This window comes from Schistocerca piceifrons, chromosome 5, assembly GCF_021461385.2.
Source record: "Schistocerca piceifrons isolate TAMUIC-IGC-003096 chromosome 5, iqSchPice1.1, whole genome shotgun sequence".
NCBI lineage: Eukaryota > Metazoa > Arthropoda > Insecta > Orthoptera > Acrididae > Schistocerca > Schistocerca piceifrons.
The window spans coordinates 239496297-239568385 of NC_060142.1; the positions used below are offsets into that span (position 1 = coordinate 239496297).

Sequence of the window (72089 nt, forward strand, 5' to 3'; positions counted from 1 at the left end):
ATCATACATTAGCCAGCCAGCTCTGTTGCGATGGAGGTAGCTTCCAGCTGAAGAATGCTAAGGGCTGCCAATGCTAGTCTGCTTGTTTCTGAAGTGCAGCATCTATTGTGGTGACAAGCACATCAACCATTAAGGCATGTGGCCCGTGCGGGACAGGGTGTGCCGACAGCACATCTTCAGCAATACCAATCTTTTCATTGTTAAAAGGTGTCTGAGCTTTGCCTGTCTATGGCAGTCAGGTCTGGCTGAGCTTCATAAAAGTTCATTCAGTGGAACAGTCGAGAGTGGTTGGTTGAGCATGAAATGGCCATAGAAATTAGTGACGCTTAGGAATCGTCCAACTCACAGACAGTCACAAGCTGTGGGAAATTTTGCACCGCTTCTACCTTCTCCTGTGGCAGCTGCATTCCATTTGGCCTTGTTTGTGTAACCCAGGAAGCAGACTACAGATGCTCCAAAGAAAATCTTTGATGGATTTATGAGTAGGTCGTGTGAACAAAAATGGTAAAGATATAGCGTAAATGTTCCAGGTGCTCAGTTTCGGGGCTGGACGTCACCAAGACATCGTCAATGTAAATGTAACAGAAGTCAAGGTCTCATGCAACTTTAGCCATGAAACGCGGAATGTCTGAGCAGCATTGCACAGCACAAAAGGAGTTCTCATAAATTCAGTGGCCAAACAGAATACACACAGTTGTTTTACCTACATCTTCTGGAGCAAAGGGTGCTTGGTAAAACGCACATAACAAATGTAAGTTGGAAAAACATACTTGTCATTCATGTCAGATACAAAGTTTTCAGTGTGTGGAACCAGATAGCAATCACGAAATGTTCGATCACTGTGTTGCCAATAATTACCGCCATCCGTTGGTCTTCTTGGGGACTACATATAGCACTGAAGCACAGCTACTGCTTGATAGGCGGCAGATTCCTTGCGCTAGTGTAAAGGAAAATTCTTGTTTTGCTACTTGTAACTTTCCTGGCGTCAGGTCACGAGGTCAAATGTGAATTTGCGGTCCTGTTGTAATCAATATGTAATGTACTCTCGAATGTTGTACTAGCGCTTGTATAAGCAACTGGCGAGTTATCTCCGGCAACTGCTTGAGAAGTTCAATGTATGGAGAATCACCTGTGGTCATTTGCACAACAGTATTGTGCACACAGTGCACCCATCCATGGCTGGCAAAATTGCAGGCGGTGTCAAGCTGATGACGACAATGAAGGTCCGGCAGCAAGCTGTAAAATGATAGAACATCTGCAGCAACGCTAGGGTGCATCACATCTGCCACAATAAACTGCCATTCAGACTTGCGACATAGGCCTAAGTTTAGCAACAGTGTCATGCGAACATGTATTCGGATGGTAGAACCATTGCGGCAAAGAGACGACATTCATCACTACTGTGGTGAGGCAGACAGGAAGACGGATATGCTGATACGTCGGCTCCTGTGGCCATTAAGAACTCCATTTTCATACAAAACTTCATGACAAACAGTTGATAGCTGCCATTCAGAAAGCCAATCACTGTCATTACCTACCTCTAGATGCGTTTCTCATCTCACACACAGGATTGAATTTTCACGTTTCAGAGTCAAACCAACTGCGGTACCAGCAAAGCTTTGTGGCCAAGATCGATAGGCTGCATTTTCTCGGTGGGTAGTGGAGTCATGGCTGGCGACTGGAATGCTTTGTTCGCAGAGCAGCGACTTGCGCTGTAGGTTCAGCGATTTGCACCTGTAATTATGTTATCGTATCATCCAGGTGTCAGCCAGTAGCTGCAACATCTGTGGATGGGTACATTTCTGCGATGCGATCTGCAGTTTGTGTTAGCACATCGAGATTGCTGGTGTGCACTGTGAATATCTTTTGCACATCTTGCACATGTCGGCCAGATGTTCTGTGGGATATCCTCGTTGACAGTGCTACTTGCTAATGTCCGTAGCTGGCACAGTTACTGTGAGGGGGTGTGGTCACCTAACTCCTCAGTATGCAGTAACATCTCTATACGCTTTACTTTGGAATGTGACAGGCAAATGATCAGGACATTTATGAGGGTCAAATACTGGTGGGCGCTTGGTGGAAAAGCCAAAATGTCTTACACTTCCATAGCCACATCTTCGTTTAACACATTGACAATGTAACTGTATACGGTTTCATCAGCGGTGACATTAGCTAGCACGCTCGAGCTGTGCAAACCACAAGACTGGGTTTTGGTGCCAGAATGGTGGCAGGCTGACCATAAGCCTGTTAATCAGTGAGCTTGGAGGCACATCAATAGATGGTGGCGGATCCGACATTGCAAAACTATGATTCAGTACAAGGACAGTGCGTGGTATGAGCTGTTGATTTGTGCCTGACATTTGGGATGAAACTGCGATTCAGACTGCAGATGGCGCACTGTGTGGTTGGTGCGAGTGGTTCATGTTTGACGTTGGAAACTGAACCATATAAAACGTCGATGAACTCCAGGGATCACGTTGGCTACCGCCAGATATTACGTCGATTGGCATCTGGGATCATCAGGATCATGCCAAGGGTCACCAAAACTATTGAAATTTAGAATAAATCTGCTTTACTGCAACATTTAATAAAACAGCATGCAAAAGCGCAAAACAGCCTAAAATATAAAGTGAGTATCAATAAGGGAACAATTATAAAACCCAAGAATAAACAAACAGCAGCATATACAATTTGCATCCTCAGCATATCTGATATACGATGCACAATCACTACGCTGCTAAGTGATTTTGGAAATCAATCCAATCAAGCAACAAAACTCTATATGGATAATCAGAGGGTAATCTTGAATTTCATAAGAGATCAAGACACACTGATATCCAATATCATTTCATGAAAGGATGAGGAAGAAGCGAACATTATCGAATATTTTCTTAATGAAAAACAGGATGTGGATATTTTCACCAAACCCTTGAGCAAAGGTAGGTTTGTGATGTTGCACGGAACTATGAACATTATCAAAAATAGATTGTAAGATGTTCAAACAGTGGGAGTGTTGAAACTGAAGGTTTTTGTTTTTTAGCTCCAAAAATCTCCCCACCTAACATGTTGCTGGCGTTACAGTCACCTTTATTTTAATATTCCTTGGGTATGGCCCCCTTTTTTTATTCATTGCTTGTCCATCATTTAACACACTTTTCCTTGTATTAAGACATAATAAAAGTTGTTCCTTTATATTCGTATGTCTGAATTTGAATTCGATAATCCTTAATATGTTTGGGGTTTATTCTACTTAGTTTTCTCATAGCTGTGTTTGTTTCCAAACACTGTCTTTCACCAGAGGCACTATTTCATGAGCAGCATCCTCAAAATCATCTCACTTTTTAAAATTATTCTAAGATTACAGACACAGATAGAGGAGTCATCTAGTGGAAACGAAATACCGTTAATACCATTTTGAAAAGACGATCTTAGGAAAAATATCTTTAGTGAAAGAGGATGGATACCAGGACATAGCATCTTCTAAGATCCGTGAGATTTGACAAAGATGGATGAGATGACAAGTTTCACTGAGTAAATCTTCCTGTTGACTCTGTAGTAAGTTTCAAAATCAAGATTGTTTAATATAACCAAGTGACATCACACTTTTGAAGTCTTTTAAAATGTAGGTAACAAAAAATACTGTACAAGTAGGAATTATACTTAGAGCTCTATTGATTGATGTGAAAAAAAGGATTCCCCTACTTATTATTTATTTATGCCTCCTTAGACAATTCAGCGTAACAGCATCAGACATGTCAGACGCATTACAGAAATAGTATATACATATACGAAACATACAAAGAAGGATAGGATTAGACAAGGATAGAGAAGGAAGTCGGCCATGATCGTATCACTGTAACCACTCCAAACCGGTATTCACCATAGCAGTTTGGGAAAATCGTGGAAAACCCAACTCAGGATGTCCAGATAGGGTACGAACCTCGCTCCTCCCGAATATGAGTTCGGGGCATTAACATTTGGTTAGCCACCTCACCGGTACGTGATGGGAAGGGAAATGACATATGTATAGTCTACAAGGAGATAAGTTAACAAATATAATCAGTGATACAACTAGAATGTGAAACTTTGATATACCGTAATACACTTCTGAAAAAAAAAATGAAAACACATGGACACATTATATAACGTGCTGAAAAGTATGGAACACGAACTCCTGCCAATACAAACAACTTAATGTTCCTTCACATAGGTAGGCATACTATTATATTAAAGTCTCTGCGTGTATTTTATATGATTCGTCTTTAGTTTTTCGTTGTGATAGAATGAATTATTTTGGTGATTTCCCGTTATAATTTGTAGACGAAATGTTGTCGTAAAGAGGTCTGCGAACAGCAATCGCATTTACAGCAAATTCAATGGCAAAAATATTTTCGATTTATAACATTGTTAACTGTGTAGTATAGTTAACCCGATTCAAACAAATTGAATTTAACTCAGCATTCTTGCCGTTAAGGAGTTAAACGGGAAAGATGTAAAGGAGTTAACGTCTTATATCAGAGTTATCAGGCTGTTGTAATTACACCATTTCTCGTGAAATATACATCCCGATTAAGACAAGAGTCTGCGGTTCTCTTATACAGCTCGAGGCATTAATGAAACAGAAAACTGTATTACATTTGGTAAACTGCCACACCTCCGTCGCCAATGTGTGCTATTGTATCCTTATTTTCGTTGTCAGGACTTGTCATTTGGTCGTGTTATTATTGATAATATCTTTGAATCCCAGAGATGGTAAAATATATCAGGTGAGCTCGGAAATTTTCCTGCCATAAAGAAGTGTATGTTACACTTATTATGAATTAATTTGATAATCGTGACGTAAAGCTGCAAGACGTTGTACCTACGTTTCTATGGGATAGTATTTCGTTGTGTAATAGACAATAAAGTGGGCGCTGACTATCCGAAGGTCGAAGGATTTAATGTCTCAGTTCATTTGGTAAACGATTCGTGTTTTATTGTCAGCTAGTTACTGAATTTGTAGCATGACTTATTGTACGTAAAGTGCCGCAGAAATTATATCTGACTTCGAGGAAGTTTACGTTCTGAGTTAAAATATTTGTGAAGTCTGGACAATTACGTTTTTATACAAGACAACCAGTGTTAAATGTGTGTGCAGCGTAAGAGAACAAACTCCAGGTAAAGTGCAAAGAGCGAGTAATGGTGAAACAATTTCGTGATTCAGTGCCACATTGTATTGGAAAAAAAAAACCAAAAACACGTGTTTCACATGTAATGATCTGTGATGCATTTAATGTTCTGTGATACAGTTAATGTCATGGTTGTAGCCCATTCTGTCAGAGGCGTTGAAAACCCCATGTTTCTTCTGTGACTTATAAAAGATACGACGTAATGTTCTGTTCCTCTCTCAGATTATAGGAAATCTGCTTCACATGCGGCTTAGAGTGTGATATATTGGGATACAAAACATTTTACAATGCCCTTGTTTGGTAAATCTCAGAAGAGCCCTGCAGAAGTAGTTAAGGCGTTAAAAGAAGCCGTCAATGCACTGGAACGAGGAGATAAAAAGGCTGAAAAAGTGAGTATTCATAGAATTTGTTGTGTGTTTTAACTGTAAGTTGGGTATTGATATAGGTTACTTTGCTCGAAGTTGTTCGTTATAGCCTATGATAAGCCAATAGTGGAAGAGGGATGAGTGTTATACAATGGAATATGTGCGTATGTGTTGTTCTACATTATAGTTTACCTAATAAAGAATATTCTTTGAAATCAGACGTTCATTCATGTGGTTTATACATAGACGCCACCTTCACAGTTTTAAGTTAATTTTAATAGTCGGAAATCAGGACTTTCTACTGACAGCTTTTTCAGCTTAATCATCTTATGCTGTTAGGGCTTTATCATGCCACAGAACAAAGAAACAACATATCAAGTAGAATTTTACTATGTGGATAATATTGACTGTCTCCTGAACTTCTAGTGTACAGTTTACATGTAAATCAGAAGTGGTGCCAACCAGGATGCTTTTCGTGTTTTGCACATAGGTTGCCTTTGTGTCAATTTGGTGTAGCTAATAAAAACCAAATTTTAGCTAAGTATTTTAGGTCATTTGTTTTAGTACAGAAAAGTTTCCATTATTCAGGAGTATACATCTTCAGTAATTTTCCAACATCTGTTAGAAGTTTAACTATCAATAAAGTTCACACCAAGAGGTGCCTAAGAGTTTTGTATTTGGCCAACCCCCCCCTCTTTCACTGAAAATGTCATTGTTATTATCAAATAGGCCCTTAGGTCAAATCTTACTTATGTACATCTTTATTGCAGTAATATGAACAGTGTAGGCCTAAAACACAAAACAAAACAGTATCACAAACAGCCAGTGTAGAAATCTTGAACCAGTACCCCTATGAGTAAACGCTGTAAAAGTGCCAACAGCACATATAGGCCTATTCATCCATGATCTGAAATGCAGAAACTTTGCTTAGCTTTAGAAATTCCACAAAAACATAGCACTTGAATAGTTGGCCATCAGATCATTAAACTATAGGACCTTCCTTGCCATATTGTCCCACATTGTGCATATGATGACATACTAGTGAATTTCCTCATCAGAACATATACAAAGCAAAACAAAATCTCCAACCATTAAAAACACCACAAACTAACCATTCGAAAGCCAAAAACCAATCTGTAGCCAATACTACTGACACTACAGCAACTCACAAAGCTCCAAACACACAGCTCCAATACGAAGCATACAAGTAACATATGACAGACAGCACTTCACCAGTCCAGTCGTGCAATAACACCACCCATAACATATCCAAAAACATATCCAGAACATTGATATTCAACATGGGAGAGTGCCAGAATGTACTACAAAGCCCCTCTTCAACACATTCTAGTGCAGATACTCTGTCAATCTTAATGTCATAGGTCAAAGCCAACATCCAGTACTGCACTTTGTGGTTGACCAATTTTGTCCAGCCCAGACTCTTTTAATTGTTCCGGAGAGTAATGTCTTTCTTTCTTGGTTGCTAGTAATTGCAGCTGATAGAAACATAATAGTAAGATGCCTTCTGGCTGCTTGAGTTAGCAATATATTTCTAATGTTGCAGTTACTTTCCTTTTCCTAGGGTATGTCTAAAAGTAGTCTTTGGAAAATTCATAGGAATTTTGAAGGGTTCTGACATGTTTTCCAATAGCAGCTGTGCAATTCTTTCTATACTAACACAAGACAAAATGCCTGTGTTTTCCATATGACCGTTCTGACACTATGCTTTTTCAGAGGTATTTTAACAAGTCCACTATCTTGTGGTACATTTATTATCTTGTCACTTTTATTTATCAGTGTTCACTGCCATTGCACTGAAGACGAGATGCAGGAGTTGGACAGATCTTGTAAGCACTGCACATATCATAAAATGTAAACTGTTTTAGGATTTTGCTGTTCACTGACAAAGATGGAAATCTGGCTCAACACCGATTAATTTTGGGTGTAAATAATCTCTTGTGTAGTTTTTGCTGATTTCTGGATAACGACTATGTACATTGAATTTACTGATGCTGCAGAGAATCAGATACACACAATGCTTGTGATCTGTGTATTATGTTGTTGATAACAACTGGGTGTTGAACCTTGGGCTATCTTTCTTTGTACTTGTCCCTATCAGAAATATTAGATATGTTAAACTGTAGCATTGAACAAGCAAAACATAGCATCTAATTATTAGCTCATAAGCAACACTTTCCAGACAGTTTAGAAGACTAAAGTTTACACAGGAAATAACTTACATAGAAGTATGCAGATATTTTCCAAAATGATATGCACTGAGAACTAGTTAAATACAGTGTTTGGTAATATGACAGCCTATATTTCTTACATATTACCATGACTTTTAATTTTTATGTAGCGATGTTTATATTACTCTTGTAGTTATTGTTTTCGATTCTTATTATTAAAACGAGACACTCTTTATTGTTAGGCACAAGAAGATGTCAGCAAGAATCTGGTACTCATTAAAAATATGTTGTATGGGACATCAGATGCAGAACCACAGACTGATATAATTGTTGCACAACTAGCTCAGGAACTATATAACAGCAATTTACTACTTCTGCTGATTCAGAATTTGAATCGCATTGACTTTGAGGTAAGATCTTAACTCTGTTACTTCACTTATGTCATTCTAGCACTTGACACTGGTCATTCTAAGTTTGTGTGTATTTTAGGGAAAGAAGGATGTCGCTCAAGTTTTCAATAACATACTACGTCGACAGATTGGAACTAGGTCACCTACTGTGGAGTATATATGTACGAAGCCGGAAATACTTTTTACTCTTATGGCTGGGTAAGTGAGCACATTTTTTTTTTACTGTTTGTCACTTGATGTCTTATCATGCATTGTTCTGAAGTCTACACAGAAACGAGCAAATAGCTCAACATGGGAAGCAGATGGTTACAGGTTCAGCTACAATGCTTGTGTAAAACAGTGGCTTAAAAATCATGCGTTGTACCCAATGAAATTTTAAAAAGCACTGTAAAAAAATTTGTGTTGCTGTACCTAATAAATATTGGATTTAGTCCTACATGTATTCTACATGTTATGGTGTGCTGTTGATCTGAATGATGTTAAAGTTCTGACAAGCAGCATTAAAATTATAAAACACTAGGAGAAATAATTACAGTGAGAAAATTTAAGATGTGACTTCAGGCATTCTCTACAGATCTGTTGCAAATACGCTTCTTGGGTATGCCACTGAGTAATACTGTGCGAATCCCTCAATGTTTCATTGTTACAACTGTTCAACATTTTCAGGTGGCAATAGCTGCTGTTAACACTGCTGCAAGATGCAACTGGAGATGATTGCATGGTGTTGTCAAAATTTAACAGCCCAGGAGCAAGAAGAGATACACTTGGGTGGGGAAGTGTTCATGTGCGGCTCCCTACAGGGAGCCGGAGAGAGGCCGTCCGCTTTTGTGCAGTGGGCAATAACTGTTGCTGTGAGACGCTCCAGTGGTTAAAAATTGAATTATATCTCTGCAATGTGCTGTGTCTGGTCATGAACAGAGGTTCTTGTTTCTTTTGTTTTAATTTAATGGCAGCCAGTGCAGGAGTCAAAGCAGGGCTTAGTTAAAAACCTACTCCCTTTTAAGATTGTCTGCTGTGTGGCTGTGTGTGGTCTCCTTAAAAACATAATCCCACAATGATGATGCTGAGGATAAAACTTTAGTTTACTTGTAAATTGTGATTTCCAGTGTTCAGACAGTACTCCGTTACCATTGCATTATTAGCTTTGCTCAGGCATGTGTGATGATGGTGTTTAACATAACATTTTTGTATGATTAAATATATCTGCTCAGGGATCATAGATACCATGAAACTTCCTGGTAGGTTAAACTTTGTGCTGGGCCGAGACTCTTAACCCGGGACCTTTGCCTTTCGCGGGCAAGTGCTCTACAAAGCACGCCCCATCTTCACAACTTTAATTCTGACAGTACCCTCGTATCCTGCCTTCCAAACTTCGCAGAAGCTCTCCTGCATACCTTGCAGAACTTCCTCTCCTGGAAGAAAGGATATTGCGGAGATGTTTCCAGAATGAAATTTTCACTTTGCTGCAGGGTGAAAATTTCATGCTGGAAACATCCCCTAGGCTGTGGCTAAGCCATGTCCCTGCAATATACTTTCTTCCAGGAAAGTTTTGCGCAGAATTAAATTTGTGAGGACGGGGCATGAGTCATGCTTGGGTAACTCAGTTGGTAGAGCACTTGCCCGCAAAAGGCAAAGGTTCACAGTTCGAGTCTCGGCCTGGCACGCAGATACTCCGCTGCAGAGTGAAAATTTCATTCCATATATACCATGTTTTCCAAACTCAAGATCTTCTTCATTAGAACACAACAAATTCCTCAGTTTTGCTGGTGGATGGAAAACGCACTTGGTGTCTTGTCTCTTGAGGATTCTTTCTTTTCTTGTAGACATGCTGCCAAAATACCGTAAGAAGGCCATTGTAGTGGGTGCCTCCACATTTGATTTACATCCCTATATTGAACTTGCTTGGACTGGAATGGATTGCTTATCTCTGGTCAGGATCACTAGGTAGACTGTGGGGATCTGAGGCCATCTGTGCTCTGTGTACTGGAAAGTGCAACACATTAACACAGAGTGCAGAGTGATGGCAGCTTGTGGGCCACCAATGTAACTCTGTGAGAGTCAGTTTACTGGGTTTACAGTAGGCACTATGTCGCAGTGCACAGTCTACTTTTCTTCTAACCATGAAATTCAGGAATGATAAGATACTATCTTTTTCCACTTCCATGGTGAACTGAGTATTCGGATGGAGCGAGTTTAGATACTGGACAAACATAGGTAAGGGCTGTATTCTGTGAGGTCACAACACAAATGGATTACCTATATACTGCCAGAAGCAGACAGTGCCACAATAAAGGTACAACACTAAAACTAGCCACAGGATCTGACTGGTGCAGTTTGCCTCTTCATGCATCCTGTGAAGACCTCTGAATAGCAGATATGATTGTCGCATTTGCCTGTGATTAGAGGTTCCAATAGGGAAGTAAGATTTTTAGCCAAGAAATAAGTAAGCAGTGGCCTTCTTGCCATATTTTGGCAGCATGTGTTTGAGTAGAAAGAATTCTCATGAAGCGTTTTTGTCATCCACCAGCAAAATTCAGGAATTTGTTATGTTTTATCAGAGATGATCTTGGCTTTATGAAACGTGATGTTTGTAAGATATTATGCCAATATGGGAAGTCTTAAGTAGGGCAAACATGTCGAACTGTGCAAGAACACTCTGTGGAATACCATTGTGATACATGCATGGGTCAACAAGATAAATTGGCTGACATACAGCTTCACATGTTTTACAAGAAGACGGATGATTTACCCTCAGCCTCAGTGTTTTTAAGTGGACCATACATATCCATACAGCAGACAGTCTCGTCAGCAGGAATGCTAGTTTTCAACTGAGCCCTGTCTGAAATCCAGCATTGGTTGCCATTACATTAAAATAGGACAACAACTACCTCTGATTCATGATCAGATGCAGTGCATTGCAGAGATTTAATTCACTTTTTAATGGCAGGAGCGTCCAGCAGCACAGTCACTGCCCAATGCGCACACACACACACACACACACACACACACACACACACACACACACACACACACACACACACGAAAGGCCTCTCTTCAGCTCCCGGTAGGGGGCAAAATGTGTGTGTGTGTGTGTGTGTGTGTGTGTGTGTGTGTGTGTGTGTGTGTGTGTGTGTGTGTGTGTGTGTCCACCCATGCATATTTGTTGCTCATGGCCTGATAAATTTAAATGGGTGCTACATTGAGCTTGAGTGCTTGGAAGAGGAGGCTTTGAAGGTCATGTTGCATCAACCAGCTCTCTGTTACATTCATCAATATGTGAGCATCAAGTGACTGAAGTAGGTGGTGTTATTGTGTGTCTCGCCAAAAGTTGCAAGGTACATTCTGTCATTTGCTTCCTGCAATCAGGAGTAGTTAATGCTGCCAAGATTCATCATAAATTGTCATGTATGGGGATGAGGAAAGGAGTGAAGGTATTATGGGGGTTATGAGTGATGACATTGGGTGGGAGTTCCAGAAGAATTCAAAGCTAGTTGTTGAGATGTGTATATTGGAAGTGGTAGAGGAAGATATTCAGAACAATAACTGTATTTTCTGTCAGTTCTTTGTATGTCGCTGATGAACTGTTACGGCATATTGGTGAAATTATGCATGTGAGATGTCAGTTAAGTTATCAAACTTTCCAAAGGTGTGCCTCAGATTTCAGTGATAGTAGTTTTTAACATTGTCAGAGAGATTTGGTTGCTCTTGGTTTTTATGCATGGTGGATACCAAAATGTGTAATATGCTCACAAAACTGAAAGAATGGGTTCAGTCTTGACAGTCCTTCAGCACTAAGTAGAGAGCAAGGAATTTCTGAACATGATTGCAACTGGAGACGATGAGTACAGTATGTGAATTTTGAAACTAAGGATAAGTCCAAACAGGAGGAGCAAACTCATTCTCCCAAATAAGTGCAAAAAATTAAAGGAGATGTTGTTAAGAGTTCTGAATGCATTTTACGAGAGTAATGCTGGAGAATACTGTGACTGTACAGCTTCATTGTGCAACTTGTATGAAAATCCAAAATAAATCGAAAAGAAAGACAAGAGATGATTATCAAAGCAATCATTCTCCTTCATGACCATGTGTGACCCCTTACTACGAATTGAGCAAAGGAAAATCTCAAACTTTTTGGCTAGCAAATTTTTCAAAATTCTCCTTATAGTCCCAACATGGCATCAGTTGACCTTAATCATCTTGAAGATGAAGGGTGGGCAGGCAGGCAATGACCTCCAGGATGCTGTCAACAATTGACAGAAGCACTATGTAGCATCATTTTTTTATGAGGGGATAAAGAAGCTGGTGACCCAGTATGACAGATGTGACTTTGGGTGGTGACTGTGGAGATGTAATGTCAAAAAGTAAGTACAGATTATATGTAGAAGAAGAAAGTCATTTATTTTTTTTAATAGTCAAGCAGAGGTCAATTTACGAATAGCCCTAATATTCTCTCTCTCAACACTTAGGCATCAAGATTGCATTATCATTCAGACAACATGCTTGTTGCTGGTGTAGTTGTAGTTTTAAAATGTGTGTTCAGCCAAACCATAGGCAGTGCAGTGTATTTACATGTTAGGGCAATTTTTGGTATATGCCTTGAAGTGTGTATGTGAGATTATTGAACTGTTATAGTGCAAAATTGGTTGTTTTTTACAGGAATAACAAATTATCTTATTATAACTCCAACACTTTGGGTGATAAATTCAGTTTCCTTGCTTTGCTGACATTGAGGATATGTACAGTGTAGATGTGGAAAACAATTTGCCATGTTAAGTTTATGGACAGTTTATTATCATAGACTAGAAATAAGTGTCATCATGCATGCTGTTTTAATATTGCTGTAATTCTACAATTAACAGAAATTGTGTGTGTATACAGGTGACTTTTACTTTAATTAAAATTCAAACAGTTGTGAGCTTTAAAAATTGGAATCTAATAATCATATTTTAAGTACTGTTGTGCAGTCTATACTTTGCTGTTAACTGTGTTTTGTTTTGCATTACTCTGCATGACCAAAGTAATCATTTGTAAAAGCTGCACATGCTCGTATAAATTTTGTGTTGCTAACTTTTGGAAAACTTGTCAGAACTGCAAACAAAACATATTAATTGCAGAGTAAATGTATTGCAGCATAGTGTCTTGATAGTATAAAGTCACTAGAAGTTGTTATGTGGACCACACAGAAAACTTACCATTAAATAGATTCAGGTAGCCATCTGCTGAAACAGATGAACAGTTGGTTTGTTAATCAGAACACCATTCAGCCCCCCCCCCCCCCCTTTGCACTCTCGCCTAGCAAAGAAAGGCATTGAGGAAAAGAACTTTAAAGAATCTGGATAGGGTGCTAGGGTAATTAATAATCCAAGAAACATCAGTGACACATATCATTCAAGAACTTAAGAAGTTGAGGGTGGTTGTGGAGGGTGAAGAAATTAGACATCTCTTACTGTACTGACATTCATCTGGTGATAGCTCAGCATGAACCATACACATCTATTTTCAGAAAACCATTGTATACTATGAGGAGTAGAGTATTTCAGGTGTCTGTTGTGTAACTATTGAAAAGAGGGAGAATAATGTAATACTCCTCCACGAAATAATTTCAGAAGATTGCACATGTGTATGGCTACATTGTGCTAGCTGGCTACTTTGTGCAAGCATTGTTTATTGACTGAATTGAGTGGCTGTGTCAAGTGTGGAAAAGGTTGGGAGTTGGAAGGAGGGGTGGGAAGTGTAGCTGACTGCAGGGGGAAGAAGCAGCAGGTGCAAAAGATAAGAATGTGATACTGGTGAGCTTGTTCTGGCCACAGGCGAGGGAAGTGGTGTGCAACACACAGTGGCATGTAGGAGTGAATTGGGAGCTAGAACAAACAAGAGGGAGGCAGCTGAGAGGGGATGAGAGTGCAAAATGAAAGAAGTTAGGGTGGTGGGACAATCTAGAGGAGATGGAACCCAGGAGGGTTATGGGTCTGAAGTATCTACATCTACATCCATACCTTCAGTACCTCTATCGGTTCTCCCTTCTATTCCAGTCACATACTGTTAGTGGAAAGAAGGATTGTCGGTATGCTTCTGTGTGGGCTCTAATCTCTCTGATTTTATCCTCATGGTTTCTTCGCGAGATATACGTAGGAGGGAGCAATATACTGCTTGACTCTTCGGTGAAGGTATGTTCTCGAAACTTCAACAAAAGCCCGTACCGAGCTACTGAGCGTCTCTCCTGCAGAGTCTTCCACTGGAGTTTATCTATAATCTCCGTAACGCTTTCGCGATTACTAAATGATCCTGTAACGAAGCGCGCCGCTCTCCATTGGATCTTCTCTATCTCTTCTATCAACACTATCTGGTACGGATCCCACACTGCTGAGCAGTATTCAAGCAGTGGGCGAACAAGCGTACTGTAACCTACTTCCTTTGTTTTCGGATTGCATTTCCTTGGGATTCTTCCAATGAATCTCAGTCTGGCATCTGCTTTACCGACGATCAACTTTATATGATCATTCGATTTTAAATCACTCCTAATGCGTACTCTCAGATAATTTATGGCATTAACTGCTTCCAGTTGCTGACCTGCTATTTTGTAGCTAAATGATAAGGGATCTGTCTTTCTATGTATTTGCAGCACATTACACTTGTCTACATTGAGATTCAATTGCCATTCCCTGCACCATGCGTCAATTTGCTGCAGATCCTCCTGCATTTCAGTACAGTTTTCCATAGAGTATGTTGTGCTCAGCAGCATATTGTACCACAAGGTGGACAAATTTGCTCTTGGCTGTTGTTTGGCAGTGGTCATTCATGCAGATGAACAACTTTGCTCTTGAATATAGTTTGACAGTGACCATTCATTCAGGTGGACTGGTGATTGGTGATCCTGTCCATATAAAATGGCATGCAGAAATTCAAGGGTGTTGATGTATGATATGACTGTTCTAACAGGTGGCCCTGCATTTGGTAAGTTAAGCCCATGAGAGGACTGGACTAGGATGTCCAGGGTGCATATTTTGGACATATCTTGCACCTGAGGCTTTCAAGAGTCAACAGGGTGAAAGTAAACAATAAAGCAGTATCAATAGATATGTACTTGAGAATCTGAATTTGGATGTGGTAGTCTCAAATGAAGACAATAAGGGCTGGAATAGTACACTATGTAACCTACCCACTGAACATGCTTTGTGTAATATCAGCCTCTGACCACACGAATGAAGAATCAGCCTATGCATCTGAGAATACATAATTGCAGACAAATCAGTGGTGCACACACATTTTCTGTCATAATAAATCTGTGGAGAGGAAAAGACACATGCAGTGATGCTGTGTTCAAACCAAAGTGTGGCCACACCATCAGAGATTTCACAGCAGTGATTTTTTGTGAAGTGGCAACATCAAGGAAACACAAAATAGCTTAGTTGTAGAAATAAGCAGGTAATTGTCCAAAACTTAACCAAAAAAAGCTGTTCTGCCTAATTTTAACTAAGGTGAAAAGCAAGTTTGGCAACTCGACTTTCCATCAAGTGTGTGTGGTCAGCATATTTGGTTTCCAACAGTGTCCCCACGGATTTTAAGTAAAGAGCAATTTTGCACGTACTGCAAGAGCTTTTGAAAAATCTATATTTGCCACCAGTTTAGATCGGTGGTCATCCTCCTCAGAAAACGTGAAATTAGTTGAGCAGCTCTGTCATCACTACTGTGGTGTGAAGTTCATCAGTATGCCTTGTGCACTCCACTTAGCAGCAGGGAACATAGGAATGGACTAAAGTTATTCATTTGCATAAGTGCAATTTTCTCGTCACAGCAGTGATACAGAATGATTTTTATGACTCAATTGTATTCTTGATGTCACAGTAGGAGTGATGACATGTAGGCTTCTATACCTTTTTTACAAGTTGGTGAAATTAGTAGTAAATAGTTTTAACACTTCTTTCCTTACCTAGAAATGATTTGCTGTAAGTTGTAGGTACCGGTATATTGGCCATGTTTCCCCTTTTTGGGGCACCACAAGAGCGGTATACCTGATCAGCCAAAGTCTGAGAGACCTGGTCATCTTGTCAAATAAGTCTTTGGCTCTTTGCTGCATGGAAGACACCTTTATTATTACCTTTGAAACTGTCCGGTTATTGCAGCTGGTCTAGTGTCTGCACTACATGAGCTGATCATAGGGTATAACTGGCTGTTCGAATGTGGCAAAGCAATTCATCCCAAAATAAAAAACTGATTTCACAATAAATGGTTACAAATTCACCATCTGTGCATAAAGTGAGAAGCCTTCTTTGAGGATTAAGCACTGTAGTAGTAGTAGTAGTAGTAGTAGTAGTAAAAAAGGAAGCTCAGTATGCTATTAGTTTCATGAATAATATTATGTTTGTTAGTGGTGAAAACTGAAAAGCTCATTGTTGGTGGAAAGGGGGACAGAGAACAGCCCAAGAACTGACAAAAGTTTTCCTGATCAAGGGGAAAAAATTGAAAAAAGTATACCAGGAATCAGCCTCTTCTCTACAGAAATTACACAGTAGCAGACCTACAGTACCTTCGTTGGGAGGAAAATATGAATAACACATCCATCTAACTCATATCCACTGTGAAAATAGTCCATCCCTTTCAGTTCATATCTTGCAGGCATGGAAAAACTGAGCTGTGTTAGCACACCTGGTGTGACGTGGTTTATTTTACAGTTTGCAGTCAAGCCATTGAAACAGGTCTTACCAGTTACGTGATCCAATGAACAACTTTTGTAGTGGGAAACAGTTAAAAGTATGTGAAACCTTTAAGCAAGAAATGAATGAAGAGTTCCATAGGGTCCGAACAGGATGTCACTGAGTGTGGCTGGTGTTTGATAAATTGTTTGTTATGTTTAGTTCTTGGCATGAGTCCAGAAAATTGTATCTTTACCAGAGAAGTTTGTTGATGAAGCCCATGTTCATATATGAGAGGAGCTGTAATCCTTTCTGATGTGAATGAAGTTGATAGGTCTGAAACAGCAAGATGGTTTTAGAAATCTTACTTTAAGTAAGACGTCTGGGCCAATTTCAAACATTGAAGGCAATTACAACACAGATGGGGCTTGCAAGGAAGTCAATGTTTTGATGAATGTAGGTTGACTGCAAACTAAAATTATTGCTGTTTGTGGAATTACTAAGAGATGGAATGTGGGGTTGACATAACATTCTGAAAGTACTAGTATATTACATAAAGGATGTAATACGGTAGTAATGTATATTCTTTATTGTGATTAATAATGCCAGAGTGATGATATTTAATGAAATTTGTTAATAAATTTAAAGCTGTTTACAGCTCTGCAGCAAAGACTTTCCAAATAGCATTATAAAGTAAAAATTTGTAGCTATAAGCAATTTCAGTAATGTCACTTAATTTTATTTCAGGTATGAGCATCAAGAAATTGCACTTAATTGTGGAACAATGTTAAGGGAATGTGCACGATATGAAGCACTAGCAAAAATAATGCTTTATTCAGATGAATTTTTTAACTTCTTTCGATATGTTGAAGTTTCAACATTTGATATAGCTTCAGATGCCTTTTCGACATTCAAAGTAAGTAAACATGTGAAAGTAAAATAATATGAGCGACTGTGTCTGATACAATGTTATGTTGTTTTGGGTTAAATGAGAATTTTTTTCCATTCTCATGGAATTTTATCAGGTATAATTGTGAGTTGCGTGAAAGTTTAGACACAAGGTACGAAAAAATTTCGTGTTAATGCTATATAATGCTTGCCTTTAGGAACTCCTTACACGCCACAAGCTGCTTTGTGCAGAGTTCTTGGAGTTGAATTATGATAAAGTCTTTTCCCACTATCAGAGACTTCTGAACTCTGAAAACTATGTAACACGTCGACAGAGTTTGAAATTGCTCGGTGAACTTCTGCTGGACAGACATAATTTCACAGTAAGTATCATCCTTTGTGCATGATGAATGCTGTGTTAATGTAAGAAAAGAACTTGTACTATTTGTGTAATAGTATACAAATTATAAATAAGACAATGTATTTCAGGAAATTGTAAAAATCTGATAGGTTGATCAGTACTTTCCTTTTCATACAAAATTCTGTCATATTTCATAGTAAGTGAAGCACTTATCCTCTCTGATACTTACCTTTCTCTCTCTTTCATTTCCGCTTTGTAACAGATGGGAATTAGTGAAGTTCGGTGGCAAGAGGAACAAGACTTCTGGTCAGGTGACTACAGGGTTATAAACACAAAATCAAATAGGGGTAATGCAGGAGTAGGTTTAATAATGAATAGGAAAATAGGAATGCGGGTAAGCTACTACAAACAGCATAGTGAACGCATTATTGTGGCCAAGATAGATACGAAGCCCACACCTACTACAGTAGTACAACTTTATATGCCAACTAGCTCTGCAGATGACGAAGAAATTGAAGAAATGTATGATGAAATAAAAGAAATTATTCAGATTGTGAAGGGAGACGAAAATTTAATAGTCATGGGTGACTGGAATTCGAGTGTAGGAAAAGGGAGAGAAGGAAACATAGTAGGTGAATATGGATTGGGGGACAGAAATGAAAGAGGAAGCCGCCTGGTCGAATTTTGCACAGAGCACAACATAATCATAACTAACACTTGGTTTAAGAATCATGAAAGAAGGTTGTATACATGGAAGAACCCTGGAGATACTAAAAGGTATCAGATAGATTATATAATGGTAAGACAGAGATTTAGGAACCAGGTTTTAAATTGTAAGACATTTCCAGGGGCAGATGTGGACTCTGACCACAATCTATTGGTTATGACCTGTAGATTAAAACTGAAGAAACTGCAAAAAGGTGGGAATTTAAGGAAATGGGACCTGGATAAACTAAAAGAACCAGAGGTTGTACAGAGATTCAGGGAGAGCATAAGGGAGCAATTGACAGGAATGGGGGAAATAAATACAGTAGAAGAAGAATGGGTAGCTTTGAGGGATGAAGTAGTGAAGGCAGCAGAGGATCAAGTAGGTAAAAAGACGAGGGCTAGTAGAAATCCTTGGGTAACAGAAGAAATATTGAATTTAATTGATGAAAGGAGAAAATATAAAAATGCAGTAAGTGAAACAGGCAAAAAGGAATACAAACGTCTCAAAAATGAGATCGACAGGAAGTGCAAAATGGCTAAGCAGGGATGGCTAGAGGACAAATGTAAGGATGTAGAGGCCTATCTCACTAGGGGTAAGATAGATACCGCCTACAGGAAAATTAAAGAGACCTTTGGAGGTAAGAGAACGACTTGTATGAATATCAAGAGCTCAGATGGAAACCCAGTTCTAAGCAAAGAAGGGAAAGCAGAAAGGTGGAAGGAGTATATAGAGGGTCTATACAAGGGCGATGTACTTGAGGACAATATTATAGAAATGGAAGAGAATGTAGATGAAGATGAAATAGGAGATATGATAATACATGAAGAGTTTGACAGAGCACTGAAAGACCTTAGTCGAAACAAGGCCCCCGGAGTAGACAATATTCCATTGGAACTACTGACGGCCGTGGGAGAGCCAGTCCTGACAAAACTCTACCATCTGGTGAGCAAGATGTATGAAACAGGCGAAATACCCTCAGACTTCAAGAAGAATATAATAATTCCAATCCCAAAGAAAGCAGGTGTTGACAGATGTGAAAATTACTGAACTATCAGCTTAATAAGTCACAGCTGCAAAATACTAACACGAATTCTTTACAGACGAATGGAAAAACTAGTAGAAGCCAACCTCGGGGAAGATCAGTTTGGATTCCGTAGAAACACTGGAACACGTGAGGCAATACTGACCTTACGACTTATGTTAGAAGAAAGATTAAGGAAAGGCAAACCTACGTTTCTAGCATTTGTAGACTTAGAGAAAGCTTTTGACAATGTTGACTGGAATACCCTCTTTCAAATTCTAAAGGTGGCAGGGGTAAAATACAGGGAGCGAAAAGCTATTTACAATTTGTACAGAAACCAGATGGCAGTTAGAAGAGTCGAGGGACATGAAAGGGAAGCAGTGGTTGGGAAGGGAGTAAGACAGGGTTGTAGCCTCTCCCCGATGTTGTTCAATCTGTATATTGAGCAAGCAGTAAAGGAAACAAAAGAAAAATTCGGAGTAGGTATTAAAATTCATGGAGAAGAAATAAAAACTTTGTGGTTCGCCGATGACGTTGTAATTCTGTCAGAGACGGCAAAGGACTTGGAAGAGCAGTTGAACGGAGTGGATAGTGTCTTGAAAGGAGGATATAAGATGAACATCAACAAAAGCAAAACAAGGATAATGGAATGTAGTCTAATTAAGTCGGGTGATGCTGAGGGAATTAGATTAGGAAATGAGGCACTTAAAGTAGTAAAGGAGTTTTGCTATTTGGGGAGCAAAATAACTGATGATGGTCGAAGTAGAGAGGATATAAAATGTAGGCTGGCAATGGCAAGGAAAGCGTTTCTGAAGAAGAGAAATTTGTTAACATCCAGTATTGATTTAAGTGTCAGGAAGTCATTTCTGAAAGTATTCGTATGGAGTGTAGCCATGTATGGAAGTGAAACATGGACGATAAATAGTTTGGACAAGAAGAGAATAGAAGCTTTCGAAATGTGGTGCTACAGAAGAATGCTGAAGATTAGATGGGTAGATCACATAACTAATGAGGAAGTATTGAATAGGATTGGGGAGAAGAGAAGTTTGTGGCACAACTTGACCAGAAGAAGGGATCGGTTGGTAGGACATGTTCTGAGGCATCAAGGGATCACCAATTTAGTATTGGAGGGCAGCGTGGAGGGTAAAAATCGTAGGGGGAGACCAAGAGATGAATACACTAAGCAGATTCAGAAGGATGTAGGTTGCAGTAGGTACTGGGAGATGAAAAAGCTTGCACAGGATAGAGTAGCATGGAGAGCTGCATCAAACCAGTCTCAGGACTGAAGACCACAACAACAACAACAACAACAACAACAACAGATGGATCCCTTTTAGTCCAATTTTTTATTGATCTGCACCCAACCTCCCTCCCTCCCCCCCCCCCCCCCCCAAAAAAAAAAAAAGTAAAAACTTTCCTTTTTCTCTAACAATGGAACAGGGACATATTCTGATGTGGACAGCTAAAACGGAATGAAAATGATTTTAACTTACAGAGCAGTATCTGTTCCATAATTCATCAAGGTTATTTATCTGTAAAATGCTACATATGTACACAAACGATGCTTGAACACTAATGACGTAAAGGCTACAGAAGCACAGTTTGTTGAAGAAACAGTGCCATGGTAATTGTGACTAGGAAAGTCATATTAGTCATATATACAGGATGTTTCAAGCAGATTTGTGCAGTTTCATATGTCTGTACCCTTTATGTGAATCAAAATAGTAAAAATAGTGATGTACACATAAAACTACATTTTTATTTCCAAATGAACCATCTGATTTTACAAGGGTTTATCCATGCACATATAATCTTGGGATACTGTTTACAATTATGCTTTGAACCAAAGTCTTCTTTACTTTTCACAAGTGTTTACTTAGTACTCCATTGGATGTGTGACGACATCCAGACAAAAGCCTGGATGCATATCCAAAGTAACATTGTGTTATACTTCTTCACAACACGGCATTGCAATTTTGTATGTATCAGTTGATACGGGGCCTGCGACTTGCAAATAAAATTTCTTCTTTGTATGGGAATAACATGAATGGTATGTAAGAGTACAGGTATGACACATAAGAAGTTTCTGTCTGACTGTGAGTCGTGCTCAGATAGCCGAAGCGGTTAAGGCGACTGCTAACATAAAGCAGAAAATCTGGGTTTGACATCTGATCCAGCAAAATTTTCATTGCTTTCATTCCATTGTACAGCTGGAGGTGGCTCATATTCACAACTGTGATTCCATTTCAATAGCCAAACTCATCAATAACTTTTGTGAGCGTGTCTGGGTTACTGTGTTTGCAGCTGTTACTGTGTGTCATGACAAGTAGCCAGGGTTGTTGGAAGGGGTTGCACTTACCTGCAGTCTTTCACAAATTATCACAAAAAAAAAATCTTATAACACGAGGTAAGGTGACGTTGACAGCCAATGATGCAATGACATCTATATCACCTTACTGCCTATCCATCGTTGAGGCAGCTTATTGTTGAGAAATACTCTTACCTGGAAATGCCAACACAGTGGTGCTCTGTCCCATAAAAAAACATGAAATATTATGGCATTTTCTCAAATTTTGGAAAAATCCAGATCTTTCACAGGTCCAGGTACACAATACAAAAACAAATAAGCAGTAAATCTTCTCTTGGAAAACAATACAAAGCACATGAAGCTTTCAAGAATGTCTTTTGTACTTGTGGCTGCTTTGTTGCCCATATTCATATGTTGTGATGGTAAAATTTCCACTTAAGTAGACTGTAGTGCTGTTACTGAGCACTAGACATGAGTTGAAATTATCTTCCATCTCCATGGCCAAAATGAATTCACTGAAAACTATGTACCCTTGTTTTTCAACATCATTTGTTAACCATGTAACACCAAAATACTGCATGCTTGCTTGCTTGCTACCAGTATTCTTACTGATACGAATAACCACACATTCTCCCTCGTTACACCTACCATAGCACCATGGTGGTAAAACAGCAAGTCCTTTCAGCTCATTTCCACTAACTAACTGCAATTCTGGTGGTAATTCTGTTTCACCTTCTTCAACCTTTCCAGATACTGTTCAGGCGACAGCAAGACCAGACTTCACTGCCCATGTAGCGTTTGATGGACAGCTTCTTGCAAATTTGTCAGCTCCACTCCTGCATCCCAGATACTATCCCCTAGTGATTACAATAGCCCTTGTATTTGTATTGCTTCCAAATCTCAGTTTAAAGTGCTAGCCATGGCTCTGGTGTAAACCACAGCTTCCTTAATAAGCTTTCAAAGCATGTGTGTGTCGTTTAATATGCCACTCTCAAATTTTGCATTCTGTGTGGAATACCACTCCATAGTTATTTCATTTGCCCCTTGCAGCCTCTGCCGTCTCATTTAATTTGCTCACATCCCCTGCATCAGCTATCCCAAAGGTGGTTTTCAGTACTCTACTTCCAGTGCCTATCCATCAACTTTCCATTCTTGTGAACTCCTGCAGTACCACTCCAATCACCTCCTGCATGTTCTCCTTTAGTTGCTCATATTACCCAAGCAATTTCCTGTGCTCATTTTTAAGACCTCCCTCAGTGTCCTCCTCCTAACTGCTAACTCTCGTAGCCCAGAAAACACCACCTACAGTCTCCTAATTTCTTTCTGCAACTCCTACACATTAAACATTAACCCTTATGACCATTTGTTACTGGATAACACCATGTCTGGTTGCCTGGAAAAGAGAAATCCTTCATCCAGGTGGTGGTCTTGCAGCACCCCCTCTGCCCTCGCATTGCTAAAACTAGCCTCTTTCTTCGCTCTCACTAATACCTCTTGCGGAATTGCCTCTGGTGCACCATTAATGGTTATAAATACCCTACATACACAGTTGTTGACCTCTTTGGCTGCTGGAGCTTAGCGTTTATTGGTGGTGGTTACAGTTACTTGGCATGGGCTTTGGTACCATGATACAAAGTTCTTTGTTTTTTCCCTTTGGAGTATATTGGCTCAACATAACTCACTGGCCACCTTATTATGAGATTATGTTCCCACTCACTTCACTGCCTTTTCCTGCTTATCCATTTCCTTAGTATTTGCTAACTGGACCTTTCTCCACACTTCCCTTACCACCCTTGCAAATTCTTGGTCTGACTCTCCTTTCCTGCCTCCATCCTGGCTAATCATATTGAATGTCAACAGCACCTTTTTCTATACAGCATCTCAAATGGTGACAACCCTATGTTAGTGTTTACTTCGGAGTTGTATGCAGTCATTAGAAAGGATAGATATGTGTCCAAATCAGAATGCTGTGTATTCATTTACAATGAAGCTTCTGTCCAATTGTCCGATGAACTCGTTCTGTCCTTCTGTTAGTCTGTGGATGAAGTGCATTAGCCCTAAACTTTTTTCCGTTTAATAACTAACACAACTCTTTCATTGGGTCTGACACGAAGTTCGTGTCTTGGTCTTTATTTATTGTCCCAGGTACCCCAAACTTCAATATTTCCCTACAAACCCATGTTGGCATGATTGTGACTGCCTGTTGGCCCAGCATCAGCACCATGTCGATGTAACAAGAAAAATGGCCTATTATGGTCAGCACAAAACAATATCTACCGTTGTTCAGCTGAATGAGTTTGGCATATCCATGCCAATGAAACTAAACCATTCTGTTTCTCCTGGAAGTCTGTGTTATGGTAGCTGCCTCAGATTCACAACTGCATGTTGTGCACAATCCACATAATTCCCATTCCCCACAGCCCAGCAATAGGTGGTCATGTGTTTAATATAATACTACTTGCTTCAACATAACTGGCACCACCAACTGTGGTCCTAATATCATTTCATTACGTAATCCATCATGCATGCTAAACTGCTGTCTTGCCATATTGTCTACACTCTTTGTCAGCACTCTGAGCAGTCACCCATTCTCCAAGGTCCTGACCTTGGAGAATGGGTTATTATCCTTCTCCAGCAGCCTTGCAATATCCACAAATCTTTTTATGAACTTACCCAAAAAAGATCGTAACTCCTTGTTTGTTCCTGGCACCAAAATCTTGCACTAACGTAAGTTCAGTTCTTCAACCATCCTTAATAATCACATGCCCTAAGTCATTCTTCTAGCACAAAGTGACATTTCTCAGTACTTTGTTGCAAATGAGATGTTGTTAACCTGTTGAATACTTCCCTCAGTTGTTGCCTTAGCTCCTGCATATTACTTGAAAAAGACAGTTGTTTCATCAAGATGTACCAAACGATGACATGGCTTTAATCCTTGCAGCACTCCATCCAGTAATCATTGGAATGTTGCCAGTGCATCCTTTTAATACAAAAGGAATATTTCTATATTGGTAGTGTTCTGTGGGGAAACACTATTTTCGATGTATCCTCCAGAGCAAGTTCTGACTGATGGTATCCCCTCTTTAAGTCCATTGTTGAGAAGTATTGGCTTTGCACTAAGTTATTTATGGTCTTTGTGATGTTTGGAATTGTGTAGGCATCTGTCATAGTCTTAATATTCAAATGGCATGAATCGTAAAAGGGGGGGGGGGGGGGGGGGGCTCTTGGGTACAATCACAATTCCTGCGGCCCAGGGGCTACTACTCTCTTCTGTTATCCCATCAGCCAAGTGGTTATTTATAAATTCCTCCAGAACTGGCTGTAGTGACTGTGGTATTCTGTACAGTCTTCAGTACACCAGTGCTTTGTTCCCCCTTTGGAATCCTACGTTGTGTTACTAACATAGCAGGCAATGACCCTTGCAGAAAAAACATATCGTACAACTGAACCATAGGTCCTCTATCTGTGTCATTGCTGTCACATTTAAATGCTTAAATTTCTCACAAAATTCAGTCCTAACAATATTGTATCCTATCTTATAGCGTAACCCTCTGAGTTGTGATCTTCCTCATCTGGAATATCCAATGTAGCCACCAATGTTCCCTTCAACAACTTTTCCTCGTAGACACCATAGTTATCCACATTGATGGCTTCTACCTTGCTTCTGTTCCTCTCTTGTATGTGTACAGTAGTACTTCCCACCAAACAACACGCTGCCTTCAATAACTTACTGCCCTCCAGCAGTTCCACTACACACATCACTAGGTAAGTCTAGCTCCACTTTCACCCATAACAACTTTCTCATGCCACTTGATACACAATCATTTGAATTAAGACTTAATGTTCTTCTTCATGGTCTAACTAGTTTGTCCTGTATGCTAGATGCTCCTTGCAACTGACTTACATTAACAACTTCCCCTTGCCGGAATGTCTTCCCACTAAGCTCCAGTATACATGGTAGGATCATGCTGTAGCCATTGCTGACCTGAGGCACCACTTCTGCACAATGCTTAAATTTGGTTCATCACTACTGAACCTAGTGGTCATATATCACTATCCCCCTACCTCACACAAACTGTAATGTGATGGGTTTTGTCCCACCTACTAACTTCCTGTTGAGGCCACCGACATATATGTTCCAGTATCTAACAAAACTTTATTCCCTACTATCTGTTACACTCGCTATGGCATGTTCCACCTGTGCTCTTGTTTTTACTGTATTTATCTTTACTGGGAACTCATTCTGGCAGCTCTGGGGCTCCCTCTCGAGCTTAAAGGGTACGTCTTTCCATTCAGACCACCTCTCCCAATACCCCTGTATCTCTGCCACAGATTTGTACTGCCCATATTTTAATTTCATCAGATTAAACCATCTGCAGTCCACACCATCCCTGTTAACTCTCTGTGGCTGCTAGCACTGCCTCTGTATATGTGCTGCGTGACAACCATTAAAACATTTTATATTCACTGCAAACATGTTTCATTGATCCCTTATACCTGTGGACACATCAATCTCCTCATACTTAAGTGCCAGTCTAACTGCTGCATGGAGATCCTTCGGTGCCCCAGTAGGCACCTTGCCAGTCATCTGTGGTGACAGACTTCTCAGAAAAGCATCAAACTCATGTTGCTTGGCTTTCTGTTACAATATTATGTTCACCTGCTCACTGTGTGTTAACTCACACATATGTACAGTACTTTCAGTTTCCTGATCCAAGCTGTGAAAATCTCAACCACTTCATTATGCCTCTTGGAACTACTCAACTGCTCACAGAAAAATCTGATCCTTGCTGAAGTTGGTCAAAAGTAACTTCATAGCATAGTGCCTCTGTGCACTGCACAAATGGCTTTTCTTCACCTGATAAGTGTAACCTTGGTATCTGTAATAACTGTTCCTACATAGATGCTAACACATTCCCAGAAGACCTGCCAGAAAAGGGAGAAATGAGGTTAACTACAGCCAGATCAACTCCTAGAGCCTTTGACCTTAACACCTCTATTTACAAATTTTTCTCTCTTAGTTTATTATTTGAAATCACTTTATCCACCCATAATTAAGCTACCTGATTCACTGACGACTATGTAGCCTCCTGACTGATGACACCGTGTGTTGCTGAATTCGCCACTGCCTCCCCTTTGCTGACTCAGAATCTATACCTTAAAACAATAACACAGGCCAACGATGGAAAAACTTTTTTGCTGAAAATATGTTATTCTTGTGTTTTTTATGGTGGAAAATCCAAATATGATACTTTCTTCACATTTTACAGTTAAATTTATTAGATTAAGTGATTTTTTAAAAGAATTTAACAGTTTTTATGTAGCCGAAATAATTTAAAAAGGAGGTGTAATGAATGTAGATGACATTGGTAGCACTGCTGAAAAACATTTGCTGGCATAAAAAGTTGATTCTATTTTTGTGTTAACAGATGGTGTTTTGTTTACTGTCAACCTAACCTCACTTTCTGTCTCCTGTACATGTGCTCAGTACAATGTCTAATCGTGGTTGTAAATGAATTTGTGGTTAAAAAACACCAAAGAAACACAGACTTTGTGAAAAAGGTTTATCTATCATACTTTGGTTCTAAACTTGGCAATCAGGGTACATTATGTGTGTGTTGAAGATATGAGAAAATGGTCCAAAAAGGAGAAAAAAGCCTTTAGATTTGCTTTTCCTATGATACGGAGGGAGCCAAGAAATCATTCCAGTGATTGCTACTTTTGCAATGCCGATATTACTGGTCATAATTTGAAAAACAAGAAGGTAATAAGCTACCCTAACTTTGTCTGCCACCTGGCTAGTAGGGCATGGTGTAAATTTGCCGGTTCCTGAACCACCAGATGATTTAAATTCTATTCCAACCGAAGTATTTTCTGATGTAAAACCTGTTTTAGATGAAGCAGATGATGGTGATGAATTCCATTGTAATACAGGAAGTCTACAGCCCAAATTGTTTACTCAGACCGAGCTTAATGATTTGGTTAGGGATTGGGGCTCAACGAAAGAAAAAGCTTTATTGCTTGACTCTGGATTAAAAGAAAAGAACTTACTGGCAGTTGGAACCAGCATATACATGTATAGAAAGAGAGAGCAGCAATTTTCCAAGTTTTTTCAACAAGGTGATTTAGTGTACTGCTCAGACATTCCCGGTCTGATGAATGAGTTTGGTATTGAATGTTAGTGAGGAGCAGGGAGAGCGTTTTCACCAGGATATTGAAGTGATGGAAAAACGCTACCAAGGCCGCTGGAACACCAACATGATGGGGGACTACTGTTGGTTACTTCACTGAGAAATTCAGCAGGCGACTCATTGTAGAAAAAGCTACACAAGAAGCTTCACAGAAAAAGAGAAAGAAAATACAAACCAATTGCAGCTGACAAGTGAAACTTCTGTTAACACATATCATTGTTTTAAGAACCTTACTGTAAATACCAACCATACTTATGTTGTAACAAAGCGTTTCATTAATTCCCCATTTACCGTATAGCATAGGATTTTTATACTATACAATAAAAAGCATATTGCTCGAAAACTATGGGTGATACAAAAAAACTAAGGCTAGATTTTGATTGAGCTCATAAAAATCTATAAAGATCAGCTATGAAAGTAAAAAAAGGTTAAAAGAATATTTCGTTGGCCTGTGTAATTTACCAATTATCCATGGAACAGGTAGTTCAGGAGTGTTTTACCAACCTACACCTTCTGTCTAATCATGAGCCTGGCCGTGTGCCCAAAATTATTACATGTAAAGCAAACAACTGCTACAGACCAAGTCCAAGGGGCAGGAATACCAGAACAAGTTGCACTGTGTGCAACAAGCATGTACTAACCACTCATCTCTAGAGTTCCCCTGAAACTGTTATGGGTCATCCATTTCCTCAAGTTCCACAAAAATGACCCTACTATTACCAAGCCCCTTAATCCTCGACCCCATGATTGTCACCACAAAGGAAAAAAAGAGTCTCATTTGCCCCAAATGATGATTCTGTAGGATGTGGCTCGGACATCTTGCTGTGGAGTTGGCACACCCTCTCCTGCTGACTGTGCTGACGGCGCACCTGACACCACACTGAATCCCCCCAGGGGGTCCACAACTCTTTCGTGGATACGTGCATGGTGAGCACGGGACCCCGAGCTTGTGCAGCTCTCTTTCCTTTCCGGGTTGCATGCCTTCCCTTTCCACATCCTTCCCTGTCCCCAATGCTCCATTCACTCCCCTTCCCCCTCTGCCTCTGTTTGGGAGTATGTTTTGCATCTACATCCGGAGACAGACGCTTTGAACAAATGAAGTGGTTTCTCTTCTTTTATCTCTAATGTGTCAAGTACCTGTCCTTACTTTGTCCTTTCCTTTCCTTTCCTTGATTCTTCTTTTTACCTTCTTCTCCACTGTGGCATTTGAGAATTCTTCTTTCGTGTTCTTTGTTCCTCCCTTTTCCTTTCTTTCCTCCCTGTGCATGTCTGAAGGCCGATCCACGCTTCTCCACGTGTAACAGGTGACGGGATAACCCATAATTCCCTGCCCCGGATAGACAAATAGGACACGTATGTACCCCCTGGTAAAGGCTAGGCCCAGAGAGGGGTAATTACCCAAGCTAGTACCTTCTGAATGTGCTGATTGGTCCCTCTGTGTGTTTCTTGGGAGGTGTAATGTGAGGTGTGGACAATCACCTAAGGCGGGAGTGGCATAAGAGAGGCCCCCCACTTGGAAGAAGCGCGCCATCGGAGACTCTTGTAATCGTGGGGGATACTTTCGCAATGGTTTCTTCTACTTCTACAACTTCTGCCCACAAGAGAAAGCTGGGGAATCTCGGTCTCGGCCACCAAAGATTCTTCCATCAGTCCCAAAGTTCCTAGTTGTTTCTTGGTCAGACAAAGGTCAAGACTTCTCCACAGTCAACCCTTTCATTATTCAGAAAGATGTCGATGCAGTTGTGGGTCCTGTAAAGTCTCGTTCCAGGTTACGAAATGGCACCTTGTTGTTAGAAACACAGTGCCCTCCAGGCACACAAATTGCTTCGAACTACACTGCTACACACCTTCCCTGTCTGGGTGGAAGCACACCTTACCTTAAACTTGTCACACAGGGTGGTTTATTCAAGATCACTTGACGGATTATCAAATGAGGACATTCAAACTTACCTGTCTGATCAGGGAGTAACTGCTGTACATAGAGTAATGAAAAGGGTTGAAAAGGAAATGGAACCAACCCGCAGTCTCTTCTTTATGTTTGGCAGAGCGCAACTTCCATTGAACATTACAGCGGGATATCAGATAATATCTGTTCGCTCTTACATCCCCAACCCTAAACATTGCTATCAATTTCAGGTTTAATGATTATCCGCCAGTAGTGTTCCAATTCAGCTAAAGGCGCTACCTGTGGCAGGGATGCCCATATGAGGGTGATTGTTCGCCCCCTCCCCCTCCCCTTGTTGCATTGACTGTATGGGAGACCATGCTGCTTCCTCTAGAGATTGTCCTATTTTTAAAGATGAATGAATTGTTCAGGAAATCAGAGTGAAGGAAAAGATGTCTACCCTTGCTGCTCATAAGTTATTCACCAGTAGAAAGCCCACTGTGCTCCGTGTGGGTAAGTATAGTACTGTCCTCACCTCTCGTCGACCTACTAATGTGGTGGCCACGCATACTCGCGATCTCACCTTTAGCGCCACAAGCATCAGATTGGTCAGCCCAAAGATCACCCATTCAACCTCCCCACTTTCACCTGCTCACTCTAAGGCTCAGCCTTCATTGGCTCCTAAATCATGGGGCCCCAAAATTGGACAGAGCCTACTCATGAAGATTTTTTCATGCCCCCAGACCTCACAACCCTCAACTCCTTCATTTCAACGTCCTGCTTCCAATAAGGCTCATAAGGATCAAAGTTCCTCTCCTCCTTTGCCACAGCTTGTCTCTTCTACAGCGCTCCTCAGTGGTAGCTGCCCTCGGCCGTCTTCCATGTTGCCGAGATGCTCCGCTGGCAGCAGGAGCTGCCCCTGAACAACCTATGGATCAGGCTCTTCTGCCTCTGGCTGATTGCCATTCCCCACCGTCAGCCATTGGCTCTCAGTGGTTCTTGAGTTGACGGAAACTGTGGTGAGATTTTCCTGTTTTTCGTCTACCCTATGTAAATTATCCATTGGAATACACACGGAATTCACTCCAATCGGAATGAATTGTTGATCCTCTTAAGATCCTACTGCCCGGTCATCTTCTCTCTTCAGGAAACAAAGCTACGTCCCCATGATTGCTTTGTGTTCCCTCATTTCCAATCAGTCCAGTTTGATCTGCCCTCTGCTGATGGCATTCTGACACGCAGGGCACTTAGGATTCTTCTCTATGATATTATCCATCATCACCCAATCCCCTTACACAGTTCCTTCCAAGCTGTTGCTGCACTTTTATTACTTTCTGGATACATCTTCTCTCTTTGTACCATATACATTCCATCATCCACACCAATGGCAAGAGCCGATCTCCTTCATCTCCTTAGTCAGCTCCCACTGCCCTATTTGTTGACTTGGGACTTCAATGCTGACCAACCTCTTCGGGGATCTCCGCCTCCTGTCTGAGAGGCTCTCTGTTGATTGACCAACTTCCACCAAGCGGATCTTGTTTGCCTAAGCACTGGCAAACTTGCAGTTTTGTCTGCCTCCACGTCAACCTACTGTCATTTGCACCTTTTGGTCGGTACTGTTAGGATAGCTCAGTGCTTTGAATGGTTCGCTCATGCTGATACACACCTGAGTGACCATTTTCCCTGTGTCCTTCGATTACAGTCACAACTGGCATCTACGCACCCAAGACACTGGAAGTTTTTCCAAGCCTATTGGATACTTTTCTACTCTCTAGCAGGTGCCTCAAGTCTCCCATAACAAGAGACTTGCCGTGATGTGATGACGTTGCCCTGCTTGCTGCACTATTACCACTCTGGGGTGCAGTTTAGTGCTGTGCGTGGCTGTGTTCCCTTTGCAGTTCTCTGTGTGTCTGTCAGTGTAACCCACGTGTCACCACACTGGAAGCTACTGACTTGGAGCTGCTAATGCAACTCTCTATTGCAGCATTCTCACTACCTCTTATTACCTTCACTAAAGACTTAATTTTGCTCCAAGACTGGTAGGATACTCCATCTTATTATTGAAGCTCACGAATGCTATGTCTTGCCTTAAAATGTTTTAACCACTACAAGCTTGCTTTAAAATTTAATGACCCTCCAAGATCATTAAATTGCCTTTGCACGTAAAATGGAACCATGGCTAGGGTCTCCTTGTGATCATTTTCTTGTAAGCCGCTTATAAACATCATCATACAGGTCCGTGTTCATTATGAGCTTTATAATTTTAAGAATTTTTGATTCATCAATAAAACCAAGCTCGGATGCAAAGTTTGTGATGCTCAAGACTATAGCAGGGGGGAGGGTGGTACATGAAGAGTGGGAAGGGTGGTACATGAAGTTAAGTGGTTGTTTGGTTGATGGACATTCAGGTAATGGACGCTGTGCTGTACTGTTCTGTAGATGATTACTTCACATTCCTCTGCTCATGGCGGGAAGAGACTTGTGCATCATGGAAAGGCTTTCTCATAACATACCAAAACACAGACTGCTACACAGGGCAAAGGACTTTTAATTCTTCCATATACATCTTGTTAACAATGAAAGTTACAGTAATTCGGGCTTAAGCAAAGTCTGCAAACTTCCTTCTGAGCTGTGGGCACCAACAAAATAGAAGGGTAAGAAAAGGATACCAGTACTCTCTTAAGTGCTCTTCATTGCACACAGGGTGACTGACCTTGTAAACGTGTGTATCAGTGTAATAAGGAAATTATGGAGTGTGTTAGTAATCTTTATGACCAGAGACTGGAAGAGTTTCAGATTTTTTTATAAAGATGCATAGTTTTTATTGTTTAGAATACAGTAAAATAATTTTACCAGAACCACTGCTTAGTATAAGGGATATAAACGTTAACGAGGTTGTTGGGCACATATAAATCTCATATTCTGCCATTCATGGAGTATTAGTGCAATTTAGACAGGATTGCAACTGTATTTGATTTGGCTCTTGTAAGTTATTTTGGTATGTTATGTACTCTGTAGCCCGCGAAGAAATTGGGCTGTTCACGGGTATATCTTGTTACAGATTCCATGGTACTGTGTGTGCCAATATGGTGATTTGCCACAATATGGTATGTGCTTAGGAAGTGTTTTTTTGGCCACGTTTCTTAGGCTAATTATAAAATCATGCCTTGTTGCAGGACTTAAGTGTGCCTGATGTGAGATATCAAGTATGACACTATAAATTAACTTGAGCTTTTAAGCAAATAAAGCACCACAGTTACATTTTTTTGCAGAGCTAAAAAATTGTTCAGAAGTATTGTGCAAATAATTTAATACAGAAACTCCAGGACACCTTCTGTATTAAAGGAAATTTGAAGTGATATTCTACTGCGCATCTGGAAGCATTGAACTTGAGAAAGTCTTTAGTAGATATAGATCTGAAATAAAAGTTGCCACAAAATTTAAGTAGATATTTTCTTTATCTAAAAGTAGTTTTTCTCTGAATGGTACCAAGAATGCTACTTTCTAATTGGCTAGGAACATGTTTGAAGGGTAATGGGCTTAATAATATAGAAAAGACAGGTTGCTACTTATTGTAAAGAAGACGTGTCAAGTTGTAGATGGGCACAATTAAGACACATACATAAAGCTTCACATACACAAGCAAACACACCTCACAAGCACGCGACTGCCAAAGCAGCATCTTGGGCTGGAATGAGCTTAATGGTTTATACAATTGCAGTCTTTCTTGGCGTATTCCACTGATGAATTCTTCTCGGGTTATCAGCCGAGTGGTGGTGTCATCCTGTTGAAACGTTTCAGTGAGTTTCGTACCCATCATCTTCTGGAGAAGATGATGGGTACCAGAAGATGATAGGTACGAAACTCACTGAAACGTTGCGACAAGACAACGCCACCACTCGGCTGATAATCTGAGAAGAATTAATCAGCTTAATGGTTGGGTAAAGTGACCATACAGCCAAGAAAAAGCTCCTCTTCTTTGTTTAGACTTCATGTCAGTCACGCAATCCCACATGGTCACTCTTAACGTCAATGACTAAAGGAAATGCATAATGCAGTGGTTGTTTTGTATTATTGTCAATATATTGCGTGTCAGAGTTTAGTTACATTTAGTACATTAAGGGCAGTCAGCAATTACGATGGTATATGCAAGTGTGGAACAATTTTATTGTGTGTCTCTCAGAACTTATGTAAATGAATTTATTAACTTGTGCTGTATCCAGCTGCTAATTTAAGTGTTAATCATTAAGTCCAAGTAGTTTGTGTCAGCAACATTGTAGAATAGAGAGAATTGGTGGAACAAGAGACGGAGAAGTGGAATTAGCTCTAACAATGTCACAGCTTGTGAAATATTATGTGGTAATTGAAACGGAATTGTTTTTGGAGAGATTGGAAGCATTATATTTGTTCATGCTTCTAAAATAAGTAATCAAAGCATTTGAAGAAAGCAACAAGTCTTGACATTGCCTCACTTAATCGAAAATGTTTGTTTCTAAGTTATTACAGTGTACTGCATTATTTTTCATCCTTACAAAACTTCAGCACTATATTGCACCTAAATATAGTTCTCAAAAATTTATTCTGAAACTTCAAATGCTGTATTAACATGTGACCTTCTGTTTTTCAGGTTATGACAAGATACATATCGAATCCTGATAATTTGAAACTAATGATGAATATGTTGAAAGAAAAATCCAGAAATATTCAGTTTGAAGCCTTCCATGTTTTCAAGGTAAACATGCTTGTGTTAATTATTTTTATATTGTAGTATGCCATATTTAATCTTATCATCGCATGCAACCAATATACCAGCCCACATCTCGTACTCTGAACTTTGATACTGTAATCACAGAAGACAGGACATGTAATTTGAGACTATTATTATTACTATTATTATTATTATTATTATTATTATTATTATTATTATGTCCAATGTGAAAATTGAAGTTTGTTGGAAACATCTTGTAAAAACGTTAGTTAACCATATTTGATGGTATGTCCACAGTTGTACAGCCGATAATCATACCTCTGAACAAATTAGGAAATTCCATGAGAACTCGTAGCCTTCTAGAGAGAAAGAAATAAATTCAGATATATGTTTTATTGTTAAAGTAAATTGCAGTTTTCTCTTCAGTAAAATTTAATTTTTATGGCCTCCATTGTAGCACCTTTTTCTGTAACAGCTCCCATTTGTCTTGAACAACAGTGCTGGATATTAATGTTTTTTTTTTTCACTTTTTTATGAACAATCAGTATGGTTGCTATAGCAAATTCATTTTGAATCTAAAGGCATTGCCCAAAAGATGGATGGCCACTCTACAGCTGCCATTTGTAACATTGCTGATCCTGCTGACCCCAAGTTATCTGGTCAGTTAAGAAAGTATTTTGTCCCTAGGTGGGATTACGGTTGTTGCACATGAGTTGCAGCAGGGTGGGTGGCACTGCAGCAATATAATGAAGCAATATGAAATGGAAATCGTGTAAAACCAGTAATAGGGGAGGCAAATGGAAGATTCTTGAAAAGTATGGTGCATCCATAAAGGAAACTGCATACAAGACAATAGGGTAACTAATTCTTGAGAAATGTGCCCAACAGTGCAAACTTTCATCAAATTGGCATTACAGTAGGCATGGAATAAATTAAGAGGGACTATTTGGATCATAACAGGTCAGTACAGCCTGTATAAAATTGCAGCAGAGATATTCAGGGAACTTAATGTGGAAAGCTGTGGAAGAGAAACAGTGTTGTTGTAGATCTGTGATAGGTAAAATTAGAAAACAAATGTGTAGAAATCCTGTTAGATATTGCAGGTTGGGTGCACAAGAGAAAGAATTGTGAGATTAGGGCCATACTTTGCGCATGGTCAGTCATTGGTCTCTTGCTCCAGATATAAATGAAACAGGACATAAAGTTGCTACTATATGTACAAAGTGCCCTCCACCACACACTGTATAGTTGCTTGCAGTGTATAGGTGTAGGTTTAGGTTCATGCTATTGAGAAGTATTTTGTGTCCCAAAAGTGAAGACCCATTGGATGATAAAAGAATGTTGGAAATGGGTTTTTGGTGAGTGTTCTGTATGCACTCATTTTTTCAATGGTCACCAGAATACAATAATTGTTATCGAGGATCGCCAGTAAAAATAAACAGCTGCCAATCACAAATATTCTAAATAAAAGAGATATTAACTTCTGTTATTTACGAGAAGGAAAATGGAAGTATGATTACAGGACTAATTCCTGGTCTCTGCAATGAAGTATGTAAGAGCATCTTTATTGAGTGACTTCAGTCTGACATTTGTGGTTAAAAAGACCAAAGTAATTCAGTGTTGCATACTTTCCAGCCTGAATAATATATCTATAGATCTTCCTCATGCCCTATATATGGGAATTAACACCAAACCGTATGCTATGCCCCATGAAAGATCTGTACTCGTCTCCTGAAACAAAGGAGGGATAGTAATTTGACGAACACCTGTAACGGTGCTCTCACTGGGTGCATAAAAAACTCGGGGAAGGTTTGCATAGATTTTTTATATTAAAAACACAAATATGTGCTCGTGTGCTGAAAACATCTTTGTTGGTAACTTGACCACATCTCTCCAGTTGCAGCATTGCTGGTAAAACTATATTGCTCCACCATCTGCAACAGCATTAATCACCTAAATGTAAAAATATGTGCTGACATTCCATTTCGGTATTTAGCAGGAAGTGTGCGTGTCAAAAGAAATAAGGAATTACAAACTGTCCATATGGAAAGAAAAATATGTGTAAAATGGTAAGTGAGCTGTTGGAAAAGTCAAAGGAAAATACCCATATAAAATTCAGGCTCTCTCTTGTAACAGAGGTGATGGAAACTTGTGTGTAGGAATTTTGTTAGAAGATAGCCTCAGATACACAACTATGAAAATGCATAATTAATTTTAGTGTTTTTGTGTTGAATAAAAATCCAGTGTTTAATAGAGCAGTTTAAATAAAATGCTGCCTAATTCTTCATGCTTTCCCGGCGATCGGTTGACATCTTGGATATTCGGGAAGCCAGCCGGATGTTCGCGTCGTTCTCGCACGATATTTCAACAGCATGCCTCGCTGTCTTCTTCAGGTGCTACCTGAGACTGGTCCTTGGGTCGATCGAGTCCAGTATTTATGCCTGGGAGGAGCTGGGCGTTCCGTAATCGGTCCGCGCCGGGTTGAGTGTTCCATCTGTGGTCCGCGCCCACCAGACTCGGCCTCAACGGACCCCTCCAGTCACAGATGTTCAGACTGCCGTCGGTGCCCGTTCTGGCCGTCCTCAACGGATGTGGTTATCATCTGAGGTGTGTCGGACCCGGTCTGAGATGGTGGGTACTCTATCTCCTGACTGTTACTATGATTTCCACTTCTGTTTCGTGATGGGCACTCCCTAATCAGTCCGCGCCGCATCATGTGTGTTCCGTCTGAGGTCCGCCCCCGCCAGATGCGGCTACATTGTCCCTCTCTGGTTGCTGGTGTTCCCTCCACCGTCCACGCCCGGCCTGGCCGTCTTCTGAAGTCGAGTTCATGATCTGGGGTGTGTCAGATCTGGTCTCCAATGTCAGACACCTTGTCTCACGGCTGTTCTCTCGGTCTCCACTTCTATTTCTTGTAGAATCCCGGAGTGTCCTGCGTTGAGTTTTCACAAGCTCAAGCGCCGGATTCCAGGCAGTGCTGATTTGGTATCCCAAGTCACGGTTGATTAGATTGTCTGTGACCTTAATCTCAATGGCTTCTTTAATGACACTGTCCCAAAATCTTGAGGTCTGTGTCACAATCTTGGTGTCATTGTAATCCATTGAATGACCAAGTTCAAGAAAATGCTCTGCTAAGGCTGATTCAGTTGCCTGCCTGAGTCTGGAATGTCTCTGGTGTTCTTTACACCTGATGTTCACAGTTCTGGTGGTCTGGCCAATGTATGACATCCCACACTGGCATGGTATGTTGTAAATACCTGGCTTGTGTAGCCTCAGGTCATCTTTTACATTCCCCAGCATAGCCCCAATTTTGGTGGGTGGGCAAAATATGCTCTTGATGTCATATTTCTGGAGAATCCTGCTGATCTTGGCAGAGATAGGTCCGGCATATGGCAGGTATGCCATCTTCTTGGCCTCTTCTGGTTCTTCTTCTTGATCCTTTGGCCGGTTAGCAGGTTGAAGTGCCTTCCGGATATCTCTCGAGGAGTACCCATTCCTGCTGAACACTAATTGTAAGTGTTCTATTTCTGTGGCCAGACTATCAGGATCTGACAGAGTTTGTGCTCTGTGGACCAGTGTTTTGAGCACTCGATTCTTCTGTGCCGGATGGTGGCAACTGCTGGCTTGTAGGTATAAGTCAGTGTGCGTAGGTTTGCGGTACACTCTGTGTCGCTGATCTATTCAGGCATGTTCTCACCTCGACGTACCTCCTATATGGGGGTCAATTTTATGAACAAACAGAAGGGGTGGCTATGGTCAGCCCCCTATCACCAGTGGTGGCCAACCTATTTATGGAAAGGTTTGAAGAGGAGGCACTCTCTTCAGCCACATATCAGCCCAAGTGCTTTTTTCAGTATGTGGATGATACCTTTGTCATCTGGCCCCATGGTAGAGAGAAGTTAGATGAGTTCCTGCTACATCTGAGCTCTTGCCATCCGAACATTCAGTTCACAATGAAAATGGAAAAGGATGGACTACTTCCATTCTTGGATGTTCTGGTGAAGAGAAAGGCAGATGGCACATTTGGACACAGTGTGTACCGCAAACCTACGCACACTGACTTATACCTACAAGCCAGCAGTTGCCACCATCCGGCACAGAAGAATCGAGTGCTCAAAACACTGGTCCACAGAGCACAAACTCTGTCAGATCCTGATAGTCTGGCCACAGAAATAGAACACTTACAATTAGTGTTCAGCAGGAATGGGTACTCCTCGAGAGATATCCGGAAGGCACTTCAACCTGCTAACTGGCCAAAGGATCAAGAAGAAGAACCAGAAGAGGCCAAGAAGATGGCATACCTGCCATATGCCGGACCTATCTCTGCCAAGATCAGCAGGATTCTCCAGAAATATGACATCAAGAGCATATTTTGCCCACCCACCAAAATTGGGGCTATGCTGGGGAATGTAAAAGATGACCTGGGGCTACACAAGCCAGGTATTTACAACATACCATGCCAGTGTGGGATGTCATACATTGGCCAGACCACTAGAACTGTGAACATCAGGTGTAAAGAACACCAGAGACATACCAGACTCAGGCAGGCAACTAAATCAGCCATAGCAGAGCATTGTCTGGAACTTGGTCATTCAATGGATTACAATGACGCCAAGATTGTGACACAGACCTCAAGATTTTGGGACAGTGTCATTAAGGTCACAGACAGTCTAATCAACCGTGACTTGGGATACCAAATCAGCACTGCCTGGAATCCAGCGCTTGAGCTTGTGAAAACTCAACACAGGACACTTCGGGATTCTACAAGAAATAGAAGTGGAGACCGAGAGAACAGCCGTGAGACAAGGTGTCTGACATTGGAGACCAGATCTGACACACCCCAGATCATGAACTCGACTTCAGAAGAAGGCCAGGCCGGGCACGGACAGTGGAGGGAACACCAGCAACCAGAGAGGGACAATGTAGCCGCGTCTGGCGGGCGCGGACCTCAGACGGAACACACGACGCGGCGTGGACCGATTAGGGAGAGCCCAGCACGAAACAGAAGTGGAAATCATAGTAACAGTCAGGAGATAGAGTACCCAACATCTCAGACCGGGTCTGACACACCTCAGATGATAACCACATCCGTTGAGGACGGCCAGAACGGGTGCCGACGGCCAGAACGGGTGCCGACGGCAGTCGGAACATCTGCGACTGGAGGGGTCCGTTGAAGCAGAGTCTGGCGGGCGCGGACCACAGATGGAACACTCAACCCGGCGCGGACCGATTAGGGAACGCCCAGCTCCTCCCAGGCATAAATACTGGACTTGATCGACCCAAGGACCAGTCTCAGGTAGCACCTGAAGAAGACAGCGAGGCACACTGTTGAAATATCGTGCGAGAATGACTCGAACATCCGGCTGGATTCCCGAATATCCAAGATGTCAAAATGCTGCCTTCCTGTACCAGAAGGCCACATAGATTACAGTAGTAGGAAAGGTGTGAGCACTCACATAACCAGCTTGAAGGATTAACAACAGAAACGTCATGAACTAAATTTCCACTTGTTGGAAATAGATATCTTATCACCTTAAGCATCCATGATGACATGATACTGCTAATTAGTAAATGGAAATAATCATTTTAAACTCATGACATTCCAGTTTAACAATTAACATAATTTCTGGATGTATCTGTTTTCTTATTCTGTATTGTGACACACTGCTCATAATTTTCAAATTGTCTCTTGACAGAGAAAAACTACCTGTACATTCTTATAAACTACAGCATGTATGAAAAGCTGTGGTAAGTTGCTGTTGTTTACTGTTTCTGCAGTATCTTCTTCCTAACTCCAGTTGCTGTCGACTTTGTCCTTATGTGTATTCTCATATGTGAATGGATAATTTGCTGTCAAGACTAGGAGGGAAAAAAAATTGATATTTAAGGTTTCACTCCTCGGGCAGAAATGTACTTTTGTGTTTTTTAAATCATTTAATGTAGTCTGTAGTAACAACAAACAAACATAGTAAAGAGCTCAGTGAAGTGTTCATTACTTACTGATTTGTGGCATAGTCTTCATGCTCCCCTCACAAAAGGTAGTCAGTTGTAATTAATTCTTGAGAGGTTGAGGGACGGTCTATAATAACAGGCTTAGATTTCTACTGAGAGAATGTTCTGTACTAATTCCAGTAGTGTTTGATAAATAATTACCTCAAATTTCTATTTAATGACACTAGAATATATTTTAAAATGCTGAGGTTTCTAGGATTCATTTTCAGTGCATATCTCAACTGAATACCATTTCTGAAGAATGTTGAAGATTGTGAATAACCTGAAGTGTCATGATGGAAGAAGCAGAAAACCAGCAGGTCACACCCATTACAAAGTTGCAGCTTGTTTGGTCTCAATCTTGTTATGGACGTACCACCTATAGTTATACTTGACCTTTTGTGAACATCTTTAATACAGTGCAACTGGAGGCTTATAGGAGAAGCCAAACTCATAACATGTATGCAGAAGTTAATCACTTTAAACTACTAAAGTGTCACTTCTAAGAGAAAGTCTGTGACGTTCTGTTGTATAATTACTCCCACAATGAAAAAGCAACTATTCATCATACAAAATCAATGAGAGCGTGACAGAAATGCTTATCCTGCAATGTAGTAAGTCATCCATAGTTAAAACTTGTGCCATACCATGACTGAAACGTTGATTTCCTACTTCTTTTTCAATTAGTCACCTCTGTAACCAGTAGGTTACTTCAACATACATCTAGACCTGATTCAAATTTCCTCTGTCACAGATTTTTCTATCTACAATTTCTGAACACTACTATCAGAAGTTTTTTGGGACAGAGTATGTGAGAATAGTGTGATCTTGAGATTTGTTTGGATAGCCTATTACTTAAAGCTTACGAAAACCTGGCTTAGGGAATCAGTATTAGCATATTCAACTCTGTCATTTGAAAACAGCAAAGTTGTTAGAAATCTAAGCATAGAATCTTGCGATGGTGCACAGTAGTGATAGACCTGAAGGTTCTCCTGTAGTGATGGATCTGCAAGCTCTTCATAATTTTCAAATGACTTGTTTTACAATTTTGTTAAGTTCAGTGGCACACACTGATGGCTGCAAGCAAGGTTAGTTATTCGGCTGCAGTCGCTCCCCTTTTCTCCCCCCCGTCTCACAGTCCCCCCCCCCCCCCTCTCTCTCTCTCTCTCTCTCTCTCTCTCTCTCTCTCTCTCTCTATCTATCTATCCAGATTGACAAAGGCGTGGTACCCTACATGAATGGTGCCCCATGTGTTGCATTAAGATTTCACTCAGTTAGCGTGTTGCAGTAATATGCATATTATTAGAATTTTGTACTGTTAAATATATTTTTGTTGGGATGAGTTAAACATATTCTGTGTTAATGTTGCCACATTTATGTACCTTAATTACCTGTATGATTCGTGATCTTCACTAATGCACGTGATGTAGTGTTTTGATACTGATTATGAAAATTTCCATCTGCTATAATTTATTTTTGCAATATCTGGTAATGTTTAATTATTTGAATAGCGTACATTTGTTTTGCTTTTTTATTTGCTTCGAAACCAAAGTCTTAAAATTATTAGAAAACTTGGATGTAGAACTTAATTTCATGTCAATTACTGCTAGGATTTACTTCCTAGAGATATCTCGAAATGTATGTAAATTTTATAACACAAGGCAAATGCTTAGTTCAAATTAGTGTTGTTATTCCTGTATCCTATGAGTTTTGGCTAATATTGATTATTAATCATTCATCAATAATCACATGACACTCAGTGCATCACATGACAGATGTAGACAGTGGATAGGTAACAAATGATGCAGGTGTAAGCCATTACCCCTTAGCTGCAGAAAATTGACGCACATAGTTGTTCACTGATGTGTACTGATGTTTTACTGGCAGAAATGTAATTTTCTTATAGTATGTTAAACAGTAAAACTGAGTTGTTGTTGTTGTTGTTGTTATTTAATGTAAATATATTATTGCCATTTTTGACATGTATCATATTTCACTAAAAGTAGAATAATTAACTTCGTCAGTCATAAAATGTGAACTATTGTTATTTTTGTTTGAATCTGAAGAGTATGTAAAACATGGTGCTATTCAGTATGTCACAAAATTACTTGCGGTTTCTCGAGCACTATGAAGCAATAATCAGACTTACTTTTAAAAGTTACCTCTCTTTTTTTTTTAACAGGTATTTGTTGCAAATCCAAACAAACCGAAGCCAATTTTGGACATATTGCTGCGAAATCAAGAGAAGCTAGTAGAGTTTCTCACGCGCTTTCACACGGACCGATCAGAGGATGAACAATTCAATGATGAGAAGGCATATCTTATTAAACAGATAAAAGAGCTGAAGCCTTTGGCAGACCACTAACAGCAGGACAATCTGGCAGTCTAGTGTTAGAAAAAAAAGTGCATATTAATATTGCAAACAAGAAAAGTTGCTTCCATTATTTTGTGAACATACAAAACACAGGAAATAATGTTCCACAAATAGCACCTCTGTTCCCAGCTTGGCAATAGAGATATGAGGGTTTCACAAAACATTTGACACATATGTGAATTTGGCCTGCGTGTGTGGGTTCTTTATTTGAAATAAACTAGTCCCACTTAAACTACTGCTGCTACTACTGCACTTCCACTGTGGAAAATTTTCACATCTTTTCCAAGCTCACCAAGATGGAAAGATCTGAAAGTTTGCTTCTAGATCTTTAGCATATCTAAACTGTTGAAGTTTCTCTTCTTTTTTCCTGTTTTAGTGGGTGAGTAGACACAAATATAACCGGATACAATAGCATATTTGAATTGATTTTAAATCTTTCATTGTATTAGTATTTAGTTGCAGAAGTGAAATTAATAAAATTTATTAAACTTATTTCATATCTGCTGAAGCTAAATTATGTTTGTTGTTATTGTGAAATTAGTCCATAAGACTTTGAGTTATTGATCGTGTTGGCTCATACAATGTTGCTTGAAAAGGAAGAAGGAAAATCCAAAACCTATGTTAAAATAACTTGTTAGCTGTGACTGAAACCAGCATCAGTTATAAATTTTAGAACAGCTACTAAAATTTTTAAGAAGCATTATGCATAGTACAGCAATGGTGCAATTACTGTTGTACAGTAGTGCTGATCTGCAGTATCAAAATAATATTGTTCAGTTTTTAAGGACTTATGTTGATTGTGTTTTAATGTATATATGATTGTTGTCTTTTACTTGTAGTTCTGTATTATAAAACTAAATTTAGTATAAACATTTTTAAGAGAGACTTTGTTACAGTCTGGTTGATTGTGACAGTGTTTGTCTATTGACAGTTTAGAAAGAGCTGTTTTAACATGGACTTAAAACAAACACATTTGCAAAAAATTCATCAGGATGATTTTTTTAAGAGAGAACAATTTTTGGAAATAAAGTGACCCATTTTGTTTCATACATCTCCCTTGAAAACATGTGCTTTATATTTAAAAATGTGGGAGAGATTTGATTGAAATAAACTACTGTCTGCAGATAATACTTTGTTTATTCTCCTTATTTACTTTCATTTTATTTGTTTGAACTTAGTTAGTTGCGAGAGCCAGCACAGCATAATTGTTTTTTGTTGTGCAAGTTACTTGATTAATGATTCATTTTCATGTTGTCTGGCGCAATGATTGCTTTCTGCAATTTATTACAGAGCAGAAAGGTAGAACAATAGTATTTTGAACTCATGATTGATTTTGAAAGTACTGTCCTCATTTAATGAGCCTTGTTAACCAGTTTAAAAGAACTTTGTTTCATTGTGAAAATAATATATTGATGTCTAAAGCTGCATATCTTTATACTTTGTATGTAATAGCTGTTTCATTTAAATGATGTGTCCAAAATGAAGCAAAATTTGCCTGTTCAGTTGTTGTATTGGAACCTGATTGAAATTGGTGTAACATTCACTTTCCTGTGAAACAGGTGATTTTATTTACTTGTTCACTCCATTGGAAAGAGGACAGGACTGCAGAAAATGATGGTAGGTATTTCTGAATCTGTGTCAGAAATCCAGGTGGAATCTCGTAAGTAGATTAAAAATTAAGGTATGTATGTGTGCTTTTGATTTACAACACAGAGTTAAGACATGTTAACAGACTTCCGTCGTATGAAAGTAAAAGTTTATGCACTATGTTAATTACGTAATTGCCATACTGGCTGGAGAATACAACACATTGTAATTAGTTTCTTAAGTTTTTCCATTGAACAGCTCTTATTATAAAGTTTAGTGCATCAATGCAGTAGTCTTGAACTGTCTGTGTGTGTGTGTGTGTGTGTGTGTGTGTGTGTGTGTGTGTGTGTTTTTTCAGGTGGCCATGGTGTGAATTCTTCTCAGAGTATTAAACTTCCCCTGAGAATGAAAATGCAAACTATGAATGTCGTATTTATTAATAGCCATATTGTAGCTGAAATGCTATTGGTCAATTCACAAGCATGCAGTGGAGCAAACTGAAAAAATAGGGGGATAGGTAACAGTGTAACCTATTACATGCTGGTGCAGTAATGATTTTTCAGGACCCAGTGTGGAAACAATATGTTAAGTCTCAGAACTGTGGGTAACATGATGTCTTCATAAGAAAATTGATAAAGTCACATTTGAATGTCTTTTACGTTTGTCACAAGCAAATCATGTACTGTACATACTTAGAGTGCTGTCGATGCGCAAGAGTAGCAAGTTGCAAAACTTTTTCCGACAGAAGTGAGTGAACCAGTATTGGCAATCAGAAAAATGTGAAACAAGCTCTAGCAAGAATTATAGGTGGCAAAAAAGGTCAGATGTATTAGTTGTAGAAGAGAAAATAAAGTATGGTATTAGAGTACTAGATTACAAATAAGTGTTTCAGCTTCTTCAGCAGGAATAATTGTCTTAACCTTAATACACTGAAACAGTTAAGGCTCTTAAGTGTGTTCATATGCTGCCATGTGGTTCTTACGCAAAAATCTCTCTGAAAACATTGCAAAATCTTCTACTAAACCTTAATAAATTGTAGTTCAGTGGATTACTGCTATTTATAGTCCAGAATGCTAACTCAAATAATGTACAGATCGGTACTTGTTACTACTGTTGCTAAAATAAAATGGCTGCGATTGGCATATGACTGTTGTAACAGTTGGTGTTGCTTATTTACAAGTTCGTGGAGAACATTATCAGACATCACTTGCCACATGGTTAAACCGCAGCATGCTTGTGACAATGTCAAGGTACAACCACCTCATACAAAAACTATGACACCACTATGTCTTATACTTCTATATTAATGTTGTTCATTAACAACAGTTTATATTAATGTAATTTTATTTAATAACAAAAATAATGCACTTTACCTTATACCTCTCACTAATTCATATGTTTGTTTTTTGAAATATTAATGAATCATGTCCTGTGTTTGGCAGCAGAAATTGAGCAATAGCAATTTTGATATAAATAATGAAATCTTTAAAGAAAATACTTCTAAATTACACACACACACACACACACACACACACACACACACTTATCAGGATACCTAGTACTAAAAATCATTACAGGTCAACATTCTAGCAAAAATTTATTAGCAGAGTCCAAATTATTCAGTTGGTCTATAAGTTCATAGTGGTTTTTCCATAAGTTTAATAAACACAACAGAAACAACACATAACAGAGACTTCCGTCACTATTTACAACAGTGTGCCAATGCTGGGGTAACTTTCTGATTCCATGTACTGTAGAAATTACATGGTTTTGAGGTGAAGAATTGGTCGAGCCATGTGTGGAACACATTTTCATCCAGAATGAAAGTTCTTTGAAGGTTATTCAACAGAGTGGAAAAGGTGAAAATATGAGGTCTAGCAGAATGTGGGCAGACGTTACCGTGGAGTAGCATCACTTCATGCAGTCTTCCTTGTTGTTGTGCTTGGATTGCATCTGCAAGGCATCTCAGTTGTTGACAATAAATGTTAGCAGTAATGGTTACAGTACATGGAAGCAATTTGTAGTATGCCACATCGTTGCTGTTTCCTCAGATGCGTAACATTATCTTTTGTGAATGCGCTCAAGTCTTTGTAAGAGGAGTTGCTGCTTTCTTTGTGTTGAGCCATTCTTTTCTCTTTCTTATATTAACGTAGAGGTACCATTTCTCGTAAGCAGTAATGATTCATGGGCCAATTTATAACAAGCAGTCAGAGATGCACATATGGCTACCCGCTGATTTTTGTGATTTTAACTTAAGAGTACGCAGTACCCATACACCCAATTTTTGAACCTTCCCCATTGCGTGAAAATATTGCACAATGGTGCAGTGATGACAGTTCATCACAGATGTCATTTCTTGAGTACACTGACATTTATCATTGTGGATTAATGTGTTTAAACAATCTCCATCAAACCCTGAAGATTTTCCTGAATGTGGAGAGCCACTAATGTCAAAATGACCATCTGTAAATTGAGAAAACCATTTCCTTGTTGTGCTCTGCCCAAAGGTATTATCCCCATACAATTGCAAATGTTTCTGGCTGTCTCCACTGCTGTCATGTCTCTGTTGAACTCAAACAGAATAATATGTTGGAAATGTTCAGGTTTCTCCATGTGGCATTCCATTTGCAAGTGACCACAGCTCCAATCACTATATCCAATTGACAAAATGACAGTATGCAAACTCAAATAGCAACACTGAACTACAAATAGAAAAATGACAATTGTTAAATAAACCTTTAGCAACTGGAATATTAACATGCAAAACAAAAACCCCAAACTTGTGCATCGGCCTAATATTGGGGCACATGCTAGTATTAAAATTCAGAAACCAATTTATCCCCAAAACAAAATTTTCTCAACATAATTAGCTAAACTTAGTTATCATCAAAACATAAATTGTCTAAATAATAAGAACTTGAAAAACATAGTCCATAATGTAATTCTGATATTTATTTGATAATTGAAAGTAAATTCCAAAAACGTAAGAAATAGCATGTATTTACTTAGAGATTGGTAGCAGTGCAGGTGGAGATATTCCGAAGTTAAATTTAAAGCTCTCGTTGCGTACATAAGCCAAACCATGATGACCAGTGCCCTCTGAGATTGAATACCACCTGGTTTCCTTGATAACCAGCGTGCAGAAAAATGGGGAATCATTATAGGGATGATACAGGACACCTAAGGTGGAAGTCTGCCAACATAAGCAAATTTGACAAAAGGCATATGGTTATGGGCCAGTACCTGGAACGAGCACCTCTGATGTGACAAAGCAAGTTAGTTGTTTGTGTGCTCCTGTTGCGAGCATATTGGGAAAGTGGTTAAAGGGTGGTGAAATCACAAGTTAGCAGCAGGGTTTGGATGTCTTATAGAATGTTTGCATAAAAGCAGGATAAGCAGTGACCTATTGTAGATCAGATTCTGTTTTCGTTCCATAGGCCCAAAAACATGGGGTGATTCTCGTGGAACGTGTCAGAAAGTATAACAAAAAACATAAATCAATGATATCAATATAATAGAGGAAAACATTCCACGTGGGAAAAATTACATATAAAAATAAAGATGAGGTGACTTACCGAACGAAAGCGCTGGCAGGTCGACAGACACACAAACATACACACAAAATTCTAGCTTTCGCAACCAACGGTTGCCTCATCAGGAAAGAGGGAAGGAGAGGGAAAGATGAAAGGATGTGGGTTTTAAGGGAGAGGGTAAGGAGTCATTCCAATCCCGGGAGCGGAAAGACTTACCTTAGGGGGGAAAAAAGGACAGGTATACACTCGCGCGCGCGCGCGCGCACACACACACACACACACACACACACACACACACACACACACACACATATATCCATCCTCACAGGCAGACATATTTAAAGACAAAGAGTTTGGGCAGAGATGTCAGTCAAGGTGGAAGTGTAGAGGCAAAGAAGTTGTTGAAAGACAGGTGAGGTATGAGTGGCGGCAACTTGAAATTAGCGGAGATCGAGGCCTGGCGGATAACGAGAAGAGAGGACATACTGAAGGGCAAGTTCCCATCTCCGGAGTTCGGATAGGTTGGTGTTGGTGGGGAGTATCCAGATAACCCGGACGGTGTAACACTGTGCCAAGATGTGCTGGCTGTGCACCAAGGCATGTTTAGCCACAGGGTGATCCTCATTACCAACAAACACTGTCTGCCTGTGTCCATTCATGCGAATGGACAGTTTGTTGCTGGTCATTCCCACATAGAATGCATCACAGTGTAGGCAGGTCAGTTGGTAAATCACGTGGGTGCTTTCACACGTGGCTCTGCCTTTGATCGTGTACACCTTCCGGGTTACAGGACTGGAGTAGGTGGTGGTGGGAGGGTGCATGGGACAGGTTTTGCATCGGGGGCAGTTACAAGGATAGGAGCCAGAGGGTAGGGAAGGTGGTTTGGGGATTTCATAGGGATGAACTAACAGGTTACGAAGGTTAGGTGGACGGCGGAAAGACACTCTTGGAGTGGGGAGGATTTCATGAAGGATGGATCTCATTTCAGGGCAGGATTTGAGGAAGTCATATCCCTGCTGGAGAGCCACATTGAGTCTGGTCCAGTCCCGGAAAGTATCCTGTCACAAGTGGGGCACTTTTGTGGTTCTTCTGTGGGGGATTCTGGGTCTGAGGGGATGAGGAAGTGGCTCTGGTTATTTGCTTCTGTACCAGGTCGGGAGAGTAGTTGCGGGATGCGAAAGCTGTTGTCAGGTTGTTGGTGTAATGATTCAGGGATTCCGGACTGGAGCAGATTAGTTTGCCACGAAGACCTAGGCTGTAGGGAAGGGACCGTTTGATGTGGAATGGGTGGCAGCTGTCATAATGAAGGTACTGTTGCTTGTTGGTGGGTTTGATGTGGACGGACGTGTGAAGTTGGCCATTGGACAGGTGGAGGTCAACGTCAAGGAAAGTGGCATGGGATTTGGAGTAGGACCAGGTGAATCTGATGGAACCAAAGGAGTTGAGGTTGGAGAGGACATTCTGGAGTTCTTCTTCACTGTGAGTCCAGATTATGAAGATGTCATCAATAAATCTGTACCAAACTTTGGGTTGGCAGACCTGGGTAACCAAGAAGGCTTCCTCTAAGCGACCCATGAATAGGTTGGCGTACGAGGGGGCCATCCTGGTACCCATGGCTGTTCGATTTAATTGTTGGTATGTCTGGCTTTCAAACGTGAAGAAGTTGTGGGTCAGGATGAAGCTGGCTAAGGTGTTGAGGAAAGAGGTTTTAGGTAGGGTGGCAGGTGATCGGCGTGAAAGGAAATGCTCCATTGCAGCGAGGCCCTGGACGTGTGGAATATTTGTGTATAAGGAAGTGGCATCAATGGTTACAAGGATGGTTTCCGGGGGTAACAGATTGGGTAAGGATTCCAGGCGTTCAAGGAAGTGGTTGGTGTCTTTGATGAAGGATGGGAGACTGCATGTAATGGGTTGAAGGTGTTGATCTACGTAGGCAGAGATACGTTCTGTGGGGGCTTGGTAACCAGCTACAATGGGGCAGCCGGGATGATTGGGTTTGTGGATTTTAGGAAGAAGGTAGAAGGTAGGGGTGCGGGGTGTCGGTGGGGTCAGGAGGTTGATGGAGTCAGGTGAAAGGTTTTGCAGGGGGCCTAAGGTTCTGAGGATTCCTTGAAGCTCCGCCTGGATATCAGGAATGGGGTTACCTTGGCAAACTTGGCAAACAACCTGACAACAGCTTTCGCATCCCGCAACTACTCTCTCGACCTGGTACAGAAGCAAATAACCAAAGCCACTTCCTCATCCCCTCAGACCCAGAATCCCCCACAGAAGAACCACAAAAGTGCCCCACTTGTGACAGGATACTTTCCGGGACTGGACCAGACTCAATGCGGCTCTCCAGCAGGGATATGACTTCTTCAAATCCTGCCCTGAAATGAGATCCATCCTTCATGAAATCCTCCCCACTCCAAGTGTGTCTTTCCGCCGTCCACCTAACCTTCGTAACCTGTTAGTTCACCCCTATGAAATCCCCAAACCACCTTCCCTACCCTCTGGCTCCTATCCTTGTAACTGCCCCCGATGCAAAACCTGTCCCATGCACCCTCCCACCACCACCTACTCCAGTCCTGTAACCCGGAAGGTGTACACGATCAAAGGCAGAGCCACGTGTGAAAGCACCCACGTGATTTACCAACTGACCTGCCTACACTGTGATGCATTCTATGTGGGAATGACCAGCAACAAACTGTCCATTCGCATGAATGGACACAGGCAGACAGTGTTTGTTGGTAATGAGGATCACCCTGTGGCTAAACATGCCTTGGTGCACAGCCAGCACATCTTGGCACAGTGTTACACCGTCCGGGTTATCTGGATACTTCCCACTAACACCAACCTATCCGAACTCCGGAGATGGGAACTAGCCCTTCAGTATATCCTCTCTTCTCGTTATCCGCCAGGCCTCAATCTCCGCTAATTTCAAGTTGCCGCCACTCATACCTCACCTGTCTTTCAACAACTTCTTTGCCTCTACACTTCCACCTCGACTGACATCTCTGCCCAAACTCTTTGTCTTTAAATATGTCTGCCTGTGTCTGTATGTGTGGATGGATATGTGTGTGTGTGTGTGTGTGTGTGTGTGTGTGCGCGAGTGTATACCTGTCCTTTTTTTCCCCCTAAGGTAAGTCTTTCCGCTCCCGGGATTGGAATGACTCCTTACCCTCTCCCTTAAAACCCACATCCTTTCATCTCTCCCCCTCCTTCCCTCTTTCCTGATGAGGCAACCGTTGGTTGCGAAAGCTAGAATTTTGTGTGTTTGTTTGTGTGTCTGTCGACCTGCCAGCGCTTTCGTTCGGTAAGTCACCTCATCTTTATTTTTATATGTAAAAAACATAAATCATTTGACTATAATACTTACTACCATGATCATTTGTTAGGAGATTGTCAAAATAGCTGAATACAATACATTAAACCGGAACTGCTAATATTTAGAGTTAATACACTGTCAGAATGAAACATTGTTATGCACTTTTGATAAATTTATCATACACAAAATATCTAATCTAGATTGTTGTGACAAAGTGCTGTCAAAACTGAAATCTAACAGAATACAGTACTGGTGCAGGCATAAATGTTTTGGAGCACACTCTTCAATGTACATTACTGAACATAGGACTCCACAGCTGACAACCATTTCATGTAACCTTTTTGACCCAACGATGATGTCAAATACAACCACTGTTGGCGTACAGCCATAGAGATTGGACTGTGTATCAATGGAAATGGATGAAGCACTTCTATTGTTAGACCAGGTTGATGGCTGTGACGGGGTACACTGTCAACGAGACAAATGGTTGCTCGAAGAATGCACAGTGTCACGTACACAGTCTGGTGGGGCCAATGTTAACGCTCTGCGACATTCTCCTGGGCTTCCACGGTAGTAGTGGTAGTGGATGGTACTATGGTAGCTTTGGACTACGTGAATGTTATATTGTAGTCCACCTGCACTGCTTCATGCTTGACGTTTCCAGCGATGATGGCATTTTCCAGCAGGATAACTCGATGTCAGTTATGGCTTATCAGTGCAGGAAACTTTGAGAAGAGTGCTGGTTATTTATTTGTATGTTCCATTAGTCATACTTGGGACAACTTGGTATGTGTGGAACTCAATTGTTTTACATATAAGATAAATTTAATAAAGGTAACCTGTTACGTACAGAAATTCTTCTGTAGAGCAGGTACTGTTGAGCAAAAAAGATTTTAAACTTCCAGTCTGTGCCAGCATATCTCTTCAGTTACAAATACATTAAAGACTTCATGCTTTCTTCCTTTTTGTGGAAGTGAAGGTAATTTTAGGGAGAGGAGGTGAAGTGGCAGAGGACATGTTCAGTAAATAGGCTCTTCTGTTATCCAGCTGATGAACTCAGAATCTATATTAAAAACGAAAACAAAAAAAGTAAATATGAGGTAAACTGAAACAAGGAAAAGTTGCCCAAAGCCAAACTTGTGATTAGGGAGGTGGGAATCTGGAGGGAGGGAGCATCAATGCACATGCATCAATTGGGAATATCAACGACAGACAAGGATCATAATGTGTGGCAATGACATGGAGTGGACATTTTATGGATAACATCAAAGAAAGTGGAAAAATGTTTTTTTAACATTTCCGTTGGACCAAATGGTAAACATCTTTTTCAGAGTTTCGTAATAGATGATGATGATGATGATGATGATATGATGATGATGATGATGATGATGATGATTAAACTGCTGTACTATACTCTCATTGTGATCTTGACATGTAAAAAAAAAAAGTTTATATGTGGTCCATATGAACAGTGCAGCAACCATGGAGAGTACAGAGAACAACTTCGAAGTTATTGATTATAGAACTCTGAAGCCAATATCCAGCAAGGGTATGAGTGAGGTAGCTCAGGTCCAGGTCCTGTAAAACTCTCCAGTATGAAGCTGGAAACATTATGCATTTTAAATTTGCTACTATTTTGAAAAAAATTTTGAACTTACAATTAATAGCCAAAATTGACAGTAGGCAAATCAAAAATGAAGAAAACTGACAAATGTTGAAATAAACTAGAAAACATTAACAAAATTAGTTATTTAGGCATTTTAATTACAAAAGATAATGTATACCGTTTGGAAATCAGAAAAAGAATTGGAACAGAAAAATGTGCTTCCAATAAAAGACAATAATCAGTGACCAAGTAGTTTAGACTAGAAAAGAAGAAAATTATCAAAAGCCTTGCAGATTTGAGTGACCATTTTGATGACAGATGCCTCGCCCAATGACTGACTGCACGTCATTTCACTGCCAGGTATCTGTAGACATGTTGCAAGCGCTTATGAATATCTGCAGTGCTCTGGTTTTCTGCCGAAAGAAACTAAATAACAGCTATCTGCCTTGAGTGCACCTCTGTTACAGATGCCGTTTTAAAGGTTACGTATACTGCTGCCCCATTGACGCATAAGAAATTCCTTATTTTCTCAACAGAAATTGGCCAAGGAAAAATGTGTTGCATTACTTACTGAACACACCTTGTATATTAGATAACTATGAAATTATAAGAAGGTAGAATGGTTTGCAAGTACACGTAAGATGTGAAATTCTAAGTACTGCTGATAAACAGATATGTGTAGGAAAAACCATCCTAGCTTTTGGACCTGTTAGTTCCTTCCTCAGAGAGGAAAGATGCATAGGTTGTGGAAGGACAGAAAAGGAAAGGAAAAAAAAAGAATAAATGACTAATAAATAATGCAAAAAGGAAAGAGTAAGAAAAGGAAAGACATTAAGGAACATCATGTCTAGGAGGATGCCGGGGTATGAGGATGTATTGGAGAGGAAGTTATCAGCTCCGAAATTCAGGGAAATGTATTGGATGGGAGGGACCAAATGGCCTATAGCCAGCAGCAATCAGGTCTCACGACATTTTGTATACCATGTTCAGAATATGGGTACTGGGTGTCTCCAATGTAGTCCGTTCCTTGTAACCCATTCAGGCACTCAGTCAAGTGATGATTATTCCAATACACAAAGCAACATAGTGATAGTGTTGGTTTCCAACACACATGGTTTTACATGGCTTTGCCTTTGATGTTTGTTGGATTAACTAATGATGGAGACCATAGTAGGAGGTTGAAGTTAGGTGTATGGGGGTAGATTTTACAATGGGGATTTTCTCTTCAGGAGAAAATATCGTATGGTTTGACTAGGATGTTAAGACACAAGGAGGTTGGCAAAACATGACAGCGAGGGTTTGGGGTGAGGAAGATATCAAGGAGAGAGAAATCTCATTTCAGGACTTGACCTGAAACAGTCATACTCATGGCAGTGGCTTTTGAGGCCTGGGTGACAAGGAGGAGCTGTATTTGTTAGAGGGTAAGTAGAGAGGCCAGCCAGAGAATTTTGGTTATGGAAAAGATATGTGGGGTAGTTGTGGTATAGTCAAGCACTGGGAGAAAGTATTGTTGCACACTGGTTGGTTTTATGTGAACCGTTTTTCAATGTGAGCATCGGTGAGATGGGAATTCATGCCAAGCAAGGTGTCTTTGGTTTTGGAAAATAACCAGATCCATTTCAGTTAGAAGACAGGAGTTAATCTGATGTAGCAACATGAGAAGTTCCTCACAAGATCACAAAGATGATATTTATAAATCTTTACCACTCCAGGAAACCTGGTTTCAGTGTTTTGCTGGATTTCTTTCCACGTGGCCCTTCAAAAGGTTGGCGTTGGATGGGATCATTCATCATGGCCTTCTTAATTTGTTTGTAGGTTTTACTGCTTCTACGATACCCACCTGAAAGTCAGAGGCCGCATGGATACTAGCAAGGAGGGTTCCAGGGGAAAGAGTGACAATGGATTTAAGATGATCCTTGAATGGTTGACATCGTTTATGTAGGGTAGGAGGTTTTGTGAATGAGTTGGAGGTGCATGTCTGCCATGGATGAAGTGTGTTTCATAGAAGTTTTGGAGCCGGCTAGGTTGGAGGTACTTGTCTATCACGGTTACAGATGTGTTTCATAGGAGCTTCGAAGCTTGATACAGTGGGGCAGCTAGGATGGTTGTTATTGTGTATTGTGGACAGCTAGTAGTTCTGTGGAAGCAGCTAAGAGCCTTTGTCAGAGGCGTTGGGTTTTATGAATTTTTTGCAGTCCAGCATGAATGGAAGGATGGGTCATTAGTAACAGTTTTTTTTACGAGGGCCGTTCAGAAAGTAACCTCCGATTGATTTAAAAAAACACACCAAGTTAAATAAAAATATTTTAATATATACATCTTACAACTACATCTTTGCACTATTTTTCTACATAGTCTCCATAGCGATTGAGGCACTTATCGTATCTCTTCACAAGCTTTGAAATTCCTTCTGCATAAAAATCACCCGCTTGTGCCTGGAGCCAGCCTGTGACCGCATCTTTGAGCTCTTCGTCGTCATCAAATCGCTGTGACCCGAGCCATTTCTTCAAATGCATGAAGAGGTGATAATCACTTGGCGCCAGGTCTGGGCTGTAAGGTGAATGGTTGATAACGTCCCACGTGAAGGACTCAAGAAGGCCCGTTGTTCTGCGAGCAGAGTGAGGACGGGCGTTATCGTGCAAAAAAACGATACCGGAAGTCAGCATACCACGACGTTTGTTCTGTATAGCCCGTCGTAACTTTTTTATTGTTTCACACTACACATCTTGATTAATGGTCGTTCCACGTTCCATGAATTCAACCAACAACACCCCTTTGGCATCCCAAAACACCGTTGCCATCAGTTTTCTGGCAGAAAAATCTTGCGAGGCTTTTCTTGGTTTGGTAGGCGAATTTGAATGTGCCCACATCTTTGATTGTTCTTTTGTCTCAGGGTTCACGTACTTAATCCAGGTTTCGTCACCGGTCACGATTCTGTTTAACAATGGTTCTCCTTCGTCCTCATAACGTGACAGAAAGTCTAATGCAGAGGCCATTCTTTGAGTTTTGCGGTGGTCGGTAAGAATTTTGGGCACCCATCGTGCACAGAACTTACGGTAACCCAATCTTGTTGTCACTATCTCGTACAAGAGAGTCTTAGAAATCTGTGGAATACCAGTAGACAACTCCGACATTGAGAAACGTCGATTTTCACGAACTTTTGCATCAACTGTCTGAACGAGTTCGTCAGTCACCAATGATGGTCTACCACTCCTCTCTTCATCATGAACGTTTTCTCGTCCACTTTTAAATAAACGTACCCATTCACGGACAACTCCTTCACTCATAACTCTTGGTCCGTACACGGCACAAAGCTCACGATGAATAGCTGCTGCAGGATATCCTTTGGCTGTGAAAAACCTTATGACAGCACGCACTTCACATTTGGCGGGGTTTTCTATCGCAGCACACATTTCAAACTGCCACAAAAACTAAACTAGCGCAGGTACGACGTTCACTCGACCACGGCTTGATGCCAACTGACTTGTTGAGTGCGTGAACGCACAGATGGCGTCGCTACTCCCCCCACAACCCGCACTGTGACCAATCGGAGGTTGTAAAAAGAAAAAAGTGCATGTGCCACATACTCCCCACACATGAGTATCGTAATATCAGAGCCTCTGTTCATGGGGAAGAGAGGGAGGTGGAACATGATCATAGAGCAGTAAGCCTGAAGGTTACAAAGGTGTTGGGCTTCAGCTTGAGTAAGGTTTAGGGTTTTGTTAATACTTTTCATGGAAGATAAGAAGAGCATTATTCAGTGTCATTGTCTTCTACACCCACATCTACATTCTGCACACCATTGTGAAGAGCATGGCAGAGGGTAGGTGCCATTGTACCAGTTATTTGGGTTTTTCATGACCCATTCGCATGTGGAATGTGGGAAGAATGATTGTTTAAATGCCTCTGTGCATGCCATAATTAACCTAACCTTGTTCTCACGATACCTACAGGACTAATATGTAGGGGATTGTAGTATATTCCAAGAGTCATCATTAAAGCCATTTCTTGAAGATTTGTTAGTACACTTTCTCATGATAGTTTATGTCTATCTTAAAGAATCTTCCACGGCAGTTCCTTCAGTATCTCTGTGATACTTGCCCATGGATGAAACAAACCTGTGACCATTTGTGCTGCCCTTCTCTGTAGATGTTCAGTATCCTGTTAGTCCGATCTGTTATGGGTCCCACACTCTTGGGCAATATACTAGAATCGGTTGCATGAGTGACTTGTAAGCAATCTTCTTTGTAGACTGATTGCACTTCCCCCATTATTCTACCAATAAACCAAAGTGTACCACTTGCTTTACCCACTACTGAGTTGATGTGATCATACCATTTCATATTCCTACAAAGTGGTACACCTTGGTAATTGTGTGAGTTAGCCAATTACAGTTGTACAAAATTGCTAAGGCTTTCGTTGCCACTTGTTGACAAACAGCCTATTGGCTTATGTCTCGGGTTCTTCAGCTTACGTTCGTCTAATGATTTTACTGACATTTTTGCAGCACGAGTGGCTGGCATTGTCAAAGCTTCACCCGCCATTGCTGGTGGTGAACTGGAGCCAAGCTCGCGGCCACAAACTATATGTACCTGGCGCACCAACGTCAAAGTCCTTCTCAGCGGTCATTTCCGGAGTGGTTCTCCTCTTGCTACCTGCGACGGTCGTTCGCTGCAGCACGGGAAGCCAGGATCTGTTTACCTTAAGGCTTTCCTCTTTCTCGCTGAAACTGTTCGCGTGTTTTTGTATTTCTACAGCTTCTCTGAACAAGCGCGCGTGATAGTGCTTCTCTACAGCTAGAACTTGTGTGTCGGTGAATTTTATTACGTGGTCGGTCTCACTCAGTGCGTGCTCTGCCATGGCCGATTTCTCCACCTGCCCCAACCTGCAATGCCGCTTATGCTCTTTGATGCTGGTGTTAACTGATCATCCAGTCATTCTAACATAAACTTTTCTGCATATGCATGGTATACGGTATATTCCTAACATTGCAAGTGGGTCCCTTTTCTCCTTTGCCGATCTCAGACACTCTTTGATCTTCCTTGTCGGTTTTAAAATCGTCTTTATACCATGTTTGCGCAATATACGGCCGATTCTGTCCATCACTCTGGGAATGTATGGCAGAAAGGCCGTTCCCAACATTTCTTATTCTGATTCCTTACTTCGCCGAGTGTTTGGCTCTGTTACACTACTAATATCATTTGTGGAGTATCCATTGCTCCTCAGAACACTTTCCAGGTGTTGCATTTCTCATCTGAGGTGCTGCGGCTCACACATTTGTCCTACTCGCGTTACGAGCGTATGAATCGTGCCTCTTTTCTGGCTCGGGTTGTGGTTTGATAGTATGTGCAGGTATCGGTCCGTGTCTATCGGTTTTCGATACATGCTGTGTCCCAGGTTTTTGCCATCCCTTGTGACCAGCACATCTAGAAATGGCAGTTTCTTGTCCTTTTCTACTTCCATGGTAAATTTTATGTCGGCATTGAGGCTGTTAAAGTGTCGTAGGAAGTCACCGAGCTGTTCTTCACCATGGCTCCACACCACAAAAGTATCATCGACGTATCTGTACCACACCTTAGGTTTGCAAGTCGCCGAGTCCAGTGCCTGTGCTTCGAATTGTTCCATGAAGAAGTTGGCCACCACTGGACTAAGAGGACTACCCATGGCGACGCCTTCCAGCTGTTCGTAGAATTCGCCATTCCATGTGAAATAGCTCAGGGTGAGACATGCATGGAAGAGCTTTTTGATGTCTTGTGGGAAAATGGAACCGATGTGCTCCAGAGCGTCACTGAGTGGCACTTTCGTAAACGAAACAACATCAAAGCTGACCAGGATCATATTTGGTGCAAATTTCTGTTTCTTAGCTTTTCAATGAAATGTCCTGAGTCCTTTTTGTATTTGTGTCTTCCCCACGTGTAGCTGGAGCAGAGAGGCCAAGTGTTTTGCCAGTTTATACGTCGATGAGCCAGGAGTGCTAACAATCGGTCTATGTGGAACGTTGTTCTTGGGTAATCCATACAGCCGAGGTGGTAGAGCTTCTGTGTTGCACAGGTTTCTGTGTATGTCCACCGGCAGAGAAGACGCCTTGATTAATCGATTTGTATTCCATGTGATACACTGTGTCGGATCTGCACTTACTTTTCGGTACGTCGTCGAATCTAATAGGTCTCAGATCTTTTGCTCATAATCTTCGGTCTTCATTTAATTACGACGGTCGCATTCCCCTTATCGGCAGGCAGTACCAATATATTCTTGTCAGCATTGAGATTCTTAATGGCTTGTACCTCTTCTTTCTTCAGAATGCAAGCTGGTGGTTTTGCTTGGCGCAGTATCCTGGCTGTTTCAGTATGTATTTCCTCTGCCCTTTCACAAGGAAGGGTCCGAATGGCTGCTTCGGTGTTGGCAATGATGTCTTCCATTGGTATAGATCACGGGATGATAGTGAAATTCCCTCCTTTTTGAAGAACAGACACTTCCTCTTCGGTCAATTGTCATTCGGTGAGGTTGACCACTGTTTGTGACATGTCAGGAGTTGCCTTGTCGGTCTCCTTCTGGCGTCTTTCAAACTTCTGTCGCTCGGTGCAGCGCTCGAGTTCATTCTGCATGCTCCTGTGAGTGATGCTGTCGATCTTGTCCCAGTCATCTCGATGCATTCTGCTACTTAGGTGATAGAAAATGTCCAGAAGTTCCTGATGCCATTCTTGCCAAGTCTCTCCATGTTGTATGAATTTTCTCACGAAGAAAAGCTCATTCCATTCTGTTGTAGATATGATGTACTTGGGTGGTGGTGAATAGGTGCTTACATCTCAAGAACTTCAGTGTAGCACTTTCATCTTGGCACCATGACAGAAAGGCGAGAGAGGACATCAATTGCGCTTTCTTCTTCCGTCATTGCTCAAGACGTCGATACAATTTGCAAATCTCCTCCCCGTAGAGGCATAATACAAAATTGTTAAGGCTTTTGTGGTCACTTGTTGACCAACTGCCTATTGGTTTCTGTCTCGGGTTCTTCGACTGACGTTCATCTAATGATTTTACAGATGTTTCACCAGCACAAGTGGCTGGCATTGTCAGAGCTTCACCCTGCAGTGCCGGTGGTGAGCTGGAGCCGAGCTCGCGGCCACAGGCTATATGTACCTGGCGCGCTAACGTCAGAGGGCTTCTCTGCGATCATTTCCGGTGTGGTTCTCCTCTTGCTACCTGCGAAGGTCGTTCACTGCAGTACGGGAAGCCAGGCTCCGTTTACCTTAAGGCTTTCCTCTTTCTTGTTGAAGCTGTTTGTGTGTTTTTCTATTTCTACAGCTTCTCTGAACAAGCGCATGTGATAGTGCTTCTCTACAGCCAGAACTTCCATGTCGGCGAATTTTATTACGTGGTCGGTCTCACTCAGTGCATGCTCTGCCATGGCCGATTTCTCCACTTGTCCCAACCTGCAATGTCACTTATGCTCTTTGATCCTGGTGTTAATTGATCGTCCAGTCATTCTGACATAAACTTTTCTGCATGTGCATGGTATACGGTATATTCCTAACATTGCAAGTGGGTCCCTTTTCTCCTTTGCCGATCTCAGACCCTCTTTGATCTTCCTTGTCGGTTTTAAATTGTCTTCACGCCATGTTTGTGCAATATACGGCCGATTCTGTCCATCACTCTGGGAATGTACGGCAGAAAGGCCGTACCCAACATTTCTTTTTCTGATTCCTTACTTCGCCGAGTGTTTGGCTCTGTTACACTTCTAATATCATTTGTGGAGTACCCATTGCTCCTCAGAACAATTTCCAGGTGTTGCATTTCTCATATTTGTCCTACTCACGTTACGAGCGTATGAATCGTGCCTCTTTTCTGGCTCGGGTGGTAGTTTGATAGTTTGTGCAGGATCAGTCCGTGTCTGTCGGTTTTCGATACACGCTGTGTCCCAGGTTTTCGCCATCCCTTGTGACCAGCACATCTAGAAATGGCAGTTTCTTGTCCTTTTTTACTTCCATGGTAAATTTTATGTTGGCATGGAGGCTGTTCTTCTCCATGACTCCACACCACGAAAGTGTCATCGACATATCTGTACCACACCTTAGGTTTGCAAGTCGCCAAGTCCAGTGCCTGTTCTTCGAATTGTTCCATGAAGAAGTTGGCCACTACTGGACTAAGAGGACTACCCATGGCGACGCCTTCCAGCTGTTCGTAGAATTCGCCATTCCACGTGAAATAGCTCATGGTGAGACATGCATAGAAGAGCATTTTGATGTCTTGTGGGAAAATGAGACCTATGTGCTCCAGAGCGTCACTGGTAGGTAATTTTGTAAACAACGAAACAACATCAAAGCTGACCAGCATGTCATTTGGTGCAAGTTTCAGTTTCTTCAGCTTCTCAATGAAATGTCCTGAGTCCTTTATGTATGTGTCGGTCTTCCCCACGTGTGGCTGGAGCAGGGACCCTTTCCTTCTCATCCCATCCAGTAAGTCTCCCCTGACCTGGGGTTCTGGGTGACTTTTGTGAACTGTACCCCTTCCTCTAAACCTCTCCATTCCTTTTCCTTCTCCCCTCTCCCTCCCCCTTCAACTCTTCTGCCAGAAGAAGGAGCCACAGGCTCTGAAAGCTTGTGAAAATTTAAATACTTTTGTGTGTGTGTTCCCCTGTTGCCTCATGTTGAGTAGATTTTTTTTATCTATCCATTTATATTATATTATCAGTCATTGTTTATTTTCATTGAATATTTATGCAGCTTCTTTCAGTTGGTACTTCATTGTAGATAACTTCATCATTTGCAAAAATATTCTGAAGTTACTATTAATATTGTCTGCAGGATCATTAATATACAATATGAACAGCAAGGGTCCTGACACACTTCCCTAGGGCACAACTGATGTTACTTCTACGTGTGTTGATGGATATCCACCCAAGATAACATACTGTGTCTTCCCTACAAAAACTCCTCAATCCAGTCACAAATTTCACTTGACACCCCATACAACCATGCTCGTGATAATAAGCATAGGTGTGATACTGAGTCAAATGCTTTTTGGTAATCAGGAAATACTGCAACTACATGATTGCCTTGATCTACAGCTTTCAGTATGTCACATGAGAGTTGGGTTCCACATAGTCGATGTTTCCGAAATCCATGCTGTTTGACATGGAAGAGGTCTTTCTGTTCAATATACCTCATTATGTTTGAGCTCATAAAATGTTCTAATAGTCTATAACAACTCTGTGTCAAGGATAGTGGATAGTAGTTTTGTGGATCACTTCTACTACCCTTCTTGTAAATGGGTGTGACCTGTACTTTCTTCCAGCTACTGGGCACAATTCTCTGTTCGAAGGATCTACTATAGACCGTAGTTAGAAGAGGGGCTATCTCAGCTACAAATTCAGTGTAGGTTGTGATTGGCATTTCATCGACCCTTGGAGCTTTGCTCAGTTTGAATTATTGCAACTGTTTCTCAAAGCCACTGACACTAATACTAATCTCCATGGAACATTATCATTACTTTGTAACAAGGGCCTAGGTTCACATTTTAAGAGCTTCAGATCAAAGTATTTCAGAAAGTTTTGTTGCCACATAGTACCTGGAATTGAGTACCAGTTACAATAGCTGGATTGCAATAAGGACAAACACTTCGTGCTGGAAGCATGTTTATCAAGCAGGCACTATAGTATAGTTGGAGGTGAACTCTCTCTCTCAACAGTGTGTGCTGCCCTGTAGTCATGCACTGAATATTCTAGTAAATTTCAATATTCCACAAATAGGTCTCAGAACCATTCATAAATTACAAATACTAAACAGTAATTAACAGCAGAAGGTTGAAATCAAACAAGTTACTCGCATGTCACTGCTACACCATGGCAGACAGTGTACACCATGTGGCTGTGCTCCCCCTCCTTGCACAGTGATGACCTGCTGTTTTGGAGTTGACTGTGATTTCCTGGATCTGTTCCTTAGTACGGTAGGACTGACACATTCTCGTGTTCTGGTTGAATCGTTACGTCCTAATGGTCACTGTGACATTGAAAAGTGGTTACTTCAGTTGAGGGGACTGCTATTGGCAGGCAGATTTTCAAGTTCCTTGTATTGATAGCACTTATCAGTCTGCTCCTCAGGATATAATTATGGCTTCATGTGAAGGATATAAACGTCTCCGCACTTCTTTTTGCTTGATGTAGGGCAGTCGTATCTAACTGTGTGTGTAAAATCTGACAAATGATGTAGGTTCTGGTGTGGGCTAAAGTAAAATTTTAATAATTTTTCTGGTAGATTGACCTTAATTTGACGTAAAAATATAAAAGCTGTCACTCTGGTTGCAGGTTTCAACTTGTTGTATATTGTATTGTTCACTGAACTTATCCTGTGTGTCTGACGTCAGTATGTCTGGCAGCTGTCTTGCTTCAGTTATGGTGATGAGCTGTTTGATGTAATCGTCATCATCATGTTAAATGGAAGCAAAGTATTCCTTGTTATTTCAGCATGTCAGTGGTGGATCAGGAAAAATAGCATTAAAACTTACAGCCTGGTTTCTCTGTTCAATGTCAACGTGTATTATAGTTCAATTCTTTTATTCTGGCGGCTCGCGCATGCCCGCCTAGACGCGGGAGATTGCTGTGTTGCCAGTTGCACACGACGCACGCGCCAAGAGAAGCAGCGCCGTAGTATAGCATAGTTCGCAAGCTTACGTTTAGGGGGGAGCGCGCAGTTCATGAAGTAAAGCCATCACGGGCGCATTAACCCTTTCGCTGCTACAAAGACGTGCTCCCTGCATTCCGCGCTGTGGGCGATTTTGTCACTGCACTGCTCGCCTGTGCAGACACATTGTGTTCCGACTGCTTTGACACTCTTTATCATTCGATTCCACAAAAACTATTTGGCTCAAAAATTAGATTTTTACCTATCTTCTTGACTGATACCTTCCACCCATAAATGACTTAATTTTGTTTCGATGTTCAATGCAGTTATTATGCAGCATTAAATATAGTAAACCTTTGCACGAAATTTTGAAGAGTTTGCAGAGGTAAAGTCCATAGAGATACTTTCCGGATGGTCGATTTTAGTTGCCACAATGTTGAGAATGACATGTGGACAAGATACCTATATATTTCATTTAATTTAAGTACCACATAAGTGTCGTATGTAATATTGAGAAATATTCCACCTTTCGTGACTGTAACAAAAGTTTTACTTGCACTGGGCACGTTTGGCTTTATTTTAAAGCACTTCAATCAATCAAGAGGAAGTAGACAAAATACATCAAACAAAACTGTGGACTAACAAAAACATTAGGACTTGAATATACAGTCTGTCAGTGAAGTGCTCAGAGCTATGTCAAATATAATTTTGTGTGTGGCACACACAAACAGCATTTATTTGCTAAAACACTGATGAGCCAACATAAACGTTGAATATTGTGCTACCGCAGCACAAAACTACGAAAGGTGATTTGGCAATGGAGGACACAAAATACAGTCCTCTTATGATGCTTCAAAAGAGAGAAACGCGTCTGGTCTAAATAAGTCGCTTATTACAGTTGCAGAAGAGGGATATATTTCAATATCATTGGTAAAACTGCGACTGTGGAACAAAAACAAGAAATAGAACATGAATACCATTGTGTATGTGCCATACCTTTCACCGATGGAAGTGCTTTAAAATAAAGCCAAACGCGCCGTGTGTAAATAAAATTTTTATTACAGTCGCGAAAGACGGAATATTTCTCAGTATTACATACGACACCTATGTGGTACTTAAATTAAATGAGATATTCTTATACAGTAAATATTATATGAAATTTTAGGTATCCTGTCCACATTTCATTCTCAACATTGTGGCAACTAAAATCGACCATACGGAAAGTATACGCTATGGACTTTTACCTCTGCAAACTCTTCAAAATTTCGTGCAATGGTTTACTACATTTAATGCTGCACATCAAAACAAAATTAAGTCATTTATTGGGGGAAGGTATCAGGCAAGAAGACGTGTAAAAATCACATTTTTCAGCCAAATAGTTTTTGTGAAATCGAATGATAAGTGTGTCAAAGCAGTGGGAACATCATGTGTCCGCACAGGCGAGAAGTGCAGTGATGACAAAATCGCGCACAGCGCGGAATGCGGGGAGCACGTGTCTGCAGCAGCGAAAAAGTTAATGAAGAGGCAAAGCACTAGAAATTTCATTCAAACGAATAAAATTCGTGAAGTAAGGCACTCCAATATTGTTTTTAAATAAAGAAAATACCTCACAAGGTTTGAACTCTTGACCCATCACTCGGCAGCCCAACAGCTTAACCGTTCCGTTATCTCAGCTCATCGAACAGTGTAACTCCATATAGACTCTTACACCTCACGCAACTACTTATAAACACTGTTGGTATGACTATGAATTACTCACACTTCGTCGAAGTACAATAGGAAATAAACAATTACCGCTGTTCTTTATTGCGAAAAAGCAGTTCGTGAGATTGAAACAAACACCTTTCCTTGCTATCGCCTGAATTAGGAGTCTTACTGCTTGTTTGGTTTAATTAATTAATAGAATATGAAGCAACTGGCATAAAGAATGCTTTTTCCAAACTTTCTGTAAAAGAAAGTCTGCTATCAAGACATTGCTTTTGTTCTATTACTTTATTTATGACTGAACGTTTCTAAAACGAAGACACTCGTCCGTGCTCTGCACTGCTGTCGAGATCTGGCAATGTCGTTCTCTGTTCATTGGCTGACTGTGTTTTGTGACGTCAGATGCGCAGAACGAACCTAAACTCGGCCACCAAGATATATGACGCGCACTTTAGGAACCTATCTATCAGTGTTTCAGTAAAATATTCCATGAAGCCATTCGTGTGAAGGTGCAAATGTTTCATCCTGTAGACAATGTTGCATTGCAAGATTACTTCTGTCCCCAGTCTTGACTGAAAAATTTTCCAAAATTGAAGAACATTATATATGATTTCTGTGCTTCTCAGCAAACCTGTCAGTTTATGAGGCTTCAGAAGTTCATACAGCCTTGATGACAGTCAAGGGAGTGAGGTAGTCAATGTGCAGCATTAGTCATTTCTTCCCATTTGTCTTGATTTGGTAAACCTCCCCAAGAGGTCAGTTCCAATCCATTGAAATGGATCAACTGCAAGTAGAATTGTTACCATATAATCTTAGGGTATCTGAAGTACATGTACCCCTTGTTGGCAAATGTTGTAGTGACTTACATAATGTCTGATAGACCGGGAGTGACCTAGCCAATGGTATGTGCTTTTAATTCTACCACAGGTCTTAACAAAGTCCAGATGACCTGCCTGTTCCCATTCCATTAGGTTGTAAACATTTTTTTACACTATTCCATTTGTTAGTATGAATTCTGCTATGACAGCTTGTAGCTTCTCTAAGACCTCTGTGGTCTATGCTGGATCTCGCCTGCGTTCTGCTGCAATTTTCATCAGAGCAACAGTCATAGAAATACCACTAACCCTGTAATGTTGTTTTAGTGGATTCCAAGAAAGGCATTTATCAAATATTTACAAACATTGTATTCCTGAAGCTTCAGTGCGTGTCTCAACAATTATTGTGACAGATCCTCCTCCTTGTCAGTGAGCATAAAGAAAGGCGGCCAGTCACAACAGTGAATTGTGTGCCATATAAATAGGGTTGGAACTTGTTCATTGCTGAGGCAGCTGCAAAGTTCTCTTTCTCATTCATAAAGTAATTCATCTCAGATTTATAAAGTACTCAGCAGGCATTAGAATTCACCCTTTCTGCCTCTTATTGCATTTGCACTAGAACTTCATGTATACAGGGCCCATTAGCAACATTGTGTAGTTCTACCTTGACATTCTAGTCAAAAGTACCTCCATAATATACAAAAAGATTTTTTGTGGATTCTAGTGAAAATGTGTCCCTTGTGTACAGTTGTGTAACAGTTGTTAAGCAGCGTAGGTGCTTTTGTAATATCTTTGTGAAGCCAAAAGTATCTTCTTTCTTTTCTGTAGTGCTACAGCTCTTGGCTCGCCTAGGTTTCTTCAGCTATTTACACCTCTCTCTCTCTCTCTCTCTCTCTCTCTCTCTCTCTCTCTCTCTCTCTCTCTCTCTCTCTCTCTCGTGTGTGTGTGTGTGTGTGTGTGTGTGTGTGTGTGTGTGTGTGTGTCCCCTTGAACTCCCATACTGGTGATATCCTCTATTACATCATCAATCCACTTTCTTCTAGGTATCCCTTTTTGTCTTTATCATTTTCTTTTTTATTCTATCCTCTGCCGTTCTCTCTACATTTTCTAGGCATCTTACTTGTTGTGATTTGATAAATTTTATTGTATCTTCTCCTTGCTCGTAGCTTGGTGTTACAGTGAATACTGCAGCCTTCTTCCTCCCTTATTGGGCCATAAATTTTGCTTACTATTTTTCACTCAAGGTCCTTAAAGCATTTTCATCACTTTCTGTCAGTTACCATACCTATGATTTTTATGTGGCAGTTTAGAGAGTTAGGGAGATGTATACTAAGAGTTTCATTCCTCTTGTAAGAAGGCTGTTTCTCAAGAGACATAGGCTTGCAAAGTAAGCTCCATTTCCTGCTTTGTATATTTTTCCATATAACATCTCCAATGCTGTTATTATTTGATATTGAGGCTTCCAGGTGGTTAAAAGAGGAACTCCTTTGAAACATTTCCCATTTATATTTAGATCTTTAGGAGTTGTTCTGGCCTCAGTGTGTGAATTACCAAATATTTGATTTTATTTACTATGAAGTTGATTTTTAATGCATCTGTTTCCATTGGCAGGTATGTTTCTTGAAGTGTACTGGAATTTCTTCCTACTAATGCAATGCCATCAGCATATGCACATACCTCGATAGTTTTAATAAATAATGTTTTGTTTTGATGATTTTGTTTTATTACATTATGGAGGGCTATATTGAATAAGACAGTGAAGAGACTATCACCTTGCTGCACATATTTGTTAAAGACAGAGCTTCCACATCTCCTACTGAATATCTTTACTTTTGCTCTTGTCTCTATTGTTGTCATTCTGATAAGATTTATTGGTCCAGCACTTATACCCACTTCTCTCACCACTCTGTACATTTCTTGCCAGTTTATGCTGTCAAAGGAGTCTTTGAAATTGTTGAATATGAAATACAGATATATATTGTGTCTGTAAAACTTTTCCATCAGTTGTCTGATCACAGATATCTGACCAGCTATTCCTCTTCCTGTTTGGAAATCACACATATTTCCCAAGTATGCCCTGCACATTTTTGTAGCCTTTCATTTAGTACATTTGTGAAGACCTTGTAATTCATGCTTAGTAGTGTTGTACCTCTGTAGTTTCCATGTGCTGTCCTATCTCCTTTCTTATAAATTGGAATTATAATCCAGTTTTCCAGTAATCGGGAATGATTTCAGTTTCTCATGTGTCTCATATTAGTGTGTGCAGTTCCTTTATTTCAGCAGCTCTACCAATTTTTATTAATCCAGAGATTGTGACATCTTCACCGGTGGGTTGACTGTCTTTCGTCTTGTGGACAGTAAGAGAAAATTCTTGCAACATCGGCTTTCTTGCTTCACTGTCTACTAACATCCCCCCTCTTTCTTCCTGTAAGGTTTTTCTTCTTCTGGACTGGTATTTATTGTCTCTTTGAAATGTGTGCCCATGTGCCACTATCTGTTCTTTCTCCCTTATTATTTTCCCATCTTTACTTGACCATGTCTTTATTTTTGGCTGAATCTGTCATTTTTCCTGCAGCATGCTAGAATTTTCTCATTTTGCTCTCTTCTTTAGCTCTTCTAGCTCTTGAAAATTCTTCTTGGTGCACTCTCTTTTCTTTGTCTTGCACAGTCTCACAGCTGTGGTTCTTAATTCTCTGTATTGTTTCCGGTTTCTCTTTGTTACAATCTCGCTAGCTCTGCCTCTCAATTGTCTGTATTGTTCCATATTATTTCTGATTTCTCTTTGTACCAGTCTCATTCTTTTCCATTTGCTTTCCGTTATTGCTAATCTGCAATCTACGTAAAACCATCCCTAGATTCACCTGTTTCTTTTCATGCATATTGTTTCTTCTGAAGCATCCTTAGTGTCTTTTCATTCCTGCTTCACTTTTTTGCCTTCTACAATTATTGGCTCTTTGTTGGTCAATTTCTTACATAGTGATAGTTTTTAATCGGGAATTTAAAGTTTATCTAAATTCCAGTTCATCCTCTTGTCTGTTCTGTTGCTATTTACTAATGATAGCTATTCTGTCAGGATTGATTTTACCAAATAGTGGTCTGAGTCACAATTTGATCCTCTGCACGTAAAATTGAGGTGGAGTGGTGGGAATTCACTAACATGTGGTCAATCTGGTTGTCTTTCTCATTGACTGCATACTTCCATTCCAGGGTCTGGGCTTGACAAGGAGGAACACTATGGTTAGAGTAGGTGTTGGATAGTGGTGCTCTAAGAGAGAATGATTTAAGGAATCCCTTTCCCTTGACTAAAAACTATTCCAACATTCTGTTTCTTAAAAGAAAAATTCCTTTTTCTGGGTCTAACACCTTCTTTCACAGTGATAACTTAAAGAAATAATGTCTGGAGTGCTCTTCCAGATGCTGGAGAGCAAGTGATTCAATTTCAGAGAGGTCATGTATGTAGTAGGGACAGCACAGTATCATTGTCTTGCAGAGGGAGCAGAAGTTGTTTTGGGGTGCCTGTGCCATGGAGATATGTTTTTGCAGTACTAGGTTTGTGAGGGATTGAGTTGGCAGAATTTGAGAAGGTGCAAGTCAGTGTGAAAGGAGGTTTCAGACTCAGAGAAAGGAAGTTTTGATTTGAGGAACAGAATGTTGGAATAGTTTTTAGCCAAGGAAAGGGATACTTTTCTGAACTGGTGTAGAAAGCTCCCAAAATTATTCCATCCTCAACCTACGATAATCTCCTATCTCCACACCCTTCACCCACAGTTTGTGCCATGTCCTATCATGTCCCAATTCACATCCCATCACCCTCATTGTGCACTGTTCTCTGCCAACACACCCACCACTTTTTTGCTCTCAACTGCTCCTCTCCTTTTTCACTCCAGTTCCCCCACAGCCTCCAGACGCTGTTCCTAGCAGCCTTGTCCTGCAACCTTGTAGTCCCTGCACACTCTGCCAGTCAGTGCTCTTCTCTCCACCCACCCATAGCCTTCCATCTGTCCCCCTTCCCTGCCTCACTCCAGTTTGCTGCTTTCATTCAGCAAATCGATTGCAGTCTTCCCCAAGTAGCTAGATAAAGTGATCATATCTGCATCAGGTGTGACTGTGCCTCTCTCTCTCTCTCTCTCTCTCTCTCTCTCTCTCTCTCTCACACACACACACACACACACACACACACACACACACACACACACACACACACACACAGAGAGAGAGAGAGAGAGAGAGAGAGAGAGAGAGAGAGAGAGATGATGTGATGTGATGGACAGTGTTTCAGTTTGAAAGACTGGGTTTGGTCGTGAGCAGCATTTGAATGACACATACTCCATGACATAGAGGCTGACTGCAGTGCTGGCTGGGCTTGTGTGTGTAGTCAGCTGCAGCACTGGATTTGGTCCATGTGCTAACTTATGTGAGCCCCATTTCCACATGCACTGACCACTATTCAGTGGCTGAACCATGCATATCTGTCAAAGCTGAAAAAATACAAAATTGATGTCACCTCAGTCATTGATCAAACAGTGGCTGCTAACTGTTATTTGTGCTTGCACTCATACAAAGCAAGTGTTAATCACATATTGAAGGATGATACATCATATGAAAGAAGGTTGCACACAATTCTGCCGGTGTGCAGATCTTATTTGTAATCATTATATATAAACAGACACACCATCAAAGAAGTTTTCCTGCAACCTCTCATCAGCAAAAGTATAATAATTTCTTAACTAATAAATGTACAATGAAGATTAGGTAATCAAATTGTAGCTCTCAGCAAGGTGCTTTGCCTGGTACATTCATACAATTGATGGTGTAATTGGACTTTAATTGACAATTGAAGTAATACCTGCCGCAAAACAAGTACACTTATAGCAAGGCAGTGTGCATTTACAGAGGTTGTAACACACAATTTGCAATCTTTAGTTATGAAGATTTATAATTTTTATTGTATTTTTCTTTGTATATAATTGTGCATATTTTTGTTCGTAACTAATGACTATTAAAGATATGTAAATTCTGAGTAGTGCAATGAAAAGAGCATTAGAAATCCATTAAGGAGGTAGTCCAAATTAATAGTTGTAATACTATTTAATGGCACAAAGCAAAAGAACCCTTTTGAGTATTGCAACAAAGTTTGCAATGATTCAACTTCAGTTACTGGGGGAACTATTAAATGTACAACTTAATACGAGGGTGAGTCAAATGAAAACCTTAAATATTTTTAAAAATATTATTTATTGTGCAGAAGTGGTACAAAGCTGTATCACTTTTCAACATAACCTCCCCCACACTCAATGCAAGTCCTCCAGCAATTACGAAGTGCATAAATTCCTTTAGAAAAACATTCTTTTCTAGTCCGCACAACCACTCGTGTACCGTGTGGTGTACCTCTTCATCAGAACGGAACTTCTTTCCTCCCAATGTGTCTTTCAGTGGTCCGAACATATGGAAATCACTTGGGGTAAGGTCTGGTGAGCTGAATACACACAACTGTGGGGTCAGTTGGGCAGAGATGCACTGGAAAATAAGTGTCAGTGCAGTAATGGACAGCAAAATGGGAGTAATCAGTGGCAGCAGCTGGGGAACTACTTGCAGATTTTCTCCTAGCTGTGGTCTGTAAAGGGAGGAATAGATATGATGGAAACAGGACTGAAGAGGGGTTTATGAGAAGGCTCAAAGATGGTAATGATTATGGGGAAATCTGAGTGTTCAACATGGAA

The 72089-nt window shown here is 40.6% G+C and overlaps 1 protein-coding gene across 2 annotated transcripts; it reads left to right on the forward strand.

Moving 5' to 3' along the window:
• The first annotated feature begins 4667 nt into the window (after nucleotides 1-4667).
• LOC124798030 (protein Mo25) lies at nucleotides 4668-44329 on the forward strand. 2 transcript variants are annotated; one of them, XM_047261245.1, is made up of 8 exons: nucleotides 4668-4766; nucleotides 5391-5557; nucleotides 7965-8132; nucleotides 8212-8330; nucleotides 17513-17681; nucleotides 17872-18036; nucleotides 34756-34860; nucleotides 43010-44329. In XM_047261245.1, the coding sequence occupies exons 2-8, from the start codon at nucleotides 5456-5458 to the stop codon at nucleotides 43190-43192; spliced, it is 1011 nt and encodes a 336-aa protein (XP_047117201.1). In that variant the 5' UTR covers nucleotides 4668-4766; nucleotides 5391-5455; the 3' UTR covers nucleotides 43193-44329. The 2 variants fall into 2 exon arrangements, with proteins under 2 accessions (XP_047117201.1, XP_047117200.1); XM_047261244.1 differs by lacking the exon at nucleotides 4668-4766 and adding an exon at nucleotides 4773-5157.
• The last annotated feature ends 27760 nt before the right edge of the window (nucleotides 44330-72089 follow it).

What these genes read in the sequence shown, in the direction of transcription:
- LOC124798030 (XM_047261245.1), top strand. Translation starts at nt 5,456, where the DNA reads ATGCCCTTGTTTGGTAAATCTCAGAAGAGCCCTGCAGAAGTAGTTAAG. An exon ending in CTTTTTACTCTTATGGCTGG is followed by an intron (nt 8,331 to 17,512) that starts GTAAGTGAGCAC and finishes ATTTTATTTCAG; the next exon opens with GTATGAGCATCAAGAAATTG. An exon ending in TGGACAGACATAATTTCACA is followed by an intron (nt 18,037 to 34,755) that starts GTAAGTATCATC and finishes TCTGTTTTTCAG; the next exon opens with GTTATGACAAGATACATATC.